This window comes from Elaeis guineensis, chromosome 3, assembly GCF_000442705.2.
Source record: "Elaeis guineensis isolate ETL-2024a chromosome 3, EG11, whole genome shotgun sequence".
In the NCBI taxonomy this organism is placed as follows: domain Eukaryota; kingdom Viridiplantae; phylum Streptophyta; class Magnoliopsida; order Arecales; family Arecaceae; genus Elaeis; species Elaeis guineensis.
The window spans coordinates 16,375,031-16,447,119 of record NC_025995.2 but is presented as its reverse complement, the minus strand read 5'-3'; the positions used below and the strand labels follow the sequence as shown (position 1 = coordinate 16,447,119).

The window sequence follows — 72,089 nt, the reverse complement described above, 5'->3', positions numbered from 1 at the left end:
CTATTGGGCTAGAATGTCTCATGATGTGCTAAATGGGACACTAAAAAGAGGGTTGGGACAAGTTACACTTAGGAAGGTGTCCCACCAATGCTATGTAGGATGCTTGACTAGAATTTAAATTGTTGCTTTATAATTTTTTTTTTATTTTATATTTATCATTTCATAATATATATATTATATATAAATATTACTAAAGAAAAATAATTTACAATTTTAATTCTAATTTCAACTGTATAGTAATTTTGATATCTCAGCCAATATATCTCAGTTATCAAAAAAGACAAGCAAATCAATTTTTCTTGAACAATGAATTATTGCACTGCCAAGGTAAACCAAGATATATATTAGTTTATCTTAATTGGCCCACCCCCAACCCACCCCCACCCCACCCAAAAATCAAAAAAAAAAAAAAAAGACACCCCAAATTATCAAAATTTGAATATTTCTGAACTTTAGTATACACAAGTGGTTTGATATGGCTCATCTAAGACCATGTCATATCCCTAGTCCGAAGCAATAAAGAGATCAACAAGAAAGTATAAATAAAAATCCCATATCTAAACTACTTGAAAAAAAATAGGCCTATTCTTAAGGCTAGAAGTGGGCTCAGACTGTCCTAAGACTCGTTGACCCTGGTTGGCTTTTGGTCGAGACATGATGTAGGCCCAAATAAGTTCGGGCAAGGTGTGTACATAAAAATAGGGCCCAAAAAAATTTTGGGTAAGGTTGTCAAGTTAATGCTTGGCCAAATTAGGATCTATCAACCTAATGCCTGAGCCTAGATTGTATCTGAAAACAGCATAAAATGAAATCCAAAGCCAGCCCAAAACCAAGCCTGGGTGTGAACCAACCTTATGCTATTGAAGGGGGAGGAGTGTATCTTTGCCTGAAAGAAGGATTCACCTTCCTTCATGCAAATCCATCACTAAATCATCCACTAGTTGTTTTGAGATATTGCAGCTAGATGAATGATGGGGTTCATAGTGCTTTGAGATTTGTGTGGTGGGTTATCCAATGATGGATTTGTGTGAAGGAATGTGAATCTTTCTTTCAATTAAAAGATAGGGTCCTAACCTAGCTCTTACTATCAAGCCAGTGCTTGCCAGTGTTGTAGCCATCGATAGGGTAAGAGCTGTTAAGATCATTTTGTTAGATGTATGTCTTAGAAGTTAGTATGATAGATACATTGTATTTTTTTAGGACATAAAATTTATACTTAAAATATTGATTTGATCAATAAAAAGATAGTTTTTATTTATCATTCAAGTGTGATGTGTCCTAGAATTGTTTAAAGAATTAATGCTTATGATATATATTCTCAAGAGTTGAGAATTAAAGGTATGTATAATTAATTCATAAATTACTCCTAATCATAGTATCATCATGAGAACAGTGATCAATCTGGATAGACCGGCATACAGATCGATTTCTTCGGGGTAGATGAATCTCTAGTCTAAGTATAGAGATATAGAATGATAAGTGCAGGTAGTTTTTAGAAAATAACTAGTACTGAACATGACCACAGGAGAGATCATATGAATTTTTATTCAATCGTCAGTGCTCATCGCAATGCTATAGTTGTGTGAGTAGTCCTTTGACCTGCAGTGCCACGGCTACTCACAGTGAAGTTGCTGGAGTTTGACTATACAGAAATATTACCTTTAGCTATACGAGTCTTTGTAGTATATGTATATTGGCAACAGTTGGTCTACTATAGGAGCAGGGTATACATCTAGATGGGATCTATCAATTTTGATAGAAAGGAGTAGTCCTATGAGATTTAAGAGGCTAAGTCCTTAAGTCTGTGGCCACAGCAGTGTGATTAATGAAAAAGAGTTTCTATGTGAATCACTATTGGACTTAAGCTAATTGAATCTATCCTATAACTGATGTTGAGGTTTGACGATTTATCCATGACCTATCATCAAATCGAAAATCATGATAGAGAGACTAAATCACATAAAAACTACATCTAGAGGTCCTTTATTTGGTTCTGCTAGATTGTCACTACATACTGCTAGGTATCACTGGTGAAATGTGAGAGCTTACTAGGATTATTCGATCTGGATCGACGATTCTTATTGAGTAAGAGTGGAATTGTTCTGATCTATTGAAAAAAATTTTAATGATACTATGATAGAGATCATGGTATATATCTCACTACCAGATAGAATTAAATCTATGAGGTCACACAAACAAGAAAACTAATTTGGATTGACCAATTGGACTTGTGAAGTCCTAATTGAATTAGAATTTAGTGAAATCTTATTGGATTTAGGAAAGCCTTGGTAGCACATGGTTAAATCTAATTCCTCTTTAGACTTAGATTCTTTATTTGATAAGGATTAGATCAAGTTAGTTACATGCATTAGACCTAATCCAAATTGGATTTGGATTTAGATTCAAGGGGCTCAATTGTTAGGCACCAACATGCTTTGGATCAAGCCTTTATTGCGCTATTTGATTTGATGAAATTGGGTGCACCATATGTGGATGAAGTAGAGGGACCATGCCTTCCTTAAATCTGATTTGGGTGTGGGCTATTGGATAGCATGAGAGGGGCGCACGCCCATCTCCTTGTGGTGTGAGGAATTCTAGAGGGCCAATAGTTTGCCCCTCATCCCTTTTTCTTATGAGATAAGGAATGCCTAAGGGTTTAAAAAAAAGAATCCTAATGAGATTAGGACTTCTCTTTAAATAAAAATTAAAGTTTGGTTTGGACTCTAATTAAAGCCCTATATAAGAGGACCCCCTCTTAGCCTTTAAAAATAACAACCAAGCCATCAAGAGATCTCCACCAAGCCTCCATGCCTCCTCTCTCTCCCTCTCTTTCTCATACGGCCAAGGGTTGGGCCGTCCAAGTTTCCACATGCCCAAGGTGTTGGGTGGTTCATCTTCTCCATGCCATATCCTTTGGTGGTTGATTATTCTACATCAAATAGAGTCAAGGAAGAAGAAAGACTGATCAAGAGTTGATCAATTGCATGTAAAGAAGAAAAAGAGGAGCAATCCAAGTTATTTCTGTATGGATACCCATAGAGGTTGAGTACTTGTGCGGCTAAAATAGAATCTATTCATCTTTCAAATCTAGATTTGAGAAAAAAAAAGCAAAACAGGTATGTAATTTGATCACACATTTCTAATTTTAGATTAAAAATCTGCATATATTATTTTCTGCATGTGAAAAAAATCCTTAGGTGCTTTGATCATATATATGTATGTTCTAGATTAAAAGAAATTTTAATCTATTATTTCACTGCGTTGTTTTTTAAAAGAATTTTGAAATCTATATGCACCAGCACCTATGAAAATTCCAATACATTTCCAAGTCCTAATCCAATTAGGATTCTATTTTGAGTTGATCATTAGTTTTAATGATTTTGGGACTCTATTAAATTATTTCTTTATATGAGTTTTTGGAGTTTATATTTTAATGGATTTTGATTTTTGAGTTCCACTAAGAGTCAAATATCTCATCCATATGATACTCTATTTAAGGACTAATTTGGTTTATGAAAAGTGGAGGGAGAAAGAGGCAATTTCTGAGAAGTAAAGAGAGGATCTCTTATTTAATTAGAGTTTTAAGAGGAGAAAGAATGAAAAAATCTCTTTCTATGGAAAGATACTTTTCACATTTTATGAAAAATAAAAACTCACGAGGGAGGTAGATTTTGAAACTTTCTACAAGATAAAAATTGATGATACTTTTTTTTTTTCAAAAATATCCTCTTAAGGTCTATGGTTAGAATTTTGCAAAATATCATTGAACAATTAGAATAAAATACTGAATAGTGATACTAATATTAATATTATAATATTTATAATATTATAAATATTTATATTTATATAATATTATATTTATATCTATATTAATAAATTTATTATATTAAAATATTAATATTATATTAATATAATACTAATATATTAGTATTATATTAATATAATAATTTATTATGATCTAATATTATATTATAATATATTAATATTATATTTATATTAATATAAATATAATATTATTATTTATATAAAGTTTAGGAGCAAATTAGCATGGTCTTATATCTATTAAGGGTACAATAGGTATTCTACATAAATTTTTTAGACAAATAGGTGCTCAATTTAACATAAGTTATTCTACAATAAATTACTTTTCTATAGTTAATCAAACATATCAAAATCTTATTCTTATGAAATAACTTCCTAGAAAATTACTTTCTAAAAAGAAAAGTTTTTTTCACGATCCAAATGAGTCCTAAAGAGATTTTTAACATCTTTTTTGTGTGTGGAAAAGGGCATGGGAAGAAAGAGAAAAGGAGATTTTTTTTTTATGTGTGAAATCTCTTTTTTGAGATGTCTTTACGAGGAGAACCAAACTTATTATTTTGACCTTTATTTTTTTTTGAATAAATTTATGTTTCGTTTCCAAATTTTTCTTTCATAATATTTCTACTCGCAACACTCTATAAATATTTTTTTTTATGTTTGGTGTTTGTTTTGGATCTTGAAATAGCATGGTCGATCTGCTCTGGATAGCATGTCATTCTATATGGCATCAAAGCTATAGATTTTAAGATTGATGGCGCCCATGTGTTTGTGATTCTATATGATATCAGAGCCATAGGCTTGAAGATTGGTCAAGAGGGTTGCAACTTCAATTAGATTTATTCGGAGCATGATTTTTGGAGCAACAACTTGATTATTGATAATTTCTGTGTTCATAGCTCGGCATGGTTGAAAAGCTTTCAGTAATTCGTTGTGTGATGGTGTAAATATGGATTCTTATTTTGGTGATTCAAGAGGTGAATAATCATGGCTAATGCTATTATTTTCTCCATCCATGGGTTTAAGAATGAGATGTCTAGCCTTATCAATATTATTTTGGGCGTACTGAACAATACAGTATATACCTACCGGGGAGACACCCTTCAGCTTGGCATTGGGAATGAAAGCTATCATTCCACTTGAGATTTGCCTCCCCTTCATCTTGGGTCAAAAGCTTCAATGAGCAGAGTAATTCAAAGCATCTACATGCGAACTTGGACCTACTTCAAGAAATAAGGGAGCACACATAGGTACGGATGGTAGCATACCAATAAAGGGTAGCTCGGTATTATACATTAAGATTAGCAATGTCAGTTACAAAATTAGCTGGGCCAATCTAAGCATAAAGAGACACCACATAAAAGTAGAAGGCCACCAAGGCCTAGGCATTAATTGGCATAGCAATCGTCAGTTGGTAGGGGGTGTATCATTAGTTGGCTTAGTGGAGGCATCCTTGGTGGCTGATGGGGCTTTCTTGGTAGACACGAGAGATCGATTTGAACATTGACATCTAGGGTGTTGAGGTCAAGATAAGGGAAAAGCCTCTCAACCTTGGCTCGGCATTCAACGAGCCCCAGCAAATATGACTCTGAACCAAACTTAGCCAGGGCATCCTCGTGCCGCTTTGAGACCAAGTACTCTCAACCTTGGAGGCTTGTAGTTATTCCTTCAACCTACAGACTTCTTCAGTAGCTTTAACTAAGATTTTTACATCATCATCAACAATATTTTTCTTTCTTAAAGATGTGTCATTAGTTTCATCAAATACCATATAAATAGATTCTTCAATAACCAATATTCTCTTATTTAAGATTCTATATGTCTTGCTAGATGATGAATATCCTAAAAGAATATTTTCATCCGATTTGATATCAAATTTATCTTTTTCATTACTTAAAATAAAACATCAGCATCCAAAAATATGAAAATAACAAATATTTGACTTTCTTCCTTCTCAAAGCTCATAAGAAATTTTTTTTAAAATTGATCGGATCAAAATATGATTTAAAATAAAACATGCTATAGTAATTACTTTTGTTCAAAAGCATCTTGGAAGGTCATTTTTGCATAACATAGTATGGGTCATTTCTTCTACAGTCCTATTTTTCTTTCTACTATCCTATTTTATTGAGATATTTTAGATACAAAAAAGTTATATTCAATTTTTTATTATAAAAATTTTTAAATTATTGATTTTTAAATTCAGTTCTATAATCATTTTTGATATAAATAATAGTAGAATTCTTTTCATTTAAAACTTTACGATAAAGCTTTGAGGTGTCTTAGGTGTAAAAAAGTTATATTCAATTTTTTTTACTATAAAAATTTTCAAATATTAATTTTCAAATTCAGTTTCATAATTACTTCTGATACAAATAATGATAAAATTTTTTTCATTTGAAACTTTATGATAAAGCCTTGAAAATATAGAAAAAGATTCATCTTTTTGAGCCAAAAATAAAATCCAAATAAAATAAGAGAAATCATCAACTATTATAAGTTCATATCTTTTTTCTCTAGGCTTATAGTCCTGGTAGGTCCAAATAAATCCATATGAATAAATTCAAAAAGTCTATAAATTGAAATAAGATTTTTTGATTTGAAGAAACTTCTAGTTTGTTTTACAAATTGATATACATCATAAATTTTTTTTTTTTGAAATTCATCTTTGGCAAGTCTTTTAGAAATTAAATCTTTACATGACCTAATCTACGATATTGCAACCAACTAATCTTATTAACTTTGATATCTATTGCAACTAGATATTGACCATTCTTCATGAGGAGATCACTAGATCAACTATGTAGATATTACTATGTCTATATCCAATGAGCATAATACCATCGTCATTGGGACTAGAAATAATGCACATCAAAGATTCAAAAATAACTCTAAAATCTTTATTGCAAAGTTTGTTGGGTGGATGTCTGGCCAGGACACCACCTCGCAAGATCCTTTCAGTACCATACGATGCAGTAGGAAGAAAGAAGAAACAAAACAAAAAGAAAAAATACGTAGATCAGTCACAAAAGGGCTCGCCTCCACGGGGCATGCAAACTTCACTATGAAAAAAAAAAATTTATAAGAGGAGACCTCACCCTCAACCCTTGTACACCCAATTTTCTCTCACTAGAAGTTTCCCTCACAAAAGCTCTTTCTCTCTTGGAAGACCCCCTGAACCCTTGAAGTGCCTGGCGACCGCTGTCTAGGAACCTCCTGCTCCTTCTCTCTCAGCGCTTCCGCCTCTCTCTTCTTCCTCTTCTAGGGTTCCGCATGGCCTCAACAGAAAAAACCGAACCGCCTGCTCTCTGTTTCACGCACAGGCCCTTTTAAAGGGTTAAAACCCAATTAGATTAGGTTTAAGAGTCCTTAATCAACCCAAATCAGGTTCTGAACCGTCGGATCAAAAAAATAGATCAACCCACGCCCTCCGATCGCGATCGGTCCATGGAATAGTGTCGTGGACCGCATGAAATGCGTGGAAAATGCCCAAGCGGTCCACAGGCCTAGCCGTGGACCGCTCGGTCCATGGTGGACCGGGGCAAAGGGCCAGCAGGCCGCTGGGCCTGGGCAGGCCCGCTCCCGCGCGTGGGCCTGTGCGCGCCTGGGCCACGCGCTCGGCTGGGCCGTGCGCCTGCCTGGGCCGCCCGCCCGCATGGGTCGCACATCCCGCGTGCCGCTGCCGCCCGCCGCCGGTCGCCGGCGGTCCTCTACCGCCTCGAATCTCGTACCGACTTCAAAAGCTCGTATCTCCTCCATCCGAGCTCCATTTCGGATGATTTTAATCTCGTTGGACTCTATTTTTCACCACGAATCTCATCGTGGGCTCAATATGGGCTGAATCTTGAAGTATCAAATCCTAACAATCTCCATCTCGACTCGATATTCGGCCTCCTCCAAACTCCGAGAGCTTCTGGATCTCCTCGCCCCCATGCCCTGGGGCAATCGCCTGCTGATCATGGATGGGCAAACATGAGAGTCGAGCCAGGCTGCTCGATCCTATCTCCGTCGTATGATGTGCTCCTCCTGATTTGAGATCTGCTCGGGGCATCATCCTATGGTAATAGGAATCTCACCTTGCGACATCACCTCTCGTCCTTCCGAGTCTCCTGTCTCGTGCCCGATCTGCCTCCTGGAGCTCCACCTCGCTCTGGGCTCTGCCTGGCTCCCGAAGCTCCACCTCGCACTGGACTCCCTGCCAGGTAATAATGTCCTCTGCTCTCCTTCTTCCCCTCCAACACAATCCTATTGCCGCATAGCACCCTCAGGATTCCTCCACTAGCTACCGTCCTGTAGCCTCTTGAATCTTGTCTGCTAAGTGAGATAAGATTCTGCCTGAAATCGGGTATGTATCGGATCTCCCCCAATCTCCTCACTGCACCGTCATGTGTCCTCCAGCTGACCGTCCCAATGCCTCTGATCGCACAGCTTGATCCATCCGGCAGATATACAGTGCCCTCACTGTTCTCCAGGGAGTCAAACTGCTCTTCTCTGCAACACACATGATAGGGGCATGCAGAATCTAATATCCACTGCTGGAAAGAAGTAGATACCTCATCAGATATCTCCAGGACATCTCCATCTAAATCGCTGCCGGCCGTCGCTACAGCAGCCACCGTCCGATTTTTAAGTTGAGGGCAATCTCTGGCTAGATGCCCCAACTCCTCACACCGGTAACACCTGATTTTGCTCAAGTTCCTCCTGGAGTTAGACCGCCCTCGTTGCGATCTCCTGTCGCTCCGTCTATCGCCTCCTGCTCCTTCAGAAGCCACCAAAGCTGAGCTACCGCCACCTGAGCTCGAAGCTGTATTCTCCCTCCTGAGAACCTCATTGTGGAGTATCGCCGCGGTGACCTCATTCATCTTGATAGTGCTCTTCCCCACTAGAAGAGCAGTCACTAAGGACTCGTACGAAAGGAGAAGCGACGCCAGCAAAACCAGCACCCTGGTCTTCTCCTCAACGTTCTCGCCAATGCTGAGGAGGTCGGTGAGGATCTTCTGGAAGTGGCTGAGATACTCCTGCACGCTCTATCCCTCAGTCATCTGCAGTTGGTAAAACTGCCTCCAGAGGAAAAGTGTATTGGTGAGAGACTTCGCCATGTACAACTCCTCGAGCTTCGACCACAGTATCGTCGGAGAAGTCTCGCTCAGCACATGGATCACCACCTCATCCGCCAAGTACATGCGGATGGTACTCACCACCTGCATCTGTAGCCATTTTCAATCCCGTACCTCCATGGTGGTCGGCTTCTCATCGCACAAGAGAGCATCGATCAACCCCTGTTGGATGAGCACGTCCTTCACCCTTGCCTGCCACAAGGAGAAATTGCTCTTACCATCGAACTTGTTGATCTCCATCTTGATTGTTCCTGTCTTCTCCATCTTCAGTCTTGCTCACCACCGCTGCAATCTGCGTCATTCTACTGTCTTACTCTGATACCACTTGTTGGGTGGATGTCTGGCCAGGACACCACCTCCCAAGATCCTTTCAGTACCACGCGATGCAGCAGGAAGAAAGAAGAAACAAAATAAAAAGAAAAAATATGTGGATCAGCCACAAAAGGGCTCGCCTCCACGGGGCATGCAAACTTCACTAAGAAAAAGAAAATTTTACAATAGGAGACCTCACCCTCAACCCTTGTACACCCAATTCTCTCTCACTAGAAGTTTCCCTCACAAAAGCTCTCTCTCTCTCTTGGAAGACCCCCTGAACCCCTAAAGTGCCTGGCGACCGCTGTCCAGGAGCCTCCTGCTCCTTCTCTCTCAGCGCTTCCGCCTCTCTCTTCTTCCTCTTCTCGGGTTTCGCACGGTCTCAGCAGAAAAAACTGAACCGCCTGCTCTCTGTATCACGCACAGGCCCTTTTAAAGGGTTAAAACCCAATTAGATTAGGTTTAAGAGTCCTTAATCAACCCAAATCAGGTTCTGAACCGTCAGATCAAAAAAACAGATCAACCCACGCCCTCCGATCGTGACCGGTCTATGGAATAGTGCCGTGGACCGCATGAAATGCCTGAGAAATGCCCGCGCGGTCCACAGGCCCAGCCGTGGATCGCCCGGTCCACGGTGGACCACCCGGTCCACAGTGGACCGGGGCAAAGGGCCAGCAGGCCGCTGGGCCTGGGCCGGCCCGCTCCTGTGCGTGCCTGGGCCGCGCGCCCGCCTGGGCCGCCCACCCGCATGGGTCACGCATCCCGCACGGGCCTGGGTCACTCGTCCCGTGCGTCGCCGCCTGCGGCCGCACCGTTGCCACCCGCCGCCAATCGCCGGCTGTCCTCCGCCACCTCGAATCTTGTGCCGACTTCAAAAGCTCATATCTCCTCCATCCGAGCTCCGTTTCGGGTGATCTTGGTCTCGTTGGACTCTGTTTTTCGCCGTGAACCTCACTGTGGACTCAATGTGGGCTGAATCTTGAGGCATCAAATCCTAACAAAGTTGACTAATATCAAGCAAGTTATATTTTAAATCATCTACTAATAATATATTCTCAATGTAAGTAAAAGGAATGATATAAATGTTATCAATTCTAATGATGTATTAGTTGCCATTGTTGCCAAAGGTTACCACCCTTCCTTAGCTTTAAGGATAACAAATTATGATCTATCATCCATCATATACCCTGAGCAGCTACTATTGTGATACCATCTTCTTTTTTTTTTTTGCCTGCAAGACACATCTATAAGAAAAAATTAAATTATAATTTTAGGTATCCAAATTTTCTTGGATCATTTAGGATTAGTCATAATGAATTTTTTTAAAACCCAAACTATTTCAACTTTGTTATTATTCAATTTTTTGAAGTCACATGAATATGCTTTATGTCCAAGCTTATCATAGCAAAAACAAAAAATATTTCCAGATGTAATTGATGAAGATTTCATAAAGAAATTTTTTAAAAATTTTTATTTCTTATGGGGGTTAAAATCAAGTCCAACTTTGTTGAAAATAGCTCTTTGATTACTCAAATTTATTTGGAGCTTTTCAGAGCTAAAACTAAATTTTTCAATAATAGGTTAAAATTTTCAACTTCTTCAAATTTTGATTTTCTTGAAGTAAAGAATCTCTTTCTTTCACACATTTTTTCTTTTCTTTGATCAAAGCATCACTACATCTTTTAAGCCCTTTATTTTTCAAACCAAGCTTTTTAAATTCATCTAGAAGGTCATAAAATGAATCTTGCAATTTATCGAGTATAAAATCAACCTTAGTTTAAGAAGTTACCTCCTCCTTATGTACCATAAGACATAGGGTTGCTACTTCTTGAGCATCGGAGCTTGAATCTTTATTATCACTCCAAGTGGCCATCATGGCTTTTTTCTTGACTTTGTTGAAAGTTTTCTTAAGAAAAGGATAGTCAATTTTGAAGTGCCTAAATTTCTTACACTCATAGCACATGGGCTGCTCTTTTTTTTCTTTTCTTTGCTAGGTTTACCTTTTGACAAAGACTTTTTTCTGAAGTTTAGTCTCTTCTTCCTCATGAACCTTTTGGTTTTTTTAGTAATGAGTGTCATATCCTTATCCTCATCTCCATTTTTTCGATCCTTCACTATCATCCTCATCTTTGATTGTAGATTTGATGGCAATGGTCTCATTTTACTTGATTTTCTTTCTATTATTTTGCTTCATGGTTAACTCATGAGTCATGAGAGAATGAAGTTCTTTTAATAGTAAATGTTGAGGTCTTTGATGTTAGATGTATGTCCTAAAAGCCAATATGACTGATATATTATAATAAATATAGGACATAATTTTGTACTTAATTCATTGATTTGATCAATAAAAGAATAAGTTTATTTTCATTCAAATGTGATGTGTCCTTAAATCGTCCATGAAATTAATATTTTGATATATATTATCAAAAAATTGAGAATTAGAGATATGTATATAATTTCTAAATACTTTCGATCATAGTATCATTATGAGGATGGTGATCGATCCGGATAGATTGACGTACAGATCACTTTCTTCAGGATGGATGAGTCTCTGATCTACAGTATAGAGACACTGAGCGACGAGTGTGGATAGTCGTTAAAGAATAACTAGTATTGAGCGTGACCATACAAGAGATCACTTAGATTTCTAATCAAACATCAGTAATCATCTCGATGCTATAGCTGTGTGAATGATTCTTTGATCTGTGATGGTACGACTACTCGCAGTGAGACTACTGGAGTTTGACTAACACATAAATAAAATCTCAATGAGTCTTTATAGTAGATGTTGGTGACAGTTGATTCACTGTAGGAGTAGGATACGCATCTAGATAAAATCTATTGACTTTGATAGAGAGTAGTCCTATGAGATTTGAGAGGCTAAGTTTGAGAGTCTGTGGCCATAGCAATATGATTAATGAAAAAAAAAATTATAAGGATCGTAATTGGACTTGAGCTGATTGAATCTATCATATGACTGATAATGAGGTTTGATAATTTATCCATGACCTGCCATCTAGTCAGAATTCATGATAGAGGGACTGAATCACATATGAACTACACCTTGAGGTTCTTTTTCAGTTCTACTAGGTTGCCACTACATACTGCTCGGTGTCATTAAGAGATGGTGAGAGCTTATTAGGGTTATCAGTATCGACAATCCTTGATGAGTTAGAGTGAAACTATTCTGACCTATTTAAAAGAGTTTCAATGATGCTATGATAAAAATCATTGTATATCTTACTACCAGATAGAATTGAATCTATGGGGTCACACAATAAAAAGATTAAATTTAAAATAAGCAATTGGGCTTAAGAAGTCTTAATTGGGTTTAAAGAAATCCTATTGGATTCAGGATAATCTTGCTAGCACATAGTTGAACCTAATTTTTTTTTTGTATTTGAATTTCTTATTTGATAAGATTAATTTAATTTTAATTATCTGCTAATAATCTAAATAAATTAAATTCATTGGACTTCAATTGTTGGGTGCCTAGGGTCTTGGATCAAATGAATTAAGGGTTCAAATCCTTAATTAATTTTCTTGATAGTTTTGATTGGGTGCCACTTGATTTGATCAAGTTAGGCATGCCCACCTATTAGAGGATGTGTTAGGCCAACATGGAGCATCCCCTAGGCGCCATGTGGCATGTGTATTTGTGAGTGTAAGGGCTCCAATAGTTGGCACCAAAAGGATCTCCCAAAGGAGATCAAATAACTAAAGGAATAAGGATTCCTAATACAAGTAGGACTTGTATTAAGTGGTTGTTTAGTTTTGAATAGGATTCAAACCTTATGCTTATTTAAAGAGGCCTTTCCTAAGGCTCCTAAGTACTAAATTTCAGCACCCCACATCTCCCTTAGAAGGTCCCCATGCCCGCTCTTTCTTCTCCCTCTCTTCTCCTTTGAAGATCCAATGCCCAAGGAGTTTGGGCGTCCCACTTCTTCATGCCCAAAAGGTGTTTGGGTGCCCCTTTGCTTGCTAGTTTTCAAACTTTGATTGCTTCATAATTAAGAAAAGAAAAGTAAGAGAATAAGAGAATAAGAAGATCAAGAAAAGGATCAAAGAGTTGACCACGATCCAAGCTTCGTTCAGATTCACAGGCTGATTTTTCTTAGAGAACAAAAATCAATACCAAAGAGGACTGTTCTAGACTGATCCTGAGTGGATACCCATAGAGATCGGGTACTTGTACGGTTAAGAAAGAATCTACTATTTTTTAGATCCAGATTTGAAGAAAGAATTTATGAAACAGATATATGATCTGATCATATATTTAATTTCAGTATAAAATTCAGTATATGTTCAATTTTAGCATATGAAGTAGATCCTAGTGTTCTATATTTTATGCATATATGATATAGATTAAAAAGATATTTTAATCTTTTATTTTATTATATTATTTAGAAAAAAGTTTTTTAAAATATACATGTATGCTCTGACATAAAATTTCAACAGTAGTATCAGAGCCACGGATTTCATATGCATGAAATTGACATACATATTTTGAAAAGAATTTTAAAATCTAATTTTTCTTGATACATGAGTATATAGATGATTATTTTAAATCTAAAATTTATTTTAGATTTAATTTTTATATTATATAGTTGATATGTGAAAATATACATAGATCTAAATTTTATTCTAGAACAGTTTCTAGTTCATGTTTATGTGATATGTAGATGTATGCATAAATCTGAAAATTAATTTGATCTGATTTATGATTTGTATATGAGATATGTAATTGCATATTTAGATCTAAAAATTATTATCAATATGATTCATGATTTGTATATGAGATATATGACATCATGTTATGATCTGAATTTTTGTTTAGATCTAAATTTTACATACATATATGAGATATATGCTTGTATGTTAAATCTAAAAATTAGTTTCATGATTTAAAATTTATCTTTCATGTAAAGAATTTAGATCTAAAATTTAATTTTAGAATCTAAAATTTATATTTGTGTATGAAGGTTTTGATCATGAAAAAATTAAAAATTAGATCATGTAATTAGCTTGCATCTAGGATTTTTGATTTGAACACAATAGATCTAATTAAATTAAGTAATTGATCAAACTGAGTCAAATATTGATTAGAGTTAAATCAATTAAGTTATAAGATAATACAATTATTGTTGATCAAATCAATTAAATCCCATATGTAGAATCGATTAACCTAAGGATCTAATTCGGCTCAATGGCTTGAGCCTGATTCGCCTAAGCTAACCTATTTGGATCAATTGATCTATTGGTGTCTAAGATAAGTAATCGAAAGGTGATTATTTAATTAGTTTCAATCACTGATCTAATCAATTTATTGATATTTAAGGAAAGCAACAGAGGGATCCTCACTGATCTCCACTTATCTGGCCAATTTGGAAGATTGAGTCTTGAATAAGGTTGCTTGGTCGTTTGATTTAGTCCATGCTAATTAAATTGATCATATAATGACTAATTAGATGAGACATAAATCTAAATCTTTCCATAAATATTAAGTCTATAGATCTTCCACTGTTGTAGATGTGCGGGCGTGCTATTGGTATTGATTGTTCTCGGCTGATCACAGTGGTTCAGTTGCACCAAAAATATGCAACCACTCTATTAGCAAAGAGTTATTCCAGGATAAGAATGGGGTTAGGCCCAATAACTGTTTAGGTGAGAGTCTCAATAATGACCTTGCACCTACTTGTGAATGGTTGGTCGAGCTTCACTAAGAAGTGTGGTTAATAACTATTAGGTGAGTCCATATGACCTAGAGATCAAATCGCTGTAACATATTTAAAAAAATATCTGGACAAAGAGTTATCCACACATTGATGTGCGTGTTATCAATAATTATTAAGTGAGGTACATGGCATCAATAGGACCATAGCTCCAACTAGAAATCCAATTATCACATCAAGATTTTTGTTTCCCACCCAGAGAGTGGAGGGATTCGAAAAATTAGTGAGAGTCATTGTTTGCATCTTAAAATCTCTAGAGTAAATATAAATTTAAAGTATAAAAGTCTAACTTGAATCTCTACTCTCGCAGTTAAACAATGTCAGCCTAAAACCCTCTAGCCTGCATACTTGAATCCAATCATTTGACTAGAATAAACTATAAAGACTGGCTAAAAAATCTCAAGATTATCCTGACTTCTGAAAAACTAGGTCATGTACTCGATCAGAAACCCCTAGTGTTATCAAACCATCCTACTATAGTGAAAAGTGACAAATGAAGACAGTCGAGTCAAGTGCTATACGCCGGCATCCATGACAAATGAATTATAGAGCCAGCAAAAGCATACATCCACTACCAAAGCTATGATCACTCACCTATAAGAGTTGTATGGTGAGCAGAACCATACAGCGTGCTTTGTAGTATCCAAGAGATTCTTCAATCTGAAGATGCGCGAGGGACAGTTAGTCCATGAGTACTATATGATAGTAATCAAGGACATCGAGGAGCTTGAAAAGCTTGGGCTTGATATGCAAAAAAAAATTACAGATAGATTTGATCCTTCAATCCCTTACTAGTTTTATAGTCAATTTATTATAATTTTTCATATGAACAAACTTGATTATACTATACTCGAACTGGTCAATATGTTGATCACTACGAAGGGAACCTTGAAGAGTTCAAGGGGCACTGTTCTCACTGTGGAGCGGACTTCTTCAGCCAAGAGAAAGTCTGGTTAGAAGAAAAAGAATAAATCTATTAAGAAGTAGAAGAAAGAGAGAAAGTCAAAGAGGAATATTTCAAAGAAGGCTGAAGCAAAGAAAAATATTTTCACTGTGATGCTGATGGCCACTGAAGGAGGAACTGTCCACTCTACTTGGAAAGTCTAAAGACCAAAAAAGATGATAAACCTTCAAAAGGTATGCTCGTAATTGAATCTAACCTTATGGTTTATTCTACTTCTAGTTGGGTATTGGACTCTGGTTTGTATGCTCTTATATGCACCTTAATGCAGGGTCTAATAGAAAGTAGAAGATTGAGAGAAGGTGACATGATCTTTTAGGTCAGCAATGAAACAAAAATTACTGCAAAAGCTGTTGGCACCTATCCTCTTCGATTACCATCAGAATTTAGATAAGATTTAAAAGACTATTATTTTATTTCTGTAGCTAGTCAAAATTTAATTTTCGTGTCTGTGCTAGCATAGGATGGTTTTGAATTTAATTTTAATAAAAATTTTTATTCTATTTATTTATGAAATAAATTAGTTACATATGGCTCTTTAATTAATAGTCTATATCACTTGCATGTTGATGCGAATGTGAATTTGAATGAGCAAATAGTGAGTGCCATAGGTTAAAAGAGATCCAAAGATGAAATTAACCAGAAGTACTTGTAACATCATAGGCTAGGTCATATTGGAGAGGGCAAGATAAATAAACTAAAAAAGGATGGGATCCTTGGCTCTCTTGATCTAGAGATATACTCAACTTGTGAATCTTGTCTTCGAAGAAAAATGATCAAGTTACCCTTTGTAGGACATGGAAAAAGAGCTATCAAGTTACTTGTCCTGGTACACACCGATGTGTGTGAGTCGTTTAATTTACAGGCTAGGGGTGGTTATAGCTACTTCATCATCTTTATCGATGATCTATCATGGTACAGTTATATGTATCTGATAAAATACAAGTCTGAAGTCTTTGAAAGATTCAAAAAATTTAGAAATGAAGTAGAAAAATAAATAAGTAAACCCATTAAGATTCTTCGATCTGATCGAGGAGGTGAATATTTGAGTCAAAAATTTTTAAAATATCTTAAGAATAATGGCATAGTCTCTCAATAGACTCCTCTCGAAATACCTCAGCTGAACGGGATATCCGAAAGAAGAATAGAACCCTATTAGATATGGTCAGGTCCATAATGAGCTTCACTAATTTACCATTATATCTTTAGAGATATACCTTAATAACTACAATTCACCTATTAAATAGGATTCCATCAAAATTTCATTCCTACCACACCATATAAGATATGGCACAGTAAGAAGCCGAGTCTAGATTATCTAAAGACTTGGGGATGTCCAACCTATGTCAAAAGATAGATGACTGATAAATTAAAGGATAGATCTGTATTAGCTCATTTTATAGGGTATCCAAAAAAATCAATGGGATACTACTTCTACTTTTCATAAGATCACAATGTGATTGTGAGTCGGAATATCATATTCTTAGAAAAATAATTTATCCAGAATAGTGACAGTGAGAGGTTAGTTAAGCTTGAAGAGAAGGTCTTTGAAGAGTAAAGAGTCATAGATTCTCAGAAATTCATTATTCATGAGCCAGTAGTTGATGTTTCTCTACCACCTCGTAGATCTAGCAAGATCTTTCAACCTCCTGAAAGGTACATAGATATACTTACGGAGAAAGTTAAGAAAATATTCCTTATGGGAGATAAGGGTCATGGTAATGATCCTAGTACCTTTGATGAGGTGATGTCTGTCATTGATTTTGAAAAATGATTAAATGTAATGAAGTTAGAGATTGACTCGATGCACTCGATCCAAGTATGGATCTTAGTGGATCCACCTGAGGGTATAGTATCCATTGGGTGTAAATGGATCTACAAACAAAAAATAAGTATCGATGGTAAGGTAGAGACCTATAAAACCAGACTCATGGCAAAAGATTATAGTCTACACGAGGGCATTGACTATCAGAAAACTTTTTCGTCCATAGCCATGCTAAAATTTATCCACACTCTGCTTGCTGTTGCAGCTTATTATGATTATAAAATCTAACAGATGGATGTAAAAATTGATTTTCTGAATGGATATCTTGAGAAAGATATCTATATAAAGCAGTCTTTGGATTTCACATCTGATGATGACGATCACAAAGTCTACAAGCTGCAAAGGTCCATATATGGATTAAAGCAAGCTTCTCGAAGTTGAAATTTTTATTTTGATGATGCAATCAAATCATTTAGTTTTATCAAGAATGAAGAGGAACCTTGCATATACAAAAAGATCAGTGGGAGCGTAATAACATTTCTCATATTGTATGTGGACGATATTCTCCTCATTGGGAATAGTGTTTCCATGCTGACCACGATCAAAAGATGGTTGTCCAAAAAAAATTTTATAAAAGACTTAAAGAAAGCATCTTATATTCTTGGAATAAAAATATATAGAGATAGATCTAAAAAGATGCTAGGCCTATCACAAAAGTAGTACAAAGAGGAGATGCTGAAAGGGTTCAACATAAAAATTCTAAAAGAGAACTTCTACCTCTTGGATATAAGAGTATGCTATACTATGTACTCGATCTAATATAGTCATTGCTGTGAGTATCATGAGCAGATATCAATCGAATCTAGATTAGGAGTGCTGGATTGCTGTGAATATATTCTTAAGTACTTAAAAAGCACTAAGAATTTATTTCTGGTCTTTGAAAAATAGATAGAGTTAGGAATGGAAGGATACATGGATGCTGATGATAGAATGTCTATATCAGGGTATATTCTTATGCGATATTGGTTCGGTATGTTAGAAAGATTTCAAATAATCGATCAATGAAAGTTGAGTATACTATAGATGTGTAGGATGAAATCTAATTTTAATATTAGTTACAGAACTGAATGTCATACTATTAGATGCTGTGATAATGTACTGCAAAGACAAGAGTGCCATAGCCTTTGCTAAGGAGCCTAGGTCTCACCAAAAATTCAAGCACACAGAGTAGCGATATATACGACTATTTTGAAAAAAAATATATTAAGGTGCGAAGAGTAGACTCCGTGGATAATGTGGCAGACTCACTGACAAAGCAATTGAGCCAGCTAAAGATAGAAGTCTACCTTAAGAAGATGGGACTTAAACTAGTGGCCAATTGACTTTAGTCCAAGTGAGAGATTATTAGATATATATCCTAGAAGCCAATATGGTTGATACATTATAATAAATTTAGGACATAATTTTATACTTAATCCATTGATTTGATCAATAAAAGGGTAAGTTTATTTTTATTCAAGTGTGATGTATCCTTGAATCATCCATAAAATTAATATTTCGATACATATTCTTAAGGTGTCAAAAATTAGAGACATGTATATAATTTTTAAATACTCCCGATCACAGTATCATCATAAGAATGGTGATCGATCTAAAAAAATTGACATACAGATTGCTTCTTTCAAGGTGGATAAGTCTCTGATTTACAGTGTAGAGACACTGAGTAACGAGTGCAAGTAGTTGTTAGAGAACAACTAGTATTGAGCATGACCATACAAGAGATCATTTAGATTTCTAATCGATCGTTAGTGATTGTCTCGATGCTGTAATTGTGTAAATGGTCTTTTGATCTGCGATGGTTTGACTGCTCTCAGTGAGGCTGCTGGAGTTTGACTGATACATAAATATGGTCTCAATGAGTCCTTATAGCGGATGTTGATGATAATTGATCCACTATAAGAATAGAGTACGTATCTTTTTGGAATCTATTGATCTTGATAGAGAGGAGTAGATCTATATGATTTAAGAGGCTAAGTCCGAGAGTATGTGGCCATAGCAGTGTGATTGATTAAAAAAAATTTTCATGAGGATTGTAATTGGACTTGAACTGATCAAATCTATCATATGACTGATGATGGGATTTGATGATTTATTCATGACCTGCCATCTAGTCAGGATTCATGATAGAGAGACTGAATCATATGTGAACTATACCTTGAGATTTTTTTTTAGTTCTACTGGGTTACCACACATACTGCGAGGTATCACTGATGGATGGTAAGAGCTCATTAGAATTGCTCAAGATCAACAATCCTTGATGAGTTAAAGTGAAACTGTTCCGATCTATTGAAAGGAGTTTCAATGAAGCTATGATAAAGATCATTGTATATCTCACTACCAGATAGAATTGAACCTATGGGGTTATACAACAAAGAGATTAGATCTAGAATAAGCAATTGGACTTATGAAATCTCAATTGGATTTAGAAAAATCCTATTGGATTTAGGATAACCTTGCTAGCACATGATCAAACCCAATTTTCTCTTTACATTTGAATTTCTTATTTGATAAGATTAATTTAAATTTAATTATCTACTAATAACCTAAATGAATTAGATTTATTGGGCTCCAATTGTTGGGTGCCTAGGATTTTGGATCAAATGAATTAAGGGTTCAAATCTTTAATTAATTTTCTTGATAGTTTTGATTAGGCACCACTTGATTTGATCAAGTTGGACATGCCCATCTATTAGAGGACGTGTTAGACCAGCATGGAGCATCCCCTAGGCCCAGTGTGGCATGTGTCTCCAATAGTTGGCACCAAAAAGATCTCCTAAAGGAGGTCAAATAACTAAAGGAATAAGGATTCCTAATGCAAGTAGGACTTATATTAAGTGATTCTTAGATTTTGAATAAGATTCAAACCTTATGCTTATTTAAAGGAGCCTTCCCTAAGGCTCCTAAGTATTAAATTTTAGCACCCCACATCTCCCTTGGAAGGTCCCCACGCCCCCTCTTTCTTCTCCCTCTCTTCTCCTTCGAAGATCCAATGCCTAAGGAGTTTGAGAGACCCACTTCTCTATGCCCAAAAGGTGTTTGGGTGCCCTTTTACTTGCTGGTTTTCAGACTTTGATTGCTTCATAATTAAGGAAAAAAAAGCAAGAGAAGAAGAGAAGAAGAAGAAGAAGATCAAGAAAAGGATCAAAGAGTTGATCGCGATCTAGGCTTTGTTTAGATTCGCAAACTGATTTTTTTAGAAAAAAAAAATCAATATCAAAGAGGACTGTTCCAGACTGATCCTAAGTGGATACCCATAGAGGTCGGATATTTATGCAGCTAAGAAAGAATCTACTATCTTCTAGATTTAGATTTGAAGAAAAGATTTGCGAAACAGGTATGTGATCTGATCACATATTCAATTTCAGCATAAAATTCAGTATGTATTCAATTTCAGCATATAAAGTAGATCACAGTATTTTATATTTTATGCATGCATGATGTAGATTAAAAAAATATTTTAGTCTTCTATTCTACAGTATTATTTAGAAGAAAAAATTTTAAAACATACATGTATACCCCGACACAAAATTTCAATATTTGGCCTTTTGAATAGCTATACTTTAGTCTTTCAAGCTCTAGAAAGTGATCTAAAAATTTTTCAAACAAGCTCACTATTAGTATAAGACTCTTCTAAACTTTAAGATTATTAATAATATTAGTTAATCTAGTAAATATTTTAATAATTAATTTATTTTATTTTATTTTAAATAATTTATATTTATGAATAAGTATATTTATCTTAGATTCTTTAACTTGATTGGTACCCTCATAGATAATCTCTAATCTATCTCATATTCTCTTGGTACAAATATAAATAAAAATCTTATTGAATTCATTTGTATCAAGAGAATAATAAAAAATATTCATGACCTTTGCATTGAGTTAGGCCATATTCTTATCCAAATATCCCAATTCTTTTTGGGTTTGGGAGTGACATGTCATCTATCATGATTATGGATATGTGTGGATCATTGATTATAATACTTCAAAGATCATAATCAATTTCTTGAATGAAAATGCACAAGCATGTTTCTAATAGAGTAATTTGTGCTATTAAACAAAGAGGTCTACTTATCAATTGCCCTTTGATAAGTGATATTTTAATTTGGACTACCATCTGATCTTTGACTCTTGATCACTAGATCAAAAAGGATTGAATATCAAGCTCTAATATCACTTATTATCTAGATACATAATTCAAGAGGCGTGGTGAATTGAATTTTTAAAAAATTTAAAACTTATTGTGTATAGAAATTAAACTAAGTGAAGTCATGTGAGTCTGAACTGTACAATATAACAAATGTATGAAGATGCAAATAATAAGTTATGAAGAGAAGAAACAAGTTATTAGCAAATACATAAGTTTTATAGTGGTTCGATACCAAACTCAGCACCTATGTTCACTCCCTAAGCCACCCTTAGAAATTTTACTATAATCTTCTCTAGATTACAGCTTGATTATTTTTTTAAACTTATGATGAAAATTCAGTTGATTTTCTCAGTGAAAATCAGTCAAAACTACTCCCTTAAGCCACTTTTAGGCTTATACAATAAACCCACTCCAATTCAAAGCTTGGATAGGCCTATCCTTATGTTTCAATCCCAAATAAAACTTGTTTACAGTAGAAAATAGGGATACAATATAAAGAACAAAGAAAATCTCCTAGAAGAGCAAATACAATATCGATAAAGTTTTTGAAGAATGTGAGAAAGCTTGACAACTAATGCACTCTTTATTCCCTGAAAACTACTTGTGTGCTTCAAAGGCAGTAACTCTCTTTTGAATATTCACTTAATGCTTCTTGGATTTTCTCTTTGTTTTACTTTTTCTATTGGCTCTTCCTTTTGTTTGATAGCCTTTAAAATATTTTAAAACATCCAAAAATCTATTTCTAACAATTAAAGATCAAAAACTAGCTGTTGGATATGTTTTACATAATTCTAAAACTTCTACAAAACTAGTCATTAAAGTTATCAATCACAGTTGAGTTGACTCGAAGCAAGTAGGAGTCAACTCAAGGTGACTATGAATCGACTCAATAAAAGTAGGGGTCGACTCAAGATCAGATCTAAGAAATATGCCTTTCTATTTTTTCTAAGAGAGTCGATTTGACTATCCAGAGTTAACTCAAAGCTGTTCAGGGGTCAACTCAAGATCAAATAGGGGTCGACTCGAGGCCTTGCTAAAAAATCCAACTCTCTATTTGTTTGAGAGAGTTGATTGGACAAAACTACAGATTGACTCATAGGCTATGCCACTTGAAAATTATATATCAGAGTTGACTCTTTGAAACTTGGATTCAACTCTTAATTTTTTCTATTTGATTTTTCATGAGTGGCTTCTTCAATCTGCTTTCTTTGCCTCTTTAATTTGGCATTCATTAAAGACTTCCTGAGAGTGAACTTAACTTTCTGAAATATTCTTTATATGAACTTCAACAACTCATTAGTACTAAAATAAATATTTAAATATTTTATATTTATCAAAATTAATTTTTGAATCAACATACCCCCTTATCTCGAGGAGTTATAAGGAAGAAGTTGGGGTCAGTAACCTCACCCAAGAAAGGAGAACCTGAAGTGGGCTTACTCCTCCACCTTAGGATCAATTGGAGACCTCCTCAGCCTCGTGCCTTAGCTTGGGCCCTTAATGGAGCAAGGGGCTGGTTGGGCTATCACAAGCTCAGAACAAGCCATCTGAGCTTCCTCATCGGTGGTCTTCTTCTTTTTCTTTAGCGGGGGTGGTATTTTTTATCGAACCATTGGATACCTGATGTGATATGATCCGAATGGGCTAGGTTTTACCCAACCTATTTAAATTTAGCGCCGGATATGAGTTTTAGATAAAAAAAAAACTCAAAGCAGGTTCAAGTTGAATGTGGGTAATGATATGTTTTGCCTCAAATCTGACTTGATATACAAAATAAAACCTCTGCCCCACCCTCATGCCTCCTCTCTTTGCCCTAGATGCATCTCTGTTCAACCTCATCTCTCATCCATCTAATGCTGCAACACCCCCATCACTTTTTGGCCTCCATTTGGTCGCTCCAAGCCTCCCACCATATTGAGACTCTTGAGGATGGAAAGAAAAAGAGGAAAAATCAGTAAAAACATAGGAAAAATTGAGGGAAAACATAAGAGAAATCAAAGAAAACAAAGGAAAGGCAGACAAAAATAAAAGGTAAGAACTTTTTCCCACTTAGATTGATTTATTTTCTTTTTATTTTTGCTTCTCTTTTTTGGAGATTTGTGGGGAAGGAGAGCACTTGAGGGAGATGGAGGGATTTCTTGGGTTTTAGTTTGGTTTGTTTTCTCAAGCATATGGGGCTCTTGAGGATGGAAAAATAGGGGACAAACAGGGGGAAAACACTGGAAAAATAAAATAAAAAAAGGAAAGATGAAAAAACTTAAAAGGCAAGACCTTTGTCGACTTAGATTTTTCTTTTTTTCTTTTTTTTTTTTTTTTTTTGCTTCTCTTTTTTGGACATCTATGGGAAGAAGAGTACTTAAGGGCGATGGAGGGGTTTCTTGGGTTCTGATTTGGTTTTTTTCTCAAGCAGATGGGATTTCATGTGGGTTGTGGTGGTTTGAGTTATCCCTTGAGGTTTTGAAAGCTTAATCTTGGTAGAAGCATGATATTTTGTGGGTTTTGGGGATATTTAATCAAAATGACTCTTCTTTAGCTACAAAATTTTCAACATACGGAGTATTGTTCTCATATGAATATGGTACCAAATCCATGGTGTTAGATCCGTTCTCACTTTATTCAACTTCTACAACCCATAAGCTTCTTTTGATCTTCATTTCGTTCTCTCTTTCAAAGATCTATGGGGAAGAAGAGCATCTGAGCAAGATTGCTAAGGCCCAACCCAACCCAATCCAAGACAAGGTAGGTATATCCAACCCAATCTAACATGAAACAAGTATGGGATGAGTATAGGTATGGATTGTTTTATGGCAAGGCAAGTATTGGTCAACCCAACCCATTGTCATCCCTACCCTTTAGGGTGCCTACCCAACCTTCTCCAGTGCCTCCTAACTCATTTCTACAAATTCAAAGAAAAAAGGTTAGAAATTCTATAAGCCAAATAAAATTAAAAAAGACAACAATGAAGACTCATCTCAGGGGTCAGCAAGACTTAAGCTAATATTAAATAATGTCTACATGGTTAGCAACTCCTGCAAAAGAGGAGCAATGCACCCGAATAAAATCTTTAGTGACTAGTGGTCAGTGTCTATTAGCCCTGGAGCTCAGTTCATTGACTTCTTAGGCCAGCCCCATGAGATGCTGAATCCCCATGACTGCTCAGTAGAAACAAAAAGGAATTGCTCCTTCCATCCATGGATGGAGAAAAGAGCACCTCAGATGAGACAAATCCCTTCCAAGATGAAATGTACCACCGATCTCCTTTCCATAGGATGTTTCTTCAATGTGAAGCAAGCTTAAAAAAGGATAATAGATGGTCAGAATTCAAAGAGAAAGCAAAAGGAAAGAAAGGCAATTATGAATCGCCATAAGTTCAGCACGAGAAGGATTGGTATGATGGAAAAATGCTTGAAAATCTAGATTAAGAAGGGAGAAAGAAGAAACCTCAGATTGGCCTTTAGGGTTTACTCATAAAGATCAAGCCGACCTAGGGGAGGTCAATCACCCGACCCCTCATACCGGTTGGTCCCAACTAGAACTTGAGAAGAACATGGTATTGGAGGCAAATCACCTCCATGTCCTCATGGGTGAGGATGAATGCAATACGATGGGGACCAGAGACAACCTCAGTCCCAACCTCTGAATCCTTGAAGGGAGACTCTTGGGTCCAAGGTGGAGCCTATTGACCTTGAGATGGTTTATAGTGAGACGACCAACTTTCCACCAAAGCTGCGATCCCACTTATCCTTGATAAACTCCACGAGGACAAGTAATAAGACGAGAAGAGGGAAGAAGGCAAAGAAAGAGGTTAAAGAATTGGAAAAAACACCAAGGGTTCGAAGACAATACCTAATCTAAAGATTGGGGGGGAATAAAAAGCAGACCAAATAGTCAGAGTTCGGACCTCAAAAGTGCACTGATGTCAGCAAAGTCGGATCGTCGAAGGCTGTTGGAAAGGACATCGGAAATCACTCGAGGTCATCAGAGCTTGATCAGAAATTGCCAAAGTAGCAACACCCTTGAGCAGTGAAACAGTAAGAATAAGAAAGAAATGATCCCTATTTATAGAAGCTCGAACAGCTCTAATCAGGAGACACTTTATTTAGACACTTCAAATCTTGCCACATGGCAGGTTGGTATTGGCCGAACTGAGTTCCCATGAATCACCATAGCTGATGGTCCTGATTGGAGTGATGGTTTGTCTAGCCAATCTAGATTGCATCATATATCACTTCAAAATTACCACATCAGTTAATTTCTTGAGATGCATTGATTACAAGGATCTAGTTTGGCTGATGAGGTGATCTTAGGATAAGCTCAGACTCGAAAGTAAGGGACAACTGATGCAAGAAATATTTCATTCAACCTCGATCCAGATCGAGGAGAACTTGGATTGAGACAACCAACCTAGCTACCTCAGCCACTAACGACTTGAAGCTATGATCACGTGCCCATGATATTTGGGGGGGGGTTGCATCCAGAATCCCTATTCATCCGCTATCCGACAGATGAGGGGCCCAAAACCAACAGACGACCAAGCTGGTTGTTGTTGCCTATTTTAGCTGCTTCCTAACCGCATCACGCAATCACCATGTGTGCGATCAACATGAGAAAGGCCCTGTTCGTTGCTTTAACGGCCATCAACCTCCTCTATAAATGAGGAATGTAAGGGACTCCTAAGTAAGCCTTGAGCCCCTCTCACTCTCTTATTTGCTCTCATTCTCTCTTCTATTATTTTTTGATTCCTAGCTGATTTGAGCATAGGAGAGTCCTTGCTAGAAAAAGTTGCGGCAAGAGACTTCTTTTGCAAATCCTCCTTTCACATCGGGAGTCTCAACCATTTTACCAACCTCAACTCACCTCGACGACATTAGCCTTAGCCTCAGCTATAGATCAGCAGCAACAACTTGATTTCAGCTTATCAAGGAGACACAGTCGAGAGTCTTTTATTGGAGTTCTTAGAATTTCTAGATTGAGATGAGAAAGTAATGTGTCAGGGATCATGCTGGGCTAGAGTGTATGCTTCGATCAATGATGTCAAGCATCCTTTAATGGATGGAGGCAAAAACACAGACCTATGGTACTAGTTATCTTTGTCACCAGGATCAAGGAGCAACCAAATTAATATACAAAAACCATTGCATCTAGCTCAAGTGCTGTATGAATCAAAGCCATATGCTGGTGTGCATTATCATTTTAGAAACTTTTATAGAAAATTTTGTACAGAATTGGGAGTTTGATTGTCCAGATTATTGAAGATTCTCATGCTAACTATGGATAAGTGGATCACAATGCTACACAAATATCCTCTAAAAGATTTTAGTCTGACTATAAAGAGAATAAAGTATGGAATTTTGAATTGACTGACAAGGAAACAAACTTTCTATTGCTAGGTTTCAGCAAGAGACTGATACAAATGAATATCTAAGGCTCACCACAAAGGTAGTCCCCTATCTAGAGACTTCTTACAGTAATCTTCCCTCTTTTCTCCTAGTCCTAAATTGCTTGGGACATCTACTCAGAGCAACTATCCTATCAAAGAGCATTGAAAGCTAGGCCATGCATGCTTCTAGCTACTGCTAAGTTGCACCCAAGACTAGAAATTTTTCTTTACTATTGTATTCTAGCATTGCTTGATTGTCCTCTCAGTGGTTGGGGTGGCATGTTGATTGGTCGGTCTATGATAGATAATTCCATGCACGCTAGCTAAACATTGAACTAATTATTAACTTGTCAGCTAGATTTGGGATCGCTGACTTTGTAGCTCCCATTGCTTCTACTATGAATGGCTTAGTCATCCTGATTAGGCTTTGTTTCCACTTCCATCATCAATGACTTGGTCACCCTCATCAGGCTATTTTCTTGACTGGCAATAACAACAATTTTTTTAGATGGCAGTGTCTCCCAGCTATAAGAGGGGGTCCAAAATAATTATCTTTGCTCATTTCTTCAGTAACTTGACCCTTTTACTTCACCCAGCAGCTTTTCTTTTGGCATTGCCCATTTGGCATGCCCAATCTAAGGCAGAACCATCAACTTTAGTGCCCAAACCGTTGGCCTCAAAGCAAAAAATAACCATGGGTTGTACTCCAAAGTCGTTCGCTCCAAGAAAGCCAAAGTCATCCGATCCATCAACTCCTTCTAAACAAAGGTGTGTTAGCAGTTCAAGTGGCAAGATACTTTCCAATCCCTTAGCAATACAGAAAGATGAAGAATCAGAAAAGAATAATAATGTTGCTACCCTTGTCATTGAGGATCTTGTCAATATTGCTGCCTCTACGTTGGCTGACTCTGTTGGAAATAAATAAACTTAATTGTGCATAGAATCAAGAGATGCTATTTGCTGGTCAAAGAGATCTTTTATGTTCCCAAGAGATCTTGTTTCAAGAGAAAGTATTAATATTATCTTGTTATTAGCAATAATTTTTCATGTTTTCTATGAAATGCATTTAGAATTCTTCTCCATGTATAAAATCAAAGTGTCATTCATAAATATGACTCTTGGTATTTTGTGTAGAGGGTAGTTAAATGGTTATAATACTCTCTATATAAAGGGATATACTTTAGCCATTTGGTGTCAAGTGAGTGGAAGGAGTATCAAACAAAACTAAAGTTCTCTTCCTCTAAAGAGCTCTATTCTCTTCATTCCTTAGTGAGAAATACCATAATACTTTTCTCTTCCTCTATCTACTATAACAAAGTGGTATCAGAGTCAATAATATCCATCAATAGTCTCCTCTGACCCTCCTTTCCTTGTCTCATCAAAATAAATTATGAAAATTGGTGCTTGCAAATGAAGGCTCTACTTAGGTCTTAATATCTTTGGGATCTAGTAGAAGAAGGCTATCAAGAGCCAAGAGAAGGAGTGGTTCTCACTAATCAACAAAGGGAGTCTCGGAAGAGGGATAAGAAAGCCTTATATTTTATCTATCAATCTATAGATGAATCAGCCTTTGAGAAGATCATGGTGGCAACCACTTCAAAGCAAGCATGAGAGATTCTCCAAAATTCTTATAAAGAAGTAAAGAAGGTGAACAAAGTTTGCCTTCAAACTCTTCGAGGTGAATTTGAAGCCCTACAAATAAAGAATCCGAATATATTTCAGATTATTTCATAAGAGTCTTAGCCATGGTCAATCAATTGAGGAGGAATGGTGAAACTATAGATGACACCAGAGTAGTAAAAAAAATTCTGCACTCATTGGATGTCAAATTCGACTATATCATGGTTGCCATCAAAGAGTCAAAGGATTTGAAAGAGATGACCATAGGCGAGCTTATGGGTTCCCTACAAGCTCATTAAGAAAGATTCAACAAGAGGAGGCAAGAGCTATTGGAACAAGTTCTATAAAGCAAGCTCTTCGTCAATGATAAAAAGGAGTCAAAAGGTGAAAGAAGCCACGGTCGTGGTCGAGGATGTGGTCATAGTAGAGATTGAGGTGGAGCTTATAGTCATGGTAGAGGCTGTGGTGACCACAACAATATTGAAAAAGGCAATTAAAATCGTAGAGAAAGAAGACAAAGAGATAAAGGCCGAAGATATGACAAGGGTCAAGTTCAATGTTACAATTGCAACAAATTTGGGCATTACTCTTTTGAGTGCTACTCTAATCAATCTAATCAAGTTCATGAAAAAGCCAATTATGCTAAGAAAAAAGATGAAGGACATGACATGCTTCTACTAGCACGAAAAAGAGGAGAAGCTACCAATCAAAATATATGGTACTTGGATTCCGATACGAGTAACCACATGTTGGGGCACAAAGATATTTTCATGGAGCTTGACGAATCAGTGAATAGTCATGTCTCATTTAGAGATGCTTCCAAGGTAAAGGTGAAGGGCATTAGTAAGATACTTATTCAACTCAAAGATGGAAGCCAACAGTTTATTTTCAATATCTATTATATGCCTAATATAAAAACCAACATACTTAGTGTTGGGCAACTCTTGGAGAGAGGATTTGATATGCAACTGAAGAAACTTTCTATCTAAAAAAATAAAATAAATTGATTACACATGTTTCTATAACAAATAACCACATGTTTGTGCGAAACATAAATCATGTTATTGCTAAATGTCTAAGTGCATGTATGAAGGATATTTTTTGGCTTTGGCATTTGCGGTTCGAATATGTAAACTTTGGTGCTCTAAAGCTTCTTTTAAGTAGGAGAATGGTGAAGGGGCTGCTCTATATTAATGTCCCTAATAATATATGTGAGGAGTGTGTTCTTGACAAACACCCAAAGAGAAGCATTCCAAAGAAGTCTTACAATAAAGCAAAAATACCACTTCAACTTATCCATACCGACATTTGCGGACCAATCACTCCAAGCTCATTTGGAGGTCGTAGTTATTTTCTAACTTTTATTGATGATTTCAGTAAAAAATATGGGTGTACCTCTTAAAGAAGAAGTCAGAAGCATTTTAAGCTTTCAAAGAGTTTAAAGCTTTGGAGGAAAATCAAAGTGGCTATACCATTAAGGCATTGCGATCAGATCATGAAGGAGAATTCACATCTAAGGAGTTTGAAGCTTTTTATAAATCTTATGACATTTGAAGATTCTTAACTGCACCATACTCACCTCAACAAAATGGCTTCGTGGAAAGAAAAAATCGGACTATACTTAACATGGTCCGAAGTATGCTTAAAACAAAGCAGATATCGAAGGAGTTTTGGGGCGAGGCCATCAATTGTGTGGTCTACTTACTTAATAGATGTCCTACAAAGAACTTGAAAGGAATAACACTATAAGAAGTATGGAGTGGTTATAAGCCCAATATCTCTCATTTAAAGATATTTGGGTGCATAGTCTATACACATATTCCAGATCAAAGGAGAAGCAAGTTAGATGACAAAAGCTTATCATGCATCTTCATCAGCTACGATGCAAGATCCAAAGCCTACAAACTCTATGAACCAAAGTAGAAGAAAGTCATTATAAGCCGAAATGTTGAGTTTCAAGAAGATGGCATTTGAAATTGGAGCACTAACATGGTGATGATACAAGATGAAAAGCAAATCAAGGAGCAAACTAGAGAGCAACACCACCTTCATCTCCTACTTCATCGGATGACGATGGTTCAACACCACTAAAGACAAAGGACATTCAAGATTTATATGAGGTGACAACTCTCCTAAATCTTATTTGTCTTTTTACTAATGAATAAATAATTTCTTTTGAAAATGCTATCAAAGATAAGAAGTGGAGGAAAGCCATGAATAAAGAGATAAAAGTCATAGAGAAGAATGAGACATGAGAGCTCACTTCTCTATTAAGAGGCTTTGAACTGATTGGAGTAAAGTGGATTTACAAAGTCAAGAAGAATGCACAAAATGACGTAGAGAAATATAAAGTATGACTTGTGGCTAAAGACTACAAGCAAAAGGGCGGGATTGACTATGAGAAGGTCTTTGCTCTTGTTACTCGAATGGAGATCATTCGCTTGGTGATTTCTTTGGCAGCTCAAAACAAATGAAAGATTTTTCAATTTGATGTCAAATCAGCCTTTCATAATGGCTACTCAAATGAAGAAGTGTATATTGAGCAATCCAAAAATTATGTCAGAAGTGGGCAAGAAGATAAAGTATTGAAATTAAAAAAGGCACTTTACGGTTTGAAGCAAGTACCTAGAGCTTGAAACTCAAGAATTGATGCATATTTTAAGGCCAATGGTTTTGTTCAATGCTCCTACGAATAAGCTCTCTATGTCAAAGAGATGGATGGAAACATATTACTTGTCTTATTATACGTTGATGATCTTATCTTTACCGGCAATTCTGCACAATTGATCAAAGAATTCAGCAAGCAACGGCGAAGGAGTTCGAAATGACTGACATGAGATTTATATCCTATTTTTTTGGTTTAGAAGTGAATCAATTAGAAAATAAGATTTTTCTTTCTCAAGAGCACTATGCAAAAGAAGTGGTTAAAAGATTCAAGATGAAAGATTGCAATCCTATTAGCACACCGATTTACTGTGGTGTAAAATTATCCAAGAATGATAAAGGCAAGATGATTAATCCTACACTCCACAAAAGCTTGATAGGATGTTTGAGGTACTTAACATGTACAAGATCAGATATATTATATGGTGTTGGTTTGGTGAGTCGATTCATAGAGGAACTAAAATCATCTCATTGGAAGGTGGCTAAGAGAATCCTATGTTATATTCAAGGTACTCTAAGCCTTGGCTTATTCTATTCTCATTCTAATAATTTTCAACTTGAAGGCTATTCCGATAGTGATTGGAGTGGAGACTTGGATGATCGAAAAAGTATTTTCAGATTTATATTTTTCATAGGTAATACGATATTCTTATGGATGTCAAAGAAGCAATCGATTATTACTCTCTCAACTTGTGAAACTGAATATATTGCGGCATATTCATATGTTAGTCATGCAATATAGCTAAAGAGCTTGCTAAAGAAGATTAATTTTGATCAAAATGAAGCTACATAAATTTATATTGATAGCAAGTCAGCAATTACTTTAGGGAAGAATCCGATCTATCATCAAAGGAGCAAACATATGCATGTTCGCTTTCATTCAATCCGAGAGCATGTAAAGAACAAAGATGTAAAACTTATTTATATAAAGACTCATGATCAAGTTGCGGATATTTTCACTAAATCACTTGGAGTTGATCTTTTCAACAAATTCAAAAGTCTACTTGGTACGAAAGATAGAAGATAATTAAGTTTAAAGGGATGTGTCGAAATAAATAAACTTAATTATGCATGGAATCAAGAGATGCTATTTACTAGTCAAAGAAACTTTTTGTGTTCCCAAGATACCTTATTTCAAGAGAAAGTATTAATATTATCTTGTTATTAGCAATGACTTTTAGTATTTTCTATAAAATACACTTAAAATTCCTCTCCATGTATAAAATGAAAGTGTCATTCATAAATATAACTCTTGGTATTTTGTGTAGAGAGTAGTTAAAGGGTTGTAACACTCTCTATATAAAGAGATATATTTTAGCCATTTGGTGTCAAATAAGTGGAAAGAGTATCAAACAAAGCTTTTTTCATTCCTTAACGAGAAATACTACGATACAGACCCTGCTCCTTGAGATGAATTTCAGGAAGAATTAGTAGAACTTTATGAAGTTCTCAACGAGCTATGTGATGAGCCATCATAAAGTCCTGTTGCTTTCCCTGAACAGCCTTCAGACAATCCTGTTGATCAATTGGATCATCCCTCACCTGAAATTGCTAGCCCGACTAATCCGCTGACATAAGCTGAATTGCCTCGACTAGATCCTAGACTATAGCTGGTGGCCAAAAGTTGTCATGCTGGTCCAGTAGAACCAGCCACCTGGAGCTGATATTTTTTATTAACACTATTAGCTTAATTAAGTATGAAATTAACTAGAATACCTTGTTCCCTCGATTGTACTACAAATACAGCAAACCATGACTGCAGAAAATCTTCGGATGGAGGCTGGTGATTTGAGTACGGGTATGTAATCGTAGGCTGGCTTTCTGAGCATTTAGGCTGGCCTGACAGTTCGTGTAGCTTTGATATCCTTGTACCATAGAGACAACTATCACTTGGCCTACAACTCTATACACACCGCATGGGCATTGAGATTTCAGAATAGGCTTCCTGTTTGAGGTCGTCTGGTGTTTAGTGTATCTAGGGAGCTCTCAGGCTGATGCTATGCAGCCTTATAATGATTGAAGGAGGGCCCAAATGACAGCATCTTCCTTGCATTGCATTGATGCTGCCATTTAAAGGCTGAAGAGTGCATTGCAAGTGCTGCTGCCATTGCATGTGGTTTGGTCTGCTCCAGAGAGGCCATTCCAGCGCAAAAGGAAAGGATGGAGAGAAAAAACAAAAGAAATGAAAAGGCCAGCTTTGCACAGGGCTCCCACTCTCGGTTATTGAGTTTACTAAATATGGGATTGGTAAATATGAGAAATTTTTTATAATTTAATGTTCACCATTTCACTTTTTTTTTGGAAATTTTGGGTAATGAAAATGTCCCTCTTTCTGAAAAATTATGGCATCTTGTAGCAATATTATAACATCCTACGGTGAAATTATGACTTCCTACAATAGATATCATAATTTTTTTTATAGAATATCGTAAGAAAAAAAATATATTTTCGTCATTGAAAAATTTATAAAATTTTTAAATAATGAAAATATTCATATCAAAATTACAATACCATGTGCAAGAAATCATAATTTCATCATAGAATGTCATAATATTGCTATATGATGTCATAATTTTTTCAGAAAAAGAGAGATATTTTTATCGTTCAAAATTAAAAAAAAATAAAACTACAGATACTAAATATATGCTGGAAAGCAGTGATTATAAGGTCCAATCAAATAGAGTGATGTATTTTTTTATACCATATATATACAGTGTACAAAGAATTTCTTTTCTTGAGACATTCCCCTCTGAACTGTGATATGAAAAACAGAGACATAAAGACTGCAAGCTATCAGCAAAGGGGCGTGCTTGCATTCGAGTCCATAGGGGAGTGGTCGCATGTGTCCTCACCATGACACCATCTATCTCCATCGTCGCACATTAGTCCGCTATACTTACCAAAGCGGCCTTATGTTCGTAAGATATTGCCACATGTCGACATGCATTGATTTGATTATTACGGTCTCTCTCTCTCTCTCCCGGGTTGACATTCTGATTGCACAAAAAATACCTTCCCCCTCCGCCCGCACATATGGTGTGATTGTTTGCAGTGAAGTATAGACATATTTTTGCTTTCTGAATGGCTCAAAGAACTTATTATTTATTAATTAATTTGTTTGTTTGTTTGTAGAAACGTGGAGGCCAAAATCCACACAATTCGAGTTAATGAAAACAAGAGACTATAGCGAGCAATAGAAGGATCTTCGAAAATATCCAAGATAGACGACGAGGCGATGATGCTACTGTAAGAGCCTGAAGTTTCCTCAAGATCAATTTTGATGACAGCATGAAGGATATAGGATAATATGGTGGAGCCGGATCTATTATCTACGACATGAGCTCGTACGTGTTTGGTTGCTACCCATGGTTCTTTGCTTTTTCATACGGATGTCTCAGGCTGAGTTGAGGGTTGCATGCTTACAAAGTGATGTTGGAAGGGGACTCCAGGACAGTGATTTCTTGGTCTTCCACAATGGAGCTCGCAGAAGGCAATCATCTGCTGCTGGTAGACACTCGAAGGCTTGTTACATAGAGCCCACATTGCCTGCATAGGCATAATTTCAAGGAGGAAAACAGTGCGGCTTATTGGGTGCAATCCTATATGGCTGACCATACTAGAAGTGTGCTTCGGACATTTGTAGCTGACATCTCCATCGACTCTATTTTTTATTATGTTAGATGCTTACAGATGTATTTATACCAGAGCTACTTACAATAGCGACTTCAAAAAAAAAAAAAAAAAAAAAACCGGAGGAGAATAAAAAGAAGAATCGTTCGAAAGGAAAACTTCAGCTCTTGTTGGTGCACTGAACTAGTCTGAAGGTGACTAGGCTTGCCGTTTCACTTCCACTAATGCCTTAGCTTTGTTGTGTTCATTCCAGATTTTGATTTATTTGGATCAGAACAAGTTATGCTTTAATTTATTAGTAGATATTTAAGTGACATCCAGATACTGCATCTTGTATCTCAAGCACACAATGGCTAACACGTTTAGAAAAGTTGGTTTGATGCAGTAAATCAGAGATATTTATGTAATCCACATTGCATGGTGCATGAGTAAACCTGGTATAAACATCATCCCATATGGCATATAAATCTAACTACACGATACTGCAAGTAATTTGGCGCCATATCCTGCCAAACTCTGCTTCTACCGTCTACCAAGATCAGTACACCAATCTGCAGCATTTGCTTCCTGGCAGATGTCGCCATAAAAATATAAAATTACAGAATGTAGCACATCTCTTAGAGCAAACTTTCTAAACCTGCTGCGTGCGCGCCGATTATGAGGAACCCATCATATTTGAATTTACAGTCTTGTTGAGATTTAAAAAATATGGATGGAATTCGATACACTAAGGGTGCATTTGGTTAGTCATTAAAAAAATATTTTTTTATTTTTAATTTTTAAAAAATAAAAATTAAAAAATAATATTTGATAATATCATGAAAAAGTAAAAAATTAAAATCAAAAAAATTAAAATAATTATTTATATACAAAGTAAAAATTTTTACTTTCTAAAAATTATTTTTTTTTTTTTTTACTTCCGCAGATCTAAAATGTCAAACCAAAAAGTAAAAAATCCGAATCTTTCTCCTTCGTCGAACTCGTCACCTCCCCATCTCCTTCTCCCTCCCTTTCTGAACTTTCTCCCTCATCGAGCTGTTCGCTTGCCGTCCCTAATCGTTACTTTTTGCTTTATAGCAACATAGTTACCAAACATACTTTTTACTTTTTTATTTTTACTCAATAGTAAAAATTTAAAAAAATCAAAAATATTTTTTAAAAATCAAAAATATAACCAAACACACCCAAATTTTTTTAGTTATCTAACAAAATACTTGTTAGATGTACTTTGTTAGATAATTTGCCAATATCAGTATACCAGATTCAATCCGTATTTTTTTTTTTGGTAATCCCTATTAAATTGCGAGAAATAGAAACGCTATAAAGTGCTACAAATATGACGGTCCCCAAAGAACTGACAGGCATGCGGCCATGCAACCAACTTCATAAATATAACAAAGTAAAAACTTCAAATAAGAAAGTCTTTGAAACAGTAGATGAAATATTCGATTTAATATGCCATGCACAACCAACTTGATAGATAGAACAAAAGGGTGAACTTCGAATAATAAAGTCTTTGGACAAAGATGAAGTAACACTACCCTGTAACAATTCTCTTTTACCATAGTCAATCAATGCGTAATGACTTCAAACAGGGTCGGTTACAAAATATAATCCAATTTTTCATCTACGGCCAGGACATGCATCACATTAACATATAAATTTATTATAAAGAATAAACATCAGCAAACGTACATTATCATCCATAACAATGATTTCCATAGATGCCTTGCAAAGATGGATACTGATACCTTCTCCCCAGATGCACAACGACAATTTGAAGATCGACCACAAAAGTTAAAACATTACCTATTAATATCACTTGCAAGTCCAATAATGGGAGTCCAAGACTCAACAGGTCTGGTTGCATCAAATGATTTTCCCTTTTTATTTAAATACTATAAATAACCCCTCAATTTATTGGTCATACAAAAAGAATGCTACAATGCAACCGCCTATGCTATAAGAACTAATCTGTACAATTTGCTGTATAATTTTGAAAGCTGAAAGACCTCTCTGCCGTCTCTTCCTCTACATTCATTCTCATGCTCTAGGTTTATGATTTAGTCCATGAAAAAGCTTCCATTGCTGTACTAAAATATCTGCACAATTGGTTAAATTAACCTCAATTTCAGGCTGTTTCACTATCCACGACTCCAGACATCCGGTGAGACCTAGTCACTAGCGCGTGTCTTCACTTGCTGGCTCAGCCATCTGGAAAACACAACTTGACTGAAACGGCCTCTCCAGGGATTTCAAGTCAAATGACAATCTGGAATCTCCACTTAATCCTCACTAATAAAAACTTTAAACTGCAAGCTTCGTCAACCACCGATCTCAGAAGCCTCACCGTCTTGGTGCCTGGTTCCTCTCTTGCTGTTGTTTCTTCCTCATGTGATCCTTCAGATCCCTAAAATTATAAGAAAACATCAGTCAATTCACCAGAAAAAGAGTTCACAAGAAGGCAGCAAATCAGGAACTGAAACACAACATACCTGCAACGTGGAACACGGCATTCCAACTTGTTGCAAATGCGCACATGTCCTTGGAGAAGATACCAAACCGTTTTGCAGGGTATGCAACCTCCACTGGCTCTGGTCTTGCATTCCTTAGCATGCTGGAAGAGCCGTTTGATTTTGTAACAAGATGGATATGAGCAATGAGGCTCACGGCAAGTCGAGGCATGCAGCAAGCCATTAAGCAAATTCTGCTCAGAAACAAAATGCATTGTTAGGAGACCACATTACTGTCTTCTACACTTCACAGAAAAAAGATCTCCCATGATGCAACCGTAATAATATTATGAAATTCTAAGCATCCAAAGTAGAACAGGCTGTTGAAAAGATTGAATAACAAATTCAAGGCAATAGCACTTCTATATATATGCAAGGGCAGTAGGGTTTCACCTATGGATTTTCTTTTTTTCCTGGCTGTATTACCCAGACTGAGGCAAACTGTTCTTAAATATGGTTAAAAAGTATGCTTACATGCGAGGTATGTACAAAATTAGACAAGGTTTAAAATAGGGGCTAGGGCAGAAACGAATTGCGACCAGGTGTCCATGCATATTTATGTTACATGCATGTTTATGTTGAGCATCATGTGCCATAATATCTTGTCATGAGCATATATTTTAAATCTAAACCTAGAAGAAATGATTGAAAGAAAACTTTTGTTTTAAAGATCTACGTCGTTCTATTTTTATTTCAATTTTCTTTAATATATATCTACAATGTTTCAAAGCAGGAGTATAGAGGCTTTAGTTCCGAACAATTTTGGAGAGAATCCAAACATGCAGATGCATAGATTTATCAGCAAGATCAATATTTCAATTTGCACTTAGATTTGACAACACATAAAATGGATAATAATATTGCAGAAATGACATACAAAGATGCATCAAATGTAAATATACAACAGCAGCATAGCTGAACATCGAATTTCAATTTCAACTCTTCCAAACAAGAAATATCAGAAATATCTGAATGTCTCTTCTTTAATTATGCAGTTTCATATTTTGATATTCGCCCAACATGTAATCTCACTTGTGATTGAGAATACTTATGTTTTGGTCCAAAAACAAATTAATTATCAGCTATTTTATCTAGGTAAAACAAATAACTTGTGTTACTTTCCGCAAATGATGAACCATCAAAATCCTATATTGAAAGCTAAAAGGCACCCTTTAAGGCTTCAAGCATCAAAAAATTATTAAAAAAGATAAAAAAAAATGGGAAGAACAGAACAGCCCTGTTCACAACCAATTTTTGTTCCCTGCTCAAGGGAAACAAATCAGGGGAGTGCCTTAAGATTATATATATCTTAGAAGCCAGATTTATTGCAATATAGTAACATAAATATAATACCTGCAAAGCTAGCTTTTGCTGGGCCCTTTTCTTCTGGAGCATGCCATTGTCAGCCTTGGTGGCATGACTTATCAGTTTATGATCATGGCAGGCAGCTCCTTCCCGCTGATAGCAGGAATCACATAAACCGTAATCAGGGCAGGTCATGCAATGCCAGCTCCGAGCTGTATCCACATCACAATGACAGACAGTGCATGAGGATGCAAGAGCAGCTGCAGTCGGAGTATGCAGGTGATAAAGGATCACCATTGTTGAATGTTTTGCCCGACGGAGGGTATCAAATTGGTATTGGTTGCTTTGACAAAGACTCAAAAACACAGTTCTAGTGTCAAAAAATTCACTCTGTATTATTGCATCTTTATCATTTGTATCTGCACGAGCCTTTTCCACCTCAACCTGAAATAATCATGCAGAATTAGAAAACTAGAGCAGATGCAATTACAAGACAAAATGGCATTTAGGTACTCACTAATTCAAACAAGTGTTTTTCTCTTGCAGTAACAGGGTGCCTATCCTTCTTTTCAAGACTCTGCTCTATGCAATGGCACCTGAGTGAAATAAAATCAATTACAAGAACTGTTAAGCATGAGCCTGATACAAAAATGAAATAGATGGAAAGACTGCAATTAATTCCCTAGGTTATAAACTGTAAGATACAGTTTAACTGCATTTCAGGAGTGATGGTTCTAACACTCAAAAAACCTCAGATGGCAAATATTAGAAAGGTATGATGAGAATCACTATTTCATTGCCCATATGGAAACACTATCTCATTGAACAAAGGCTTCAGGAAACATCAAGAATAATAGATTGAGGTGACACAACTTGTTCAAACATCAAAAGTAATCTATTAAGGCAAAAATCTAACACAAAGTCTCATCATGCATCCTGCAAATATTAATCAGTTACAAAATGAAAATACTATGCTGTGCATCACTTTTCTGAGTACAACATGCAACAGCCCAGAAGATATGAACCTTGTCAAAGATCGGGAAATATATGCTTAGCAACATGATCCTTCCCTTATGCACAGTGTGATGCCCCAGCCCAACCGGGCATAACCCACTTGACCCGAACCCCCACCAGCACAGATATCAAAGCAGCAAATTAAAAAAAAAATATTTGGACCAGCACATGCTGTGCATGTGCTGAGTGGGAATTGGACTTCCGCTGGGAAGCCTCTTCCGTGAAACCTTCGCCCACGGAGAAGGAATTCGGGGAGGACTCAAACTCCTCCCCCGGAGCTCTTTAAAGAGGGGCCGACCCTCCCTTTTGAACCCCACTGGCTCTGGCAACCACCCACAGCCGATCTCCCTTTCTCTCTCACCGTCTTCCTCTCTCTATTCGTCTCTTTTGTTTCGGATTATCATCACCGTGTTCGACAAATCATGGGCTGAGCATCATCGAGAATCAGGTAAAAACCCCTCAAGGAAGCCCTTTATCAAGTTCCTTTGATTATTAAGATGAATTTCAACTGGTTTATTTGTTGATTTTGGCAAGAAAATCAGATTTCAAACATGCCCTGTTTTCTCTTCCGTGTTTGATTTGATTCCGGCGTCGTCCGTCGCCATTGTTCGTCGGATCGGAGATCTATGACCTCGCCACCGTGTGCCGCACCTCCGGCCATCTTCCTCGACAAGACTCCTTTGGTGTCGAGGAAGATGAAGGGGACTCAAAGATCCCCTGTTTTGCTAAAACAAAGGAAGAAGAAGAAGGAAGAAAGAGAAAAGAAGAGAAAAGAAAGAAAAAGAAGAAAAAAAAAGGAAAAAAAAGAGAGAAAGAAAAGAAAAAAAGAAAAAATAATAATAAAAAAAAAAGACTCTCTCTCCTTTCCTCTCTTTCTCTCCACTTTCTCTCTCTTAGGATTTTCTAGAATTATGAAAAGAGTGATGATGAGTTTGAATGATTCTAATGAAAGCATCCTGATCCGTGATTGTCGAACAGTATGCCAGCATCTTGATCAGACCATGAACCACGAGATTTGATCATCCATGATTTTATTCTGAATTATCTATATACTGGTTTAACTATGACTTGATTAGATTATTTTGATTGGATCAATCGAGATATTAGATCGTGTCACCTGATCAATTTGGATTGTACCTCATGAATTCTTTTCTCTGACTTTCTCTCTCTACTTGATTTATGAACTCAACGAAAGAATCTCGACCCTATCATTTTGAAAATCTGATTTGGTATGATAGCCAAACTTTGAACCATCTATGTCCTAATTGAATTTTGACCAGATAAAATTAGATGATTAGACCAATCTGGACTATAAGATGCGGGTATCCATCAATTCTTTCTTAATTATTCATGTCCTTTTAATTATTGAAATTGATCCTGTATAGGATTGTGGATGTTTGATAATGAGATCTCGCAATATGATCTATGAACAAAGAATTTTGAAAAAAAATTTCTAAAATTATGTAGATTTATTGGAATGCATATGAAGTAATGCTTTATTTTTTCTAGATTTATCGGCAAATTATAATATATTTTTCTGACATGATTTGTAAAATAATGTATGAATTGGATGAATGATATTTTATTATGAAAAATATCTTATTTTAAAATATTATAATGAAACATGATTGAATATATTAATTTTATTATGCATTATATCGATTGATTTTGATACCATGTGATTATATGTATTCCTATCGAACTAAAACAAAAAATATAAATTATGAAAAATTTTGATATAAGAATAATATGAACTAACAATCTGACTATGTAAAAGACCCCACCAATGGGGGCAAATACGATGGCAATTGATTTGTCCTGAGAATTTATGTCGCCAGCGAGACCAGCGATATGTCGCTAGTGAGACCAGCGACAAACCGCCAGCAAGACCAGCGGTTCCAAAGAGATTTTGCTGCCAGATAATTCGCAGCCCACCGCAAGATGATATGCGGTATTATGACCCTGTCACGGAGAAAATGTGGTCATAGCTCATGGTTGATGAAAAAAATTTGAAAATGAAAGAAATTGAAATCTCGAAAGAAACTCAAATTTTTGAAAAAAAATGAATTTAGCATGAACTATATTGCATAATTGAAATTGATTTCAAATTGATGAACTCTATATGCTTATTTTCTAATAAATGATTATTTACTTTAATACCTGATGAAGTCTATTTAAAATGATCATTATTTACCTCCTATTTTATTATTTTTACAGATGTTGAAAAATTAAGATGATACAAGATATGAATGGAAGAGTGATTAGAGGCAGAACCTCCATACTTTTATTTTAAATTGAAAGTCTTATTGAATTTGATGTAAGACCTATTAAATATTATTGAATTTATTGAGATATTAAAATTGAAATTTGGATTGTTATATTTTTTATTTAAATTATTGACTAATTATTCTGCTGTTGTTTTATGATAGCCTGATAAGATGTCTTGCATGTTTGTGAGAAGAGTTCCTTATGAGTATGCGACGGTTGCCATGATCTTCGGCTCACAAGCTTAAGTCGAGGGCGTAACAATTAAAGTGATATCAGAGCATAAGTGGATAAATTATGATACATAGAATTAGATATAGAATGAGTGTAAGTGGATAGACATTAGGATCATTATGATGTAGATCTTTGATGATTGTAGTGAGAGAAATTTTATGATTTTTGCTTAAATATTGAAATTACGTATGAAAGGACCATAAGAGATTATGACACGTAGAGTTTGAAATATGATGGACAATCTAAGGATCATGTTATGATTGTTAGATTTGATCCAAAGTAATTGTATGATGATTGATTTTGAAATGTTATTGTGTAATACTATTATTAAGTCGATCATTAATTTGTTTAAATGAATTGCAAGTTCAAAAATTTGATTTGGAAGAACACTGTGATGTTGTTCTTGATTTTGAAATCAATTATTGGCAAGATAAAGATTCATTAATAATAAGTTATTTCATATTGGACTAAGAATATCTTTTATAATATTTGATTGCAACAAAAATTTTTTTTGAAATTTATATCAGAATGTTGATCATGTATGAAGCTTGCGTATAAACATATAGTTGTGGATATTATAAAGAAGTATATTTCGTATTGATGAAATCGATTATGAGATTGTAGGATATTCATTGTGCTAGAATCTTTGATTATCATCCTTGGATCTAAATAATAGATCTTATTTGTGTCTCTTGGAGACTATATGATATGTATGAAATTTCAATTTAAAGATTTCGTATCTAAATTGATAGATTTTCTGATATTGTTGTTGAGGTTGTTAGTGAAAACTGCTATCTTTAGATTAAGATATAAGATCCGATTTATATGTATTTGAGATTATGGGGCTCATGTGAATTTGCAATTTAAAATTATGGATTTAGGAATTGATATGGAGTTCCTTTGCTTTTGTTAATAAGGTCCTGATTGAATCTACTATTAAATGAAGATTTAATTTTTTTTTTAGGTTTGTATGATTGTTATGAAAAGATACTTGATAGATATTAAGGATCTTGATGATAGAAACTTTAAAAAAGATAATGATTTAAAATTTTTATATATTCTGATTATGTCCTAACTTGATGGAGCATCGAAGGATTTTCTTATTGATTTCACTTATAGGATTTTGATTTGAAATTATCTAAATGAATTGATACGAGAATTAAGATTTGATTCATATTGGATTATAGTAACCTATATAATGATTTTGAATGTGATATTGGACTCAAAGGTTAATCAAGATTATTAGACACCAGCAAAAGTAGAAATGAGAATCAGAAGTTAATCTTTAACTTCAATTAAAATTTAAAATTAAAAAAATAATTTGATCAAAATTTTTTTTTGGTGAACCTAAAAAATTTTGATTGTTAAAACAGAGTGCACAGCGGAAGCATGGTGATCTAGATTATTTTAAGTCAGGAATGTTGATTCTTTGAGTTAAAGAATTCTGATAGATGATATAATTTGATACAAAAATTCATTGATATTAGAAAGAATAATATTTTTAAAATTCTGAATTATTTTGGATATCCTTAATGTGATTTTCTAAAGTAGTGCTTCTATCTACTATGTTAAGAAAATATTTAGTATCCTAATTCTAGAATGAGTGGATCCTTGATTTTTGATTTTAGATTTAGAATATTTAGAGAGATTTTTTTTATCCTAGAATTGAATTTTATACTTCTCTATTTATTTATAAGAATTTAAGATTGTTTATTGAACATTGATTTTAATCTTAGATTTTTAAACTCAATTGTTTATCTACGAAGAGTATGGTAAAAATTGTTTATGATCTTATGATAAATTGATCAAATCATTAGTTAAAGATTTTGGCAAGAAATTTGATATCCTTATCTAGAATTGAGAAACTATTTTCGATTACCAAAAATAATGATTTTGATTATGATCAACATTGGCGGTATATTGATCTTTTTCTTATGAAATGATTTAATGATGAAGTTGCATAGAGAATTAAAATATTAAAAAATTTGAGGATGAGATTAGAATGGTGAATCTTTAACTTTTGAAAGCATGAATGAGAATATTTTTGAATCTCGACTGATTTGGATATCACTGTGACTCATAGTAGTATGTTCTCCTATTTTGTGATGAGTTGATTAATTAAGAGCAATTGATATTTTGATAGAAAAAAAATATAATAATAAAATTCTTATTTAAAATTAAAATATTAATTTTCTTCCATTTACAAGAGACGAGTTCGATTTCGGTCATCTATAAGAAGAGTCAAATCATGAGATATTGAACTTTATTCTTATAAGAAATGAGATCATGATTATGAAACTGTAAAATTCGAAAATCTTTAATAAAAAATTTCGAGATGAAATTTCTTTTAGGAGGAACAATGTGATGCCCCAGCCCAATCGGGCCAAACCCGCTTGACCCCAACCCCCACCAGCACAGATATCAAAGCAGCAAATTAAAAAAAAAAAAAATTTGGACCAGCACGTGCACAGCACGTCCACGTGCTAGGTGGGCATTGGACTTCCACTGGAAAGCCTCTTCCGTGAAACCTTCACCCGCGGAGAAGGAATTCGGGGAGGACTCAAACTCCTCCCCCAGAGCTCTTTAAAGAGGGGCCCACCCTCTCTTTTGAATCCCACTGGCTCCGACAACCACCCACTGCTCCGGCAACCACCCACAGCCTCTCTCCCTTTCTCTCTCGCCGTCTTCCTCTCTCCATTCGTCTTTTTTGTTTCAAATTATCATCACCGTGTTCGACGAATCATAGACTGAGCATCATGGAGAATCAGGTAAAAACCCCTTAAGGAAGCCCTTCATCAAGTTCCTTTGATTATTAAGATAGATTTCAGCTGGTTTATTTGTTGATTTTGGCAAGAAAATCAGATTTCAAGCATGCCCTATTTTCCCTTCCGTGTTTGATTTGATTTCGGCGTCGTCCGTCACCGTTGTTCGTCAGACCGGAGATCTATGACCTCACCGCCGTGTGCCGCACCTCGGCTCCTTTGGAGTCAGGGACGATGAAGGGGACTCAAAGATCCCCTGTTTTGCTGAAACGAAGGAAGAAGAAGGAAGAAAGAAAAAAAGAAAAGAAAAGAAAGAAAAAGAAGAAAAGAAAAGAAAAAAAGAGAAAGAAAGAAAAGAAAAAAAGAAAAAATAATAATAAAAAGAAAAAAAAAAGACTCTCCTCTATTCTCTCCTTTCCTCCCTCTCTAATTTCTCTCTCCACTCTCTCTAGATTATCTCCTAGGATTTTCTAGAATTATGAGAAGAGTAATGATGAGTTTGAATGATTCTAGTGAAAGCATCCTGATCCGTGGTCGTCGAGCAGTATACCAGCATCTTGATCAGATCATGAACCATTAGATTTGATCATCCATAATTTTATTCTGAATTATCTGTATACTGGTTTAACCATGACTTGATTAGATTATTTTAATTGGACCAATCGAGATGTTAGACCATGTCAACTGATCAATTTAGATTGTACCTCATGAATTCTCTCTCCTCTGACTTTCTCTCTCTACTTGATTTATGAACTCAATGAAAAAATCTCGACCCTATCACTTTAAAAATCGGATTTGGTACGATAGTCAAACTTTAAATCACCTATGTCCTAATTGGATTTTGACCAAATGAAATTAGATGACTGGATCAATCTCGACCATAGGATGCCGGTATCCATCAATTTTATCTTTCTTAATTATTTATGTCCTTTCTAATTATTGAAATTGATCCTATATAGGGTTGTGGATGTTTGATCATGGGATATCGTGATATGATCTATGAACAAAGAATTTTAGAAGAAAATTTTTAGAATTATGTAGATTTATTGAAATACGTATGAGGTAAGTAATACTTTACTTTTTCTAGATTTATCGATAAATTATAATATATTTTTCTGACATGATTTATGAAATGATGTATGAATTGGATGAATGATATTTTGTTATGAAAAATATCTTATTTTGAAATATTATGATGAAGCATGATTGAACATATTAATTTCATTATGCATTATATTGATTGATTTCGATACCATGTGATTATGTGTCTTCCTATCGAACTAGAACAAGAAACATGAATTATGAAAAATTTTGATCACTTTAAATAGACTTCATCAGATATTGAGAAATATCTATAAAATATCATAATAAATAAGATTATATACCGGATCTTATAGAAATAAATGATGAAGTCTATTATTATGATAATGATTATATACCGGATCTTATTTATTATGATAATGAATATAAAATATCTATAAAAATTTGATCACTTTAAATAGACTTCATCATTTATTATGATAATAATATAATGATTATTTATATATCGGTATTATAATAGAATGGTGTCAGTATAAGATCCGGTACCGAGATTGTAAAACTTGTACCATGTAATAGTTCACCGGAATCCAACTCGTAAGATGAATTTGATTTGATTTTTCATCACCAAACAGATGGAAATGCCTAGGGAAGCATTCTGAGAACTTGAGAGGAACCTGAAAGAAATTTTGAACCTCTAATAACTAGTAATAGAGATTCCCCGCCCCAACAATTACTAAGCATTTACCATTACCCTTCTCCCTGTTTGGTACCATGACTCCTTGCTCATTTAACCCGGTGCATTCATACCGTTTTAAGTATTCGTTTCCACAATAATTAATCGCAGTTGTAACAGATAGTTTAGAGGCCTCAACAAGATTTTAAAATAAAAATCTCAGTATTATAATCACACAACACTCAGCATTTATGATTAAAAAAGAAGCATGAGCGATATCTAATATTTCAATTAGTAATTCAAAATGGCATCATAAAATTGAATAATATCTGGTTGTATCAATATCATAAATCTTGTGATGCTAGTAGTGGTATGTATGTCTCAGAGCTAATGAAGAAATTCTTATAGTGGAATCATAAAATTGAATAACTTTTGTTGCATAATATTGTGATGCTGGAAGCTTAAACTGTTATATGCGATATCATATAGGATCACAATTGGAGCAAGGCTTTTCATAAATAAGTCAAATAGGAGAGAGTTCAGGTGTTTTACCACCCTAATTTTAATCAAGTTAAATGGTTGAGGGCTTTATGATGTGTTCTGAATCTTCCAAACCCATTTTCTTCTGCATGAAACTGATTCGATTGCAACATATGGCTATTAAGAGTCTTTGTACCACAATCTAACTCCAAATTGAACCCAAATATATCAATAATATGCAATATAATACCATATTGAAGTTGTATTTATCAATTATTAACTTCAAAAATCCAAAAAAATTTGAAAATCGAAAAAAATATTGTGTACCGATACCGGACCGGTACGCTCAGGCATACTGTGTGTCGGTACCGGTACCGTACCGATCCGGGACCGGCACGCCGTCCGGTACTGGTACAGCGAACCTTGATCAGGAGTCTTAGAAATTTTACAATTACGCAATGGCCCTCTAAAATTTTTCTGGATTTTGCCAAATCATCAAGGTGCTGCCAATAATTTTTAACTGATTCCCTCTATTCTTGATCTTCTGGTCTTCAATGTCAATCTCTCATACTTTTGCCAAGTTAATGAATTTTTGCCCTTAGCAGTTCATTGCCAGTCTAAAATTTACTACACATTATACTATGACTGCACAACTCTGCTGTTTAATGGGATAAACTTTTAATTACTAGATTTTTCTTTTGTTAGTTGCTGCACTTTTGTAGCTGCATTTTTTTCTCTTTGCACTTAGAATGTTTATCAGTGTCTCAATACCAATTAACTGAGTGCCTCCCACCAACTGGCATTTTATTTTTGTTTTGCCATAGTTTCCTCCCAAGACACATTTTCTTGCTATTCTTTCTACCTTAAGAAGAAGGGTTTAAATAGTTCAAATGAACTAATACTTTAAAGTCACAAATTCCAAAAAACATGCCTAATCTCCTAAAGAAGTCTGGTCATAATATAATATAAAAAGAAGGAAGATCCCTGTCATCCATGGATCACAGCTATTTATCTTTATCCCAAGTTCTTAGCACATGCCAAACATTAGTTAAACATAAAAAGAAAAAGAAATGAATCTTGGAAAAATATTTCAAAATTGATCACCAGTAAGCTTTAGAAAGCTACAAAGCTACAAGGATTGATGATTTGATGTAATCTTGAAAAGAAGCCCAGGCCAATAAAACCTGAGTTCACAAATAGCACAAAACAGGTTCCTGAACCTGAGGACACTATAGGCATCTTGAGGGAGTCCTAATTGTAATGCAATACATGATTCTACTTATTAAAAGTGCCAATTAGTACAGTGGGTAAAGTCATTGGCAGTTGGATACCAATAACCTAGGTTTGACAACCCCCGCCACCCCAAAACCCCAACCCACCGACCCAATTTTGGCCAGGTTTTCTCCTAGCATAGTTCTATTAGGAAAAAAAGGAACATTACTCGAGTGATGACTTTGGTTTATACTTAAAAGACGAAGATGGTGGATGCCTGGGCATATAAACTAATTGCAGCTTGTCTCTGCTTCCTCTTGGAAGCGTACATATACTCTTCAAACACCCCTCTTGAGGCATCCTCATCCACATCATCTTCTTAAGCAATCGAGTGACGACTTTGGTTGATACTTCAAAGACGAAGATGGTGGATGCCTAGTGTTTGATGATCCAAGCTCTATTAGCCAGACCTACACCTAGGCTTAAGCTTAATAGTAAAGCCACTCCTTGGCAGAATTATCACACAAGCACCTGATTACAATATTAATGCCACCACCATCTCCCCACTCTATCATCCACAACAGCTTCCGATGGCTTCCCTTTCTCATCTTATTTGTCTACCTTCAAAGTTCAAATACATGGGTAAGTATGAAAGCTAATGCAATTGTCAATTCTGAAAACTACATCCCAAATACTTGATTTTTTATTAAACCATGTAATCATGTAATGAACTATTTAAGATCATGAAAATTCAGTTAAAAAATCCAAAAAACACCACGTACTTTGGGACAATGCAGCACACAGAGAAATTAATGTTCATAATCATGTAATAGATTAAAAGGATTGGTCTCAACTCTCAAGAGACTATACAAACAATATCTAGGCATTGATAATATCACACCTTATTCATTTAAGCTCCTTTTAAAAAGCCATTATAGATAAAAAGAAATCAAGAGTATGGAACTTCAATTTTTGAGTAAAGCATGAGGATACAAAATATACTTACCCTTCACAAAGTTGTAAGTTTTTACAAACAGTGCAAACCCATTGTTTTCCAGACACAATAGGCTGACAGCAATGCTTACAATTATGCTGCAGATGGATGATTATGAAGTCTTCCTTCATGGGGCGGATGATTTCTCCAAGCTGATGAAACAAGATGTAATAAAATTGTGTAATCAGAAACAATAAAAAGACATGAAAGTGATAAGAATCTAAAAATGGAAATCTATTGCACTATATCCTCCAAGTTCAAAAAAGAAAATCAGGTCTCACAAATAGTAATGCACATTCACCAAGAAATGACCCCGATAAAGGATACAATGATGGAACACAACCTGACATGGAATGAAAATCTGTAATGAAGTTAAAGGAAATTGCAGCAACAAAGGTGGACCCAGATTTGTGCATACAAAAGAAAAGGGAAGAGTTGACGAAACCTAAATAGGAATTTGATTTTGAAAGGCTTGGCTGATAAATGATGCAGCGCTTGCTAAGACAGCATAATGAAATTGGATAAGCCTTGTTATTCATGGTTGTAGACATTAATTATTATATAATCCTGAGGGAATAAAAGCTGAATTTGCTGTTGTAAACCTCTTAACAACAAGATGAGCAACAGCCACAACCAATAAAATTTAGAACAGCACACTTGAAATGAACCTACAAATTGAAGCAATAACAAACAGAAACTTGAGGATTTAAGGGGAAAAATTTACTCGGTGCATCAGAAGAATATCCTTGGGGTTTCCAATTGAAGAATCACGTCCGAAAGCCCTCAGCACCCTTTCCCCTTTCTTTTGTGAAACACTCTCATCTCCTTTCTGCAGGAGTATCTCTGCTTCTCCTGGCCAGTAATCACTATCAAAATATGGCAAACGAGCTGCCGTAAATTTGGCCTTACGTCCACTGGCAGGTATAAGAAAATGGTCATATAAATTAGAGTGCTCCATAACAACTTTCTGCTTTGTAGCCTTCTTTATCATTGTATGGTACCTGAAGGTGATGGGAATTAGGTTAAGCCAAACAGGACCACAAGAAACTAAGCCTACAGCCATGTGTTTACATGTTTGAGGCTCACCATTCCCGAAGTTTATCAGATTTTGGCATCTTCTGTGTGGTAGGATGACAGTACAGAATATAATCATCCCGCTTCCGAGATGGACAGGCCCATATATAGCAGCTAGTAAACCCACGTTTCTTGCAGTAATCAAGGTATCCTATCTGACGAGAAATACATGAAGATTATATCAGTCTTCTTTTTCACATAAACTCTTCTCTTCTAATAGAATGGATAAAAGAACAGTTGCAGTGTAGATTTGCAAGGCTCTAAAAGAATAATCTATTCATACCAGAATTTCATGATAAACAAAGGTCCGCAACGCCTCCCCAGTTACAGCTTTTATTTCAGGCCTGAAATATCTGACAGAATCTATATATGAAAGGCACACATGCCTTTGGTTTGGGCGTGCACATTCAGATCCATATTCTTGAACATACATGCCAAAGAGACAAACATCTGCACCTTCAATCTTCTGGAACAATAGAATAGCCTGAAATTTTTTTTGAAAAAAAAAAAAAAAAAGGAATAAGCTTGGTATGGCTTATCAATAAGCACTATTAATCTATCCGATCTACATGATAACAATAGCAACTTGCATACAAAGAAAACATATAAAAGGATTAGTGCTTCAGGATCTATACCTTTGATTTATAAGGGAATTCTGCAGGGTACTTTTCTTCTTTAAAAACCTCATGAAAATATTGTTTCACTTCCAATGTCTTGTCAACTGATGACACCACTCTAACAGTAAGACCCTCGGCTCCTGGTACCTGGTATGATAATGTAAATTACAATCAACCCCAGTCCACGCATACTATTTCTTGGTTTTGAAACCATGTTGATATTCAATTTATGTAGTTCTTGCATTATAACATCAAATTCAGAAATATGGGAGGTAACCTAAGAGAGAAGTTGCACAGGTTCATGTCATACATACATACATACCAGACACGTGAAATGAATGTTAAAAAACATAAAAAAAGAATTTACAAAATTAAAGAATAAGAAAGATAAGATGCATGGATTACAGGAAAAACCTCTAAATTTAAAAAAGAGTCAGATCGGTTGGGGATGTAGATGAGAGACAGGTAGAGGTTTTTTAAAAAAAGTCCAATTAGTTTGGATGTCTAAGAGAAACTATGCAGATGTGAGATAGATGTGCAGAAATAAGTAAAGATGTGCACATGGATTAAATATCTAACTTATATTTTTCAAAGATATTTGTGAAAATTTGATAGAGAATTTAGAATGGCATATTCATCTCTCCTTTAATAATATAGAATAAAGATGTGCACATGGATTAAACATCTAACTTCATATTTTTTTCATAGATAGTTGTGAATAGAGGAACTAAGGGTATTTTGGTCACAAATTTTGACAGACAAAATTTAGAATGGCATATTCATCTCTTATTTAATAATATAGAATAAGAATATTCATCTCTCAAAATTAGTAAATATACATACATGCATACATATATACATATATACATACGTATATATAGATATATACATATATATAGATATATACATATACATACACAAGGAGAAGGTATCTTATTCTCTTATGCCCAATATCAATAATGGGGCATATAAATTGAGGATCCACATCGTCGCTTGAGATCCAAAGCACTAAAATGCATACAAAACCAAAAATCACATGTTTTCATGGTCTCTAATCGATGTATCAATGAGGTATACAAGTGTACAGTGAAAATGATAGAAGACCATGCTTTTTGGTGATATAAGCATTAACATCTTTTGATTTTCAATTTATATAAGTTTAATATGTGAAGAGTAAAGACCATGATCAATAGGTGGCTTCTTGAATTAAAACCTTTAACATGTATTAAAATAATATGTACATGTCTACACTTATATACACATTCATACAGACATACATAAATCTACATCTATCTGCATGTAAACATATACATGCATATATAGCTACCAAAGCTAAGGACGGGACAAATCCAGTGTGTTGTGGAAGCTGACAGTGGCAGTTGTAATGCTGAATTATGAAATAGTGATCATTTCTACATTATAACGTCTCATCATATCTTGAGAATGGCTGCAGTTTGATGTTTAATTGACTACATTCTCAAAACATCTAATTATAAGCCAATAATTTTATGACCTTTTAAAAACCATAATCTAATTCAATGTTGCTTGCCACCCATACAATATTCAAGCTAGCATTTCAACCAGACAAGTATCTCATGGTGAGCCTTCTTTAAGCCAAATCCTTAGCATGACTGTGGAGAGTCCCTGGTCATGTCTAAGTAGTAGAAATGTTATATACGTCAACCAAAATAGTCCAGAAAAAAAAGCCAAGTATTGCAAGGTGTTATTTTCTACCAACCAAACATGTCCAATTGCAAATCTCATTTTTTCAAAAAAAAAAAAATCAAAATCAAATACTTGCACCTAAGTTATGATATATATCTGCACGCAAAGGTAGTTTGAAGTAGCAAAGGAATCAAATAGTAACCATTGCGACAATGCTAGAAGGTCACCCTAATCTCTTACATAAACACATAAAAGATCGCAATAAGTTCTGGCGAGGAGGTATCCATAATCCATGGAACCTTAACAAATGACCAAGGAGCAAGATGATGTATATTTTACCTCATAAAACTTCTTTCCCAAATTATCTGCCCTTTCTTGTCGCTCTTCTTTAAGGCGCCTGAAAAGCCATTGCTCTATATAGTCACTCATCATGGTTGTTCGCAAGTCCTTTGCCCCAGGAACCATACTTGGTGGTAAGGGGTCCCGTTCACCACTTTCTATTTCCCGTAAGGAGCAATTTGGACAAGTGTACTCAGCTTGCAGTGCCTCCTTCCTTTTGCCATTGAAAAGAGCACAGATTTGATGTTGCCAAGCTTGGCACTTATCACATTGGACCCACTGAAGAATGCATTACCAAGAAAACATTAGGGATGCCTTATTATACAAATAACAAATAGTACTAACATAGTAAAACAATAGGTCCACACCCATTCAGTCTCAGCATCTGTTTCAGCATAATTCCATTTCCTCTCCAACTTAACCTTTGGAATATCTTGTCCATCCATCTTGACATTCTCACGAGAACCATTGTAGCATTTGCCACATAAAGAGATCCTTGCATCACTTCCAATTGTCATGTTGGCATTTCTCAAAGAGTAGTAAACTCCCTTAGGATTAATTTGCTTAGAACATGATGCACAATATCTAGGAGGTGGTTCAAAAAGAAGTTTGTCCATCCCACACAAGCTGCACGAATTCTGATCCACCAAGAGTTCCACCCCTTCAACCTTTTCTGCATTTCGTTTGCTCTGAAAGAAAATGAAGAGGATAGTGAGCAAAGAAATAGTGTAGGAATTTCAGAAACAGTAGCATAAAGCCAGAAAATGTAATGAGTACACCATCAGGGAAAATCTACATGTACACAATTGCAGGAATAATGAAGAATCTATTTCAGTGAACAAAACTTCAAATGAGTCATTGATTCAATATCATAAAAATGCTGAAGAGAGTTGAGCAATAGATAAGCCAGTCTATATTTTAGTTCTCATCATAGTTTATAACTTTATATTCTTGATAATAAGCTGGATTTGTACTCATGGCAATCACAAAAGCACCATGATGACCATATGAACTATAGGCTATACCCATAACAATAATATGGAAATATTATTGTGTAACATACATTACGCTATTCATTTTGAAGGTTTATTTCATTGGCACATAACATTGACAATAAACCTAAAGATTTAAAATGCAATCATGAACAACTATGCAATATAATTGCTATAGTCTTTAAGCTCCTTGAAACTTTTCATGGTGCATCATATCAAGTAGGTTTCAAGCAAGATATACTAGATTTTGAGTTCAAAATAGCATAATAGCTGTTATATGGGAGAAACAAGGATGGTGGTGGATTGGCAAGAGCAATTGTTATTGTTTGGTAGAAGATGCTTCAGTTGCAACCAACTAGGGAATGTAGATGGTTGCCAAGAGACTTTTAGATTTATTGCTTATACCTGCCATGGAGATCTAATGAAAATTAGAAAGTAAGAACACATTTTTGTTTAATCTGGTTAACTTCATTGTGGGTAAGACTAAGATCAACTCAAACAGGACCGTCAAGGTCCAAGTATCTAAGGAATCTTTGACTGGATACAGACTAATGCACCTTCGTGCTTGGCCTAAACAGTCAATTCTTGTTTAGATCCCGCTGACAGCCAATTCCACCCCTCATTTGACGATCTCAAGTACATATGAATTATGATGTTTCTGTGTATCTTTCTGATGTAGCATAGATTATGATGTCTATGATGTATAATGTGAGATGTACTTTCTTATTAAGTAAAATATCTACAACTAAAAATGGAAAAAGTCTCCAGCTCACCAGCATGTAGAGTTTTAACCTAGTTTCATCAGACTAGCGACTCACCTGACCAGTGCATTGCTCAAGACTCCTGATATGCTCCCTAATTTTTTCAGGAGTAAATGTATCAAGTACTGAAAGACCTCTTGTCTTTGGCTTTCCCAGCTTTGTTCCTATCGCATCGAGAACTGATGATGCAGTAACCTTAGTCTCCGCCTCCTGCTCAACCTTAGCAGCCTCAATCTGAACCTCTGCGTAATCTTGCTCGCAATGAGAAACAATCTGTGCTGCACTAACAGGCTCAACACCAGAATGTACCTTAGTAGCCACCTTTGGATCCTCAAACTTAGTCTCACATGATTTCGCCTGGTTCTCCAAAAAGGAAGTTGCACATGCCTCTGATATTGACTTTCTACTCTCAGTACATGTTTTGATACTATTAACAGACATGCTCACATCATAGCATGGTTGGAGCACCTCTTGGGGAGATTGATGGGTGCAACCCATGACTGGTGATAATAACCGAGAAGTTTCACTTTGCACGGAATATAAGAGAGAAGACTGCTCTGACTTCATGCGTTTCAATGGAGGTTTCTTATACTCTACCGTATCAACAGTGGGAAAAGGAGTCTGTGTAACAGTGGTAGCACCCTGTGAAACATTTCTCATTCTCATTCTAACAGGAGCGCAAATACCACATAAACTTTCATGGCACTCTCTATAATGATCAAATAACTTCTTATATTTAGCACACTGTGTTGTACAGTGATTGTTGTTACAATCAAGAATGTGCCTAACTTTCTGTTTCATAACCATGCAAGAACGTAATTCACATTTTTCTTCTTCACTCAAACAAGTCATGACATGTTCATATAAAAATAGAAGCTTGTGTATTTTATGGTATAGCCTATTCCCTTGTGGAAATTCAGATTGACAGTCAGCTGCCATCCCATTAGAATAAGAAAGCTGAAATCTTGTGGGTTTCTCAATAGAATATCGAGTTTGTTTTTGCACAGTTCCATCCTGTTCTCTCAGAGGTTGCAGTGGCACTTCTCCTGCTAAAATGTAACTGTTCATCTGAACTGGCCCAGTTAGAAAGCTTTCTGACTGCAGGGTACCTAAAGTCCCATTATCTGTCAACACCTGTTGCTGCTGAAAATACTGAGCATTTTGAAAAAGCTGAAGCTGATCAAATGGCTTTTGCAGCAGATTGGACCATTGACATGACTGTTGGGATTCCTTATTTAGTTGCTTATTCTGAACTAGATTTCCCTGTTCTGAAGGATATGATTGAGTACCCATATGAAGTGATTCAACAAGGCTTTTTTGAGATACTGGTAGCAACTGTTGCAAAGTCTGCAGACCTGAATGAGAATGCAGACCTCCAGAGTTCATTGCCAACTTATATTCCAAACATGATGGGTTCATTGTTCCAGAATTCCCACTTGAACCAAATGATGATACAGGTATATCAGACATTCCAGCAGAAGATTTGCTATCAGGCATCAAATGCATATCACCTGTCAACTCAAGTCAAGAAGTTAAATTAGAGACATGAAGATTCCAGATGAAATTTGTTTGTTTTAACTGCCACATTTCTGCTCAGATCCAGCTATGGAGGGCTTAGAAACTTACCATAGAAACAGGATTCCATGCATTCTTCAGATGCTACTGCTTCGTTATTTGCTTCAACAACATTTCTGGGATGAACAAGTCCAGCATCGAGAACTTTATCAGCAATTCTGTAAGAAGGAATCTGAGACATGATAGGCCTCATTTCATCACCAATGCTATTTAACAAATGGTTGTTGTGGCATCCAGTATGCTGCTTTGGTGACATCGCAGCAACATCATTGGAGTCACTATCCCTGGTACCATGACTACATGATGTGGACACCGGTTTGGGAATGTGAGGTCCTAGTTTACCTTCTGGCCAAGGTATAGCATTCACACCAGAACCAAGAGACACACTGGCAACCATACGATGGTGTTCATATGGTAAATATCCTGCAAAAGTAAGTTTCGTGATTGCAAAGTTAGAATAATACTGAGAACTTAAAAAAATCATTGTCATGCAGTTTTCAACTTACTGCGAGAGGCAGATAAGCCATTATCACGCACTGAGCTGGGAAAAAGATTGGTGTTCAATGAGTAACTATGAACTGTGTTAGATACCCCTTTAGCAGAATCAGTATTTAGAATAGTATTTCTGAAAGGAGCTGGGGAAGATGCTTCCATATTTTGAGGCATTTCTGAGCTCCATGTCGTTGAGCCTATCGATGATGAAGAAACACGGCAAGCTGCATCTTTTCTTTCATCACTAAGCAAATTAACCAGTCGGCATTCCAGTGTACTCAGATCCATATAATGCCACTGAATGCATAAAGACAAACATTAGTTCGTAATACTCCAAAAGATGCAACATATGGATGACTGAACTAAAATATGCAATCAAAGATTATCGCTCATCATGACAATCTTGATAATCTTAAACAGTAACAGAACAACAAAGTGCCAAAGCTGTAGCCATAATCATGACCAAGAAACATCATTCCAATTAACTAAAATCAGTTTTGCGAATCCATCTTAGATGTTCATTATGGTCAAGACTCAGGAGTTGAGGAGTAGCATCTTACGTCAACTGCTGCCAAATATTTTTTTCTTGCTTGGGTTTAGGCAGACTAAGAATCATACAACATCCTAAACCAAGAAAAACCTGTAATGCAGAAACAAAAATCTACCCCACCTCCCCTCCACATCACAGTCTTCTGTTAGTCCAGATGCAATACTAAATAGGTCTAGCACGATTCAAAGATGGGTGGCCAGTCCAGTTTAGAACTGAAGGCACCAGATAATGGTGACAGGATAAATAAAAATCTACTATTCCTAACTAAAGAGTATGAAGACAAAGTCAAAAGGGAAGAAAAAAGGAACGACATAGTGTGTAAAATTTCTGAGTAAAATGTCACAAACCTCTGAATCAGCTGTTGCAAAAAGTTTTTCATCCAATACTTCAGCAAGTTTTTCTCTGCTCTCTGCCCATGCATAATAGTATGGTTTCTTGTTTAAATATTTTAAACTGCAAAAAAATGATTAACAGATTATTGAAACATGGTTGTGAGATTTACAATGTACAAAATTTCAACTAAAGAAAGTTATTCCACAACTAATAAATAAATTTTTTTTTTCATTTTCATGCTTGGCTAGAGTATTCTGTAAAATGCTTCCATCAAATTTGAATGGAAAGATAACCAATGCCGTAACACCTGGCAAGAAATTGCATGCTTGCATCTCAATATATAGAGACCATCAACTATAAATAATAATTAATAGAAGTGTTTCATAAAATCAGAACTTTTAAGGGTGAATGGAGCTTAAATAGGTATACCTACTTACATTTTACCACGTATCATGCCACGTATGGTGGACGTCTCAGGATCCATATCCTGCAATCGCAGAATTTCTTCTCCAACCACTAAACAAGATTGCAGAGTGTTGCCATTATGATGGAAGACAAGATCTAGCATGCCTTGATTATCTTGATCTGGCAAATGTGTCAAGGTTCTCTCACGTGAGATCTCCGCCATCACAACTACTCAGTCACCTAAGAAGCATAATTCATCGTATCAACATTCAGATCATTCTTTTAATTAATGAAACTAACAGAACTAAAATCATAGATAAAGAATGATGAGAATTGGTGACTAGACAACCAAGATGGTCATACACCTCAAATCAAGGTTTGCCATGCTAGTCAGTAGCAAACCGAATGCTGTATCATATCGGACCAACACTTAGTACGTCGTCTCATTCCATACCAACCACATACCGGCATTGTAACAGGATAGTACCAATATAGGATTCGGTACCAAGATGATGAACCTTGCCTCAAATCAATGTTATAATTAGGGGTTTAAGTCCGTTTGAGCATCGTCCCTATTTAGTCCAAAAACATAAAAAAAATATAAAATTGATGACTTGGAAAGTTAGACCATCTCTAGGATAGAATTGTCGTAATTCACCATCACCAAAAGGGCCTCAGGCGACCCACTCTAGAGAGATCTGGGATCCCCGATGTGCCTCAGGACCTGGTTTCTCTCGTATTGAGTACCATATCACCAAGACATTCAAGGATGGAAAACCTTGGTTGTAATGACAAAAAGTTACATCAACCCATAGTACACTTTTGTGGCTAAATCAGATATGGTGACAACCAATAGTCCACCTGGAATTGTTGATATATAATTAATAAAAACAATCATCAGATGAGAAGCACTAACAAGCCATTGATTAAGCAACCACAACACTCACCCTGATCACAATAGAATCCATTATCAATTGGTTACTCCAATTGGGCTTCACTATTCAAATGCAACCGATTGTGGATACATTTATTATAAACCAAAAAAATTTAACAAAACTATAATGTTCCATATATCATGATGCACAGCTATAGAAGTCATAATTCTTGGGTTGTTCTAACTGGTTTCACCATCTTAACAATCTATATGGGCACATTTATTGCAAATCAAGAAAACAAATTCTGACTCTTCCATTAGTTAAAAGATTTGAGTCCAATGACTGGAATCATGATCTACGATAACAAAAAGACACAATTCACAGGTAGGGTTGGAACTGAGCCGGCCACACCCCTACCCCAGCCCGGCCAAAAATTTTCTTGGGGCTTCCCAAAGACGAAAACCCGTACAGCCTCGATCCTACGTAACTACAACAGATTGAAGAAATCTGAGTAACGGATCGTCAACCCTAGACCAAATACAAAATACAAATAAAAAATTTTCCTCCGGTGAGGGTTTCAAAATCCCAGAAAACACAGGAAAAAACGCAGCAAATCCAGAAAAGTCAGACGAAAACCCTGATCAGCACTGTTTTGAAAGAGAAAGAAACGGGAAAATAAGATAGAGCAGATAGAGACCTGGAGAGAGGCGCGAGAAACCCTCAGACGATTTCCCCGGAACCAAATCCATGTGCCAGCGGAACCCTTACCCAATAGGGTTTATTCCGTGCACGGGCCTTAAGTACGGCTTATTTCGGGCCGTATGGGCTAGTGCTCGGGCCGGTTAAGATATACCCGGCCCAGCCCAAAAGTGAAATCCGCTCCAAATGTATACAGGCCTGGCCTGGATCGTGACCCGATTCGACCCGACCTGGTGGGCCTCGGGCCGGGCTCGATGACAGAAAGATTCCTGCTTCCCTACCATTACGAGCCTGGACCGGCCTTCCCTCTCTAAAATATAGACGTCACTCTTTAAGCCATTAACCATTCTAAATGTGAAACAATCACTTAATTCCCTTAAAAATAGAAAGTAGCCTGATTTTGAGAAAAAGAATTACACTTGACCAATCTTTAATATCTATATAATAATAATAAAGTGATATACAGGTATTAGAGATGGCATTCTGTATTGATACATAAGATTAAAGGATAATCTCTTACAATGCAACGCATTAAATTTTATTTTTTATTTTTATATTTTTTAAATAAAAAATAAAAAAATAAATAATATGATAAAAAAATAAAGAATATTTTAAATCTATATAATAATAGTAAAACGATATATGGGTATTAGAGATGGCATTCTATGTTGACATATAAGATTATAGAATAATCTTCTGCAACACCACATATCAAGTTTTATTTTTTTATTTTTTATATTTTTAAATAAAAATATAAATATAAATAATATGATAAAAAAATAAAAATATTTTAAATATATATAATAATAATAAAATGATACACGGATATTAGGGGTGGTATTCCATATCCTGCAACACCACGTATCAAGTTTTATTTTTTATATTTTTAAATAAAAAATATAAATATAAATAGTATAGTAAAAAATAAAAAATATTTTAAATTATTTAACTTAGTTTTATTATAAAAAGGGGAAGAAAATAAAAAGCAAACAGAATCTCGATCATTAAAACCAGAACTCTTTGCCATTCTCCTATCCCGCCGCCAACACACCTCCAAAGCTTGTAATAATAATAGTAAAGCGATACATGGGTATTAAAGATGGCATTCTATATTGATATATAGAATTATAAAATAATCTCTCGTAATGCCATGTGTCAAGTTTTATTTTTTATTTTTATATTTTTTAAAATAAAAAATAAAAACATAAATAGTATGATAGAAAATTAATTTTTAATTTTATATTTTTTAAATAAAAAAATAAAAGCACAAAGCATTCTGTGTTGACATGTTGGATTATAAGATAATATCTCACGATATCACATGTCAAGTTTTTTTATATATATTTTTTAAAAATTATATCTATATAATAATAGTAAAGCAATACATGGGTATTAGAGATGGCATTCTGTTTTGACACATAAAACTATAGGATAATCTCTCGCAATGTCATGTATCAAGTTTTATTTTTCTATTTTTTATATTTTTTGAGAAGAAATAAAAATACAAATAGTATGATAAAAAATAAAGAATATTTTAAATCTATATAATAATAGTAAAGCGATATTCGGGTATTATGGGTGGCATTCCATGTCACGTGCAATGGTACGTGTCAAGTTATATTTTTTTAATATTTTTAAATAAAAAATAAAGCACAAATAGTATGATAAAAAATAAAAAATATTTTAAATTATTATTGTTGAGCCATCATTGTAGATAGGGGACCCCCAAGCTCATAGTCGAAAGAGAAGGAGCCATTGATCTCAACCCCGTAAGAAATATTGTCTGCTTTGGCCATGCAGACCGCACGGCTTTGCCTGTCTGGGCCTTTGGCCCAAAAGAAGCCTCTTGAGAGAAAAGCGGACTCCAATCCTATATAAGGCAGTGTACCCTGACTCACAGTCGATGTGGATTAAAGTTCTCTCCCTCAATAGTAGCCCTCCCAATCAGAGGGATATCGTCTATTGAAGGGCCCCATGGTGGGCGTCAGGTTGAGCCATCATTGTGGATAGGGGACCCCGAGCTCATAGTCGGAAGAGGAGGAGCTGTTGGTTCCGACCCCATAAGAAGTATTGTTTGCTTTAGCCAAGCAAGCTGCACGGCTTTGCCCCTCTGGGCCTTCGGCCTAAAAGGCACCTCTTGAGGAAAGGACGAACTCCAATCCTATATAAGGCGGTGTACTCTTGACTCACAGCCGATGTGGGACTAAAATTTTCTCCCAAATATTATGGCCTATCTCCGATGAAATGGTCGGTCGGAAATCGAGTTGAGCGCCTGAGTGATGAATGGCAGGGAATCTACAAAAAGAAGTCCACTTGTCGGAAGTTGTCCAGTGAGGGACCCTCCGATGCCTAAGTCAGTAGGAGTAAAGAACAGCTAGAGAGCCAAAATAAAAGCTCAAAATAGTAGAGTGTAGCCTAGTTTGATTTTATATACCTAGTCCCATATTGTTTATTCATATTTATAAGGCTAAAAAAGCCGTTACCATGCAACCCTCACTCCTGAATACTCGAAACATGGGAGTTATGGCATTTAGTGGGTAGTTACCTTATTAACTAGTGTTAAGACTGAGTAATGGATCGCTCGTGGGTGACTATTATGCTCTACGTTCATATGTAGTTAATGCTCATGTCGAATAACCATTATCAACTTAGGTCAGCCGCAAATCGAAGTGAGATGAAGGAGATTAGAAGCAAATCGAGGTGAGTGTTTCGCTTACTAGCAATCAATTAGCAGATAACATTGGAGAGGCAGGTTGGTCACGAACCGATGTAACAGGTCGATCATAGGCCAATGTAACATTTAACTTAGATAACAATAATCTGCTGCCATGTTCAGATGATGTTGAGGTCGGACTTATGACGAGCTAGGCCTCTCGATGAGGTCGGCTTTCTGATAATCTCGATCTTGTGATGAGGTCAGCCACCCGATGATGTCGATCTTTTGATGAGCTCCTCAAAGGAAGAAAGGTAGTCGGCTAAGCGACGAGAATCTATCCTAACACCTATCTCCTAACTCTTGAGTCCGATTATGTAACCTTAATCGGATGAAAGGAGTTAACCGACGTGTGGATCCGAGTTGCTTTTTCTGATGATGCCACTCTGAAGGTTGCATCCAGCTATCTTGTTGCTTCATTGAGTGATCCACCATTTTGTCATTTTATAGAACATGCGGCGGTTCTGTCGCATTGTAGGTCGTGCAGCATTAAATGCCGCAGTGCTTGAGACGATCTTCTGTGATGATTGCAGAAGATTGGATGATCGAACAATAATTCATTGAGATACCCGAGTCATCCATGTGTCAGTCATCTATTAGCCCAACTTGTGATCATGCAGATCTGGCTAATTTGGTGTGATCTCGATGGTGGTGCATCGAAAAGCCAAAATAATGGTCGGCTAGGATTTTTGCCACATGTAAAAATCTTCGAGGAAGGCACGATTTCCTACATCGATCATGACTGTTAAAGGAGTCTATAAATAAAGATCATCTTATTTTTAGCATTTCTTTGGATTCCAGTGCCTTCATTCCCCACCCCTGAATTTCTGTTCTCCAGTAGAGTTTAGGGTCCTAGGGTGGTTTAGGCTCCGTCACCGTCGACCATCTCCTTCTTCATCAGTCTACATCACCATCGGTCTTTCTTCTTCCTCGTCGATTTTTCTCTTTTGAGGTTATACTCTTCTATCTTCTCTTTTTGAGCTTTTGTCTTGATTTTTCCATGGCTTCTTCTAGTAAAAAGTCAGAAGACGAGAACTTGATGGGAGACCGAAGTTCTCGAACTCCAACTGTGCAAAGGGAGACCGAGGAAGTCCCTCGAGAAGATCCTAAAGATGCTTCTTCTCGATAGGATCATCCTAATCCTGAAGAGTTGGATGAACAACTGGCTCTCGAAAATCTTTCTGAGCCTTTCGTCGAGAGGTCCGAATTGTTTGAGGTCGATGTTGAACAGCTAAAGAATCACTATCACATCCTTAGTCGATATCGATTGATGGCACCTGGCAAAGAAGGTCGGGTTATTCATCCTCCTGATGGCTATATTGCCATCTATGAGGAGTTTCTCCATTCGAGACTTCAATTTCCTCTTCATCCCTTCCTCACCAATGTTCTTGACTTGTATGATGCAGTTCCTACCCAGCTCACCCCTAATTTCTTTAGGATTTTGTCTTCTTTTGTTATTCTCTGTCATCTTCTTCGCTTTTAGCCCTGAATCTCTCTTCTTCGAGCTCTTTTTATGTTGAAGAGACAACTTCGAGAATGAGGGTGGTGGTTCTTCAGTCTCCGACCTAAATATCAGTTTATCATTGGGCTTCCTTCTTCTATCCATAGATGAAAGAATAATTTTTTTTATGTAGCTGCTAATCGCCTCTGGGATTTTGACTAGCTCTGGACCACTCCCAGTCTTTCCTCGAATAAGAATGATGTGATCCTTAAAGAAGATTGAAAATTGTATGACCGACTGTTCAGCATGTAGGTTCCTCCACAATGGGAGCTCCTCGAGGAGCAATTGTTGTATGATGCCGGGATAAGCCCGACGAGCCACTTAGGGAGATTTTCTTCCATAGATTTTTGTAGTTCTTTTCTTTTCTTGCTTTATAGACTAACTTGTTTTTGTTGTCATCTTGTAGGCATGATCTCAATTGAAGCACTCCGGTGTGCTGTGAAGAAGAAGTTGGGATCTAGGCCTGGTGGACCTTCTTGACCATCGAAGAAGTCGAGAGAAGAATCTCCTCCTCAGATGTCGAGGAGTACACAGTCTCCATCGCCGCCCTGACCACTGCTGGAGCAACCCTCGCTGCCACCTCCTATCAAAGTCATCCCTATTGATGAGGACATCATTGTTGTTGAGGCCCGACCAAGCCTGCTGTCGTGGTCCAAGCTCTACCGGCTCAAGCCGGAACGGATGGAGATCGAGTACCTGGTCGGGGGGATGCCAACAAGGGGAAGGCTCCAATGCCTCCTGCCTTCACCGCTGACTACGATCTCGATACTTCTTTTGAGGAGGCCACCATCACCCTCGGGATGTGCATCAAGGCCACCGACCAGACTCTACAAGATCGTCGACTCATCGAGAAGTTGATGAAGATGGTGATGTTATCCGTAGACTGGGATGTTAGGAAGGCCCATCCAGTCTCGGAGGTCATACCAGGCACCTACTCATCGTTGTTGTCGGTAAGCCTTCAGCTTTTTCTTCTTCGGCATTAAATCAATAGTTGTCGAATAGTTGTTGGCCGAATGAATGACTTAACTAATTTTTTTTGGATTCTCTTTTGCAGTTGGCACACGACACAATAGTTTTACATGAGAGATTGATCGTCTTTGCACAGCTCAACTCCCAGCTTGAAGACAAGGCCAAACTACTCATGCTCGAGCCGAAGTCATCGAAAAACTTCTCCACACTACGAGGAGTGGGAGAAAAATATCAAGAGAAGATCGCTTTGCTGGAGGCCGAGTTGGTGTCATTGGAGATCAAGCATAAGAAGGACAAAGTGGAGTTCAAAAAGCTGAGGGCTGACTACTAAAAGGAAATAGAGTCGATGGAGAGCGCCCTCATTGAGGAAAGAAGCAAGCAGCAAGAAGCCGAGAAGTCTATCCAAGATTTGACGGACAAACTACTGGCGATAGAAACTCGGGCCCAAAATGCAACTTCTCGGGCTCTGGCTGAGTTTCATAAGTTGAAGGAGTATGAGGACAAGCTTGTGGAAGGCTTTACGGATGCGTACTAGCTTGGGTTCGAGGACTGCAAGAAGGCGATCAGCCGACTGTAGTCCAAGTTAGATCTGAGCGGGCTTCAAGTGGACAACCTCCCAGATGTGGAACTTTCGGGAAGTAATGAGGAAGAGGGCACCGCGGATCCTCCATCTTTTTACATTCCTTGCTTTTGTCCTTTTGGCTTGTACTTTTCTTTCTCAATTTTCTAATGGACTTCTCCTTGTAATGAACTCCTTTGTTAATGAAATGATCTTCTTTTTTCTGACTTATTTCATTCCAACTTGTCTGTTTGCATTTCTTCTTCTTTTGCTTATCTACAAGTAAAGCAGTCGACAAGACTAAGGTAGTCAGTAGGAAGTTGCAAATTGAGTAGATCATAACTGAACATATAGACTTAGAAATTTTCTAAGTCAAATAGTCTGTTCTTGTAGATGAACTTAGTCGAATCCGAGTCGTAGTTGTAGATCTTTCATCGTAGATCATCCCATTGAATTGAAACTTAATCAAATAGAGAAAATATCTTCATTTCATTTCGGATCAATCAATTCTTGATCAATCGAAAACAAACCGACTAATCATAATTTTATTTGTCTAGGTCTATGTGCAAACCATAGCTTATATGCTTGTGGTCCTTGAGCCACAACTAGTACGCTTACAGTTGTCAAATCTTTCAGCTCTATTAAATGGGTGTTAGCCAAATAACATTTCATCAGGTACTAGCCGACGATGCAGTTGTTTCATCGGATGTTACGTAACCAATTTGTTCGATAGATTATCGAGCACTGAAATTTATTTGGCACAAAATTATAGAAAAAAAGATCTTTTATTTACAAGACATTCTTACTGATAGTACATCTATAGATTCTTGACATTCTAGGTTCGAAGAATTTTTGTGCTGTCCAAGTTTTCGATTTTGTATGCCTTTTATCGTAGAACTGTTGAGACTTTTTAGAGGCCCTCCCAATTCAGAGATAATTTTTTTTGCTCGTTTGGTTTGGAGACTTCGGCTCTTCTAAGGATTAGGTCTCCCACTTGAAAGATCTAGGGCTTAACATAGAAGTTGTAGTATCGAGCTATCCTTTGTTGATAGAAGGCCATCCTTAGTTGAGCTTGTCTCCGAATTTCATCGAGCAAGTCTAGATCAGCTCATCACTTGTCCAAATTAGTCAGTTCATCATAATGCTCCATCCAAGTCGAAGGTAGGTCGATTTCAATCGAGATCATAGCTTTTGTCTCGAATGCCAATTTGAAGGAAGTTTCTCTGATTGGGATGTAAGGAGTTGTTCGATAAGACCATAGGATGCTATAGAGTTCATCGGCCCAATTTTCTTTGACTTGACCAATTCTTATTTTTAAGCCTTCTAGAATTATCCTATTGGTCACCTCAACTTCTCGATTGAATTGCAAGTGTCCAACCGAAGTGAGTTTGTGAACAATATGGTCTTCACACAGAACTCTTCAAATTTGGTATTGTTGAATTGTCAGCCATTATTGGTGATGATTATTCGGGATAGACCAAATCGATAGATGATAGATTTTCATAGAAAGTCAGTAGTCTTCTGCTTTATTATTTATGCCAGTGATTCAGCCTCTATCCACTTAGTGAAGTAGTCGATGGCTACGATGATAAATCTTCTTTGCCCACTAGCAGATGAAAATAGGTCGAGTATATCGACTCTCCATTGATCAAATGGCCAAGGTGCTGAAATGGTTGTAAGGTGGCTTGATGGAAGCCCATGGATATTTGCAAATCTTTGACATTCATCTTATTTCTGCACTAAGTCGGTAGCATCATCGATCAATAATATCCTTGCCAAAGAATTTTATAAGACAGTGACTTGCTTCCCAAGTGATTACCGCAAATGCCCTCGTACACCTCTCAAAGAGCATAGTCAGTATCGGATGGTCAAAGACACTTGAGCAAGGGCAAAGACACCAATCTTCAGTAAAGCTGGTCGTCGATGATCATGCACTAAGCTGCCAGTCTCTTCATTCGACATGCTTTAGCAAGATCAGTCGATAAAGTTCTACTAGTCAAGAATTCGACGAACGAGTCAATCCAGCTCAGTTCGTGACCGATTTGGATCAGATGCACTTCTTCTTCGAAGTCAATATTTAGATTTTCAAGATGCTCGATGAAGACCCTCTCCAACTTACCGCAACCAGATATAGCGAGTTGGGACAAGGAATCAGCTCGAGCATTCTCCGAGCAGGGGATGTGGAAGACCTCAAAATAATTAAAGTTTGTTTGCAGAGATTTGAGCTTCTGTAGATATCTGAAAAGAATAAGATCTCGAGCCTCATATTCTTCTTAAGATTGTTCGGCAATCAGTTGCGAGTCGATGAATATCTTTAGGCATTTTACATCGAGATCTTTGGCGATCTTCAATTGACTATTAGAGCTTCGTATTTAGCTTAATTGTTTGAAGCTTTGAAGCTAAATCGAAGAGCATACTCGATCATCATCATATCAATGTTAGTTAAGATCAGACCCACACCGCATCTTTGGGTGTTCGAAGCTCCATCCACATATAGAATCCATGCTGGCTCCGAAGTCTCTTCTTGAGATTGATCTTTGACTTGACTATCGTCGGTTGGTGTACGCTTAATAATAAAATCGACAAGTATTTGAGCCTTCATCGAAGATCGAGGGACATAAAAGAGATCTAACTCACTAAGTTTGATTACCCATTTGGCCATTCTCTCCGAAGTGTCTGGCCATTGAAGTAGAGTTCTTAGGGGGAGATCGATCAGGATTTTTATCGAGTGGGCTTGGAAGTAAGGTCGTAGCTGTCGAATAGTTGTGATAATTGTGAAACTGATCTTTTCGATCTAAGAATATCTTACCTCGGCCCCGTACAGTATCCGACTTATGTAGTAGATAGATTTTTGCACTTTATTTTCTTCTTGGATCAGTATCAAGCTGATAGCTTCAGAAGTTGTTGCCAAATACATAAATAATTTGTCATTGGTATTTGACTTTATTAAAAGTGGAGGAAAGTTTAAGTACTGCTTCAGATCGTCGAAAGCTTTCTGACACTCTTCCATCCAGGTGAAGTTTTTCATCTGCCAAAGGGCCTTGAAGAAGGGAAGGCACCGCTCTACAGACTTGAAAATAAATTGACTTAAGGATGCAATGCATCCTGCTAATTTTTGAATATTTCATCAAGAAGTCAGAGGCTTCATGTCGAGAATAGCCTTAATCTTCTTGGGGTTAGCCTCGATACCTCATCTTGTCATCATGAAATCGAAAAACTTTTTCAACGTGACGTCGAAAGCACACTTAGTCAAGTTCAGTTTTATTTGATGTCATCTCAAAGCATCGAAAGCTTTTGCCAGGTCATCGATGTGGAGAGAAGCTTCGTCTTCACAAGTATGTCGTCGACGTAGACCTCCATATTGCAACTGATCTGATTCTTGAAGATTTTATTGATTAGCTTATGATATGTAGCTCTGATATTTTTGAGATCGAAAAGTATGATTTTGTAGTAGTAGAAACCTTTATCGATGATAAACACCATCTTCTCCTCGTCCTCGGGTGTCATTCGGATGTGATTGTAATCGAAAAAGATATCCATAAAGCTGAGTAGCTGATGGCCTGATGTAGCGTCGACTGGTTGATCAATCTGAGGAAGTGGAAAGCTGTCCTTAAGATATACTTTATTCAAATCGGTATAGTCGATGCACATCCACCATTTGCCATTAGCTTTCTTGACCATTATGATGTTCACAAGCCAATCAGGATAGGTTGCCTCATGAATGAAGTCGGTTGCTAGCAATTTATCGATTTCTTCATCGATGGCCTTCTATCACTCGAAAGTAAAACTTCTTTTCTTTTGTCTCACTGGCTTATGCTTGGTGTCAATATTTAGTCGGTAGATAATTATATCAGATGGGATGCCTAACATGTCTGAGGCAGACCAAGTGAAGATATCTGCATTCTTTCTCAAAAGTTGATCAACTTTTTCTATAGTTCATCGCTCATTGAAGATTCGACCTAGATGGTTTTAGTCGGATCTTCGACATTGAGGGGCACTAAGATGAGTTGCTCTACGGGTTCTCTCCAACTTTTTTCTTCTCTTTGATCCAGTCCGTCGTGGATGGAAAGAGCTTCAATTGGCTTCTTTCCTTTGATTATGGTTAAGTAATATTCTCGGGCTAACTATTGATCTCCTCTCATTTCACTGGTTCTTTTTCTTATTGGGAAGCACACAAGCAAGTGATAAGTTGAGACAATCGCTCAAAGTGCATTTAGTCTAGATCGTCCCAAGATAACATTATAGATAAAAGATATCCAAACTATGAAAAACTTGAGTCGGATAGTCGATTGTCGAGATGGTTGTCCTACAGTAACAGGGAGTTCTATCTTCCCTTCTACTTTGACTGAGTCGCCAGTGAATCCAATTAAAGATATATTGACTGGTTTTAGTAAGTTAGTAGAAAGTCACATTCGGGAGAAACAATCGTAGAAAATTATGTCAGCTGAGCTTTCATTATCAATAAGATATCATTTTATATCATAATTAGCTATTATCATTGATACAATAACGGCGTCATTATGAGAAGTTTAGACTCCTCGTAGATCTTCCTCAGAGAAAATAATGTCGTCATTTGCTCGCCGATGTTTGGAGGAGCTTTTCGAGTCATCTACCCCTCGAAGCCTCGGTCTAGTCGAGATCATGCTGATCACATCCGTCGTAGGTTGAGCGTGAGTTTCTTCGTCGGGATGCAGTTGTGGTTGAGGATTACTAGGCAGCTGCACAGGTCAATCCCGTATGTACTTTTCAAGATATTCCCACCTTATGAGGTCCTTTATCTCAATTTTCAACTGGATGCACTCTTCGATATCATGACCATGATCACGATGGAACCGATAGTAGCACTTCTAGTTGTGAAATGTTGGCTTTGGCTTCATCGATTGGGATCATCGAAGGTAGTTCTCCCCCTTTATCTCCATAAAAATCTGCGCATGAGGAGTGGTTAGAGGGGTGTAAGAATCATACCTGATGCCAAAGTTTTTAGGCTTCAAACTTGATCAGGAAGGTGGAGCCTTCCTCTCAGCGTGGGTTTAGTTGGGCCTTGCAAAGATTCCCTCCTTCTTTGCCTTCTTTTTCTGACCTTTGTCCTCGGATTGGCACTGGTTAGCCGTACCCTTTTTGGTGCAAATGTACTTCTGTGCATGCTCGAGGAGTTCGGCATATATCCAGAAAAGCATTTTATTTAGAGAATAAGTGAACCAGGAGCTTTATAGTTCCCACTTGATGGCCGCGATGGCTGTAAACTCATTGAGGTCCTGGACCTCTAGGGTGGCGGTGTTGAAACGCACCATAAAGTCTGGAAGAGATTCTCCGTCTTGCTACCTGATGGAGAAGAGGCTGTCGGATGTCCATGGCATCCTCTAGTTAGTACCGAAGTGCACCATGAAGAGTTGTTTGAATTGCTCGAATGAGTAGATACTTTTTGGTTGAAGTCTGAAATTTCATGTTCGGATAGTTTTCTAGAGTGTGATCGAAAAAGCAATGCAGAGGAGGGCATCGGATGTCTCCTGAAGAAATAGTAGAGCTTTGTAGCTCTCAAGATGATCGAGTGGATCAGTGAAACCATCATATGACTTCATCTACAGCATCTTGAATTGACTAAAAATTGATCGTCAAGGATTCATCAGAAAAAGATGGATGGCTGCTGATGCCAAGCTCACCGATGGGATCCCGATTGTTTAATTGGAGCTGATCCATGTGATGAATGAGCTCCCTCAGCTTACAGTCGTATTTGTCCAACCGTCATTGAGATTCTTCGGGATGCTGGAAATATCCTGAGGTAGAACCTTCCCCAGAGGAAGAACTTGGCCTTTTCCTCTTTTGTGAGGCTCCTCGAAGAGGAGACTGGTGATCATCGAAATCGATATGTGGGGTATTTCAGGAGTCGGGATGTGGTGATCGTTGTATGGGTCCATGACTCATCCAATGGAAATGTCGAGTCAAATGGCGGGACGGAGAATGAGGCCAACAAGTACGTCGGGAAGGCACTGTTGGAATTCGAAGTTTGGAGTATGCATGTGTATTTTAAAATTTTATTTTCTAAATATCATAGTAGAATACAAGGCTAAAATACTTTTAATCTGAATCGTGCACGTATAAAAATATAAAACCACAAGAATCTAGTTCATGTGCTGAAATTGACATATACTGAAATTCAGATTATGATCAAATCGCATACCTATTTTGCAATCCTTTTCTTCAAATCTAGATCTAGAAGAGAAGAGATTTTCTTCTAGCCACACAAGTGTCCGACCTCTATGGGTATCC

General features: G+C 36.4%; 1 protein-coding gene and 1 long non-coding RNA gene across 3 annotated transcripts; one reads left to right on the top strand and one right to left on the bottom strand.

Annotated features, from left to right (window-relative positions):
• Window positions 1–34,538: 34,538 nt before the first annotated feature.
• On the top strand, window positions 34,539–35,524 carry LOC140856054 (uncharacterized). Its single transcript, XR_012139463.1, has 2 exons — window positions 34,539–34,631; window positions 34,713–35,524. It is a non-coding gene; the product is annotated as an uncharacterized lncRNA (long non-coding RNA).
• Window positions 35,525–37,074: 1,550 nt separating this feature from the next.
• Window positions 37,075–60,154, bottom strand: LOC105033084 (probable histone acetyltransferase HAC-like 3). Of its 2 annotated transcripts, none has more exons than XM_010907738.4 (17): window positions 60,079–60,154; window positions 58,539–58,746; window positions 58,116–58,221; window positions 57,233–57,515; window positions 56,778–57,149; window positions 55,209–56,662; window positions 53,767–54,087; window positions 53,399–53,677; window positions 51,413–51,541; window positions 51,061–51,261; window positions 50,790–50,932; window positions 50,428–50,704; window positions 49,716–49,855; window positions 39,546–39,624; window positions 39,077–39,472; window positions 37,706–37,917; window positions 37,075–37,620 (listed from the first exon to the last, which is right to left on the bottom strand). In XM_010907738.4, exons 2-17 carry the CDS (start codon window positions 58,727–58,729, stop codon window positions 37,557–37,559), a joined length of 4,647 nt encoding a protein of 1,548 aa, XP_010906040.1. In that variant the 5' UTR covers window positions 58,730–58,746; window positions 60,079–60,154; the 3' UTR covers window positions 37,075–37,556. The 2 variants fall into 2 exon arrangements, with proteins under 2 accessions (XP_010906040.1, XP_029117052.1); XM_029261219.2 differs by lacking the exon at window positions 60,079–60,154 and adding an exon at window positions 58,872–58,999.
• Between the last annotated feature and the right edge of the window lie 11,935 nt (window positions 60,155–72,089).

Excerpts from the sequence above, each read along its gene's own strand:
- LOC105033084 (XM_010907738.4), bottom strand. The coding sequence starts at position 58,729 with ATGGCGGAGATCTCACGTGAGAGAACCTTGACACATTTGCCAGATCAA. Across the intron at positions 57,516-58,115 it reads TTGCAACAGCTGATTCAGAG|TGGCATTATATGGATCTGAG; the intron begins GTTTGTGACATT and ends TTATGCATTCAG. Across the intron at positions 37,621-37,705 it reads TGCCGTGTTCCACGTTGCAG|GGATCTGAAGGATCACATGA; the intron begins GTATGTTGTGTT and ends TTATAATTTTAG.